The following is a 72,089-nucleotide window of genomic DNA, read 5'->3' on the forward strand; positions in this document are numbered from 1 at the left end:
GGACATCAAACGACAAGTTGGGGTTAGGAAGAATCGCAGCGCTGTCTTTGGCCGGGGCAATATTCCTAATGGGGAAAAAAAATATCTTTCCTCTTTTTAAAATGTTTTCCTTTTTTTTTATTTCGGAGGGTCCAGTCTATTGTAAGATCTCCAGTTACTGACAACACTCTCTCACAGAGGATTTCTCTCTTTCTCAACCAGACAACACGACAGTATTTTCGATACCTTTCGTTCAGAAAATCGACTTCAGTCGGCAGCGGATTCAGGCCGAAGCGGAAAACTTGCAAAATGTAAAGCGTTAAACCCTCTGCCAATGTGGGAGGTCATTCGGCTCATCGTTTCTATGCCCGCTCTGTATTTTTTTAAAATCCTCCCTCCTTACTCACCGCCCTTTCCTCCCCTTATTCTGTCACCTTCGAACATTGACATCAATCTTTCGTTGGATTTCTCGTTAATCGGAGCTGGTTTGAGTTTATTCGTTAAAAGACCCGGTGTTCGGTAAATGTGAGAAAGTGTTTATTCCCCAGTGGCTTGTCATTGCAGTGTTACAATTTGTGTCCGATAGTTCACCGGCAAACCTGACTGAATTGTCCAATCTCTCAGTGTCCCTTCAAACTTAAATAATTGGGAATTTGTTTCGAATGTGTAATTTAAAAACGGCGAGTTTTGAGTGATTGGAACTCACTAGCCACGTCATTTTTATGCTTTGGGATGAATTTCTTATTCCCTCAAGAAAGTTGTGTCAGTGTTTCCAGGAGCAGAAATTTCATTCCAATATGTGAGGAGCTGTTAAGTGCTAAATATGCAAGGTGCTAGTGACATCCAACTAGCCTCAATACCTCCCCTGCATTCACACCAGCTCCTTCCTCAGCATCCTCCATACTCTCCCTATCCCCATATCAATATGTTTCGAGTATTTCTCACTCCATCTGTGACAGGTCCCTCATGAGGTCAAACTTTAAGGTCAAAATCTCACAGCCATTAGAGGGCAGTGTTTCGAATAAACAAAACACACAAAAATAAACGATTTCGTCTGTTTTATTTGAATAAATGTAAATATTTTGAGCTACAACACCTGTCCTTTTTACAGTGAATTTATATTCGAAAGATAACAAACGCCACCACTGTTGAATGGCTGTTAATAATCTAATTAAAGTTCCACGTCCCCAGCAAATCTTTTTCATATTTTCATCATTTTTATTGACTTGATTCTCTTGATTAAAAATTTCGTATCAGGAAAACAATGGAAATTGCATAAATTAAAGTTGTAAAATTGATCACAGTGTCAGCTACATGTTAAGAAAATAATGTCATAATTATTCATTGCTGTAGTCGAACGAATAATGTGACAAAAACAGTTTTCACTTGTTATATGAATTTAATAATTGTAAACACAGAAAGTTGTTTATTGGGTTTAGAAAACATCTTTGTCTGTATTTTGTTACACAAATATCGAAAGAAGATTTGAAGTGAACGGAAAATGTTCAAATAGTATCAGCTTTAATGTTAATTTAATAGCTGGAAACTAATAGTAGATCTAATCAGATGGAACTTGGACCAGTTGGGGCTGTGATCCGTCTGCAAACACTTTGGGGCAGAAATTGCAGCCACTGAGCTTGATAAAGATTTTCTATAATTGCAGAATTCGATTGGAATCTCTTTGGACATCAGGATGAAGGTGGGGGATGGGCAATGTGAATTTCTGTAAACTTTGGGAAAGTTTTTCCTTAAAAAAAGTTTGGAGTGGAAGTGGACGCAAAGTGATGACGTCAAGCCCCAACCAGGCTTTAACCTTTCAACTCTTCAACATGGCGGCAGTCTCGAAGAGTTTTAGGCCGATATTGGGGGGAATTTGCTGAAATTGTGCAAAAGGGAAGGCGCCCCTGGATGGGGAAAGGCGCTAGATCGATCCCTGTGTTGTTCCTTTCTGCCCACCTTTGTTTTTGGGCGATGAAACCGTGGTTTTGTTGACTTATTTTGAAGGATTTCATCCCGAGCCCGACGTGAGTTGAGGTCTCAGACAGGGTTCCAGGTACCAGAGAGTCTGGCACTCAGCATCCATCCATTGGCTAGATCTCTCCACAGTAACTCTGAAAGTCAGCAGCAGAGCCTAATACTTGCACAAAACTTCTGCAAAAACAACAACAAATGCATTAAAACAAATTATTGATCAAGATACATGTATAATACAAACCTTAATCAATCTTATTCATTGGTATAATTAATGTTAATATTTCGATTTCTTTGTATATCAAGTGTATTGGTATCAATTAAAGGCAATTTAAATCCTGTATTGCAAAAAAAAAGTTATAGTTGAGGTGAAATATTTTCCTGAACCATTTATTATTTATCTGTTTGATTTTAATATCTCGGGATTGTTATCTGAATGAAATGATAATTGGCTGATAAACATGCATATTATTACACACATAGTGCTAACCAGCAAACAAATCAATATTTGTAAAATAAAGTGCAACTAACATTTCGTTCCAACACAATTATGATATTTTCAGTCTTTAAATGAGAATGTATTTATTTCATTGTGTTTAACTCAGCTAGTATAGGTCGCTTAAGATATACAAAGTGCAGTCCTCCAAAGGGAGATGGATATAATTGTCATTATCTGGGTAAGTAATTAACCATGGGGCACGTAACAGAAAGGTTCAATTGTGTTGTGATGCTGATAATCGGGGAAGAAGTGCTTCATTCTGTTAATGTAAGCTGCCTAATGGGTTAACTCAATGACATGCTCTCCAGGGTAGAATGAAATGACAACTTTCCATATGTCGATGTATTTATTTTTAATCCTAGGGTGTTCTGCACCTCCCACAGGTCTTGCAGAAGAAGGGTCAGGTTACCTGTGCAGTTGTGCTCAGACAACAGGCGCTGAGTTATTAATAAGGTCTCTGCGATTCTTCTCTAATTGAGAACCACTCCCACTTGTACAGAACGCGTAGGAGGTCCAATGCAGAGAAGGCAACGCAAAATTACAAACTATCAGTTTCTGCTGTTTGAACGATCAGGTGCAAATACACAAGCCTGCGGGTCGATGGAGTATGTTTAACCAGGGAAGCGAGTTTTCAGCCACTTCATCAACTCCACTCGATACTGTTACAAGTCAGAATGTCTTTGGTGGGTTCTGGGGACATGCTATAATCTACGGATTGCCCCTCTTGAAGTCCCTCGCACTTGAGAGCCCCGAGTAAGTCCCGCAAATGCAGAACAGTGCAGGCGAGACAGAAAACTCAGTGTCGCCCTGGGGGGATTCGAAAGGCAGAGGACAGGCTTGAAGAGGATTTTTTTCTCTTTCCCCCACCCCTGCCTTGCTTGCTTGACTTTTATTTCAGCAGGTTTGCTGCTCACTCACGTCACAAGGTTGCCAGCTTTGCACCAAATCAGATCGCTCGTTGAGCTGGTCCACGAGGCGTCACTGGTTCAGTTCAGAGCTCAGAGCCATAGTGGGACCAACACTCTCAGGTCGGTTTAAAGGGCTGTGGAGTTTTAAAGAGAACGTGCCTGCCCGTGTGTCTCTCCCCCCTCTCTCTGACACACGCTCTTCGAGATGGTAAGTGAATCTGAACATCTGAGGACCCAGTGGGTGGAAGGGGGAGAGAAAGGGGGAGCAGAGTAAAACTTTATTTGCCTTATGTAGCGTTTTAAACTCAACTAGGAGGCTGTTTTTTTTAGACTGACCAGCAGTCTAACCAGCTCAGAAAACCTCATGCACCTGACAAGTGGTGAATGTGAGCCCTGCAAAGTCGGGAAAGCTGCCCGTCCAGCTCTCTCGAATGTCACTTCTCTAGCTCTTCGCAACTGACTGCAAAGGAGCTGCGTTCACTCTGACCCAAGTCAAGGATCCCTTCCTCTGGGAGAGAACGCAGTTGTGAAGCGAGTTCGCCGAGAGAGGCAGAAGGAGCTTGCAAAGCTGAACAGCAACACACACTATCATAAAACGGAGCCAGTCCGCCACTTTCTGAATCATGTCCTCCCATTAGCCGAAAGGGTGTGAGGTTTCACTTTAGTCTGGGCACTGTAGCCCTCTGTTGAGTGCACGCAGACTCGATTACAGGGGAGGGGGGCGATCTGTGTGAGGGTCTTTGTATTTCAGAGCAGCTTCAGATCTCTGGGAGTCTGCACCAAAACATTACCTGCGAGTGGATGTCCCTGCTGCAGTCTTCAACGGAGTACAGGATTGAGCCTGAGATTTACAGTTCAGGGTAAAGCAGGCTGATGGGGTTTGACAATGTTGCAAAACTCTGAGGCCGTGCTGCCGAAAACCTCCGAGAGAAGAGGAATTTGGTTAGGCTGATCCCACTGACTTTAGTTAGCTGTGCAATTTTAAAGTCTAAAATATCCCAAAAGAAACAGACAAACGGGAAGGAAGAGTTTAAAACGTTCTCCAGAACTTCTGTCCACATTAAACGCAGTGGAGGGGAAGTAGGAGAGGTTTTGGTGTGTGGTTTCAGGGTTGTGCACTTTGAATAGAATATTTCCTTCTTCTGTAATCTGATTGGTGTTGCAGTATTGTTTAGAGTGTGTGGGTAAATGACTGAGTACAACCTTTTCCTTTTGACTGTGTTTAGGACCTCGAAACTAACGTTTGAGGAATTGGGATTATGTTTCCCTAATCATTAGGTTCAGTTCTGTCTCACTCCCTCTTTCTGTACAGCACCCCCGCCCCCCTCCTCACCCGCCCCCCTCACCCCAGTGGGTGTGTCCCGCTTTACTCTTTGGCGTGATTCTATCTCTCCTCTTTACCCATTTTTTTCTCCCACTCCCCTCTCTCTTTCGATCCGTCTTTGCCCCTCCCTTTCAATTTGCATCTATGTGTATCTCTCCTCCATCTCTCCATCCTGTGTCTCGTTCTCTCTCTCTCCACCTCTGCCTTTCACACTCTCTGTCTGATTCTTGTTACTCCTCTTGCCCCGCCCCTCTCTCTCTCTCTTTCCAGTCTTTTTCCGTCTCCCTCGCTCTCTTTATCTTTTCCCTTTCTCACTCCTTTTTCTGACTATCCCCCTTTTTGTTTGTTCCAGTACCAGCATTTGTGTATTTTTTTTTAGTTGTTTTTATTTTCTTTTTTTTTGATGTTATTCCTCTCTGTCTCTCTCTGCTTGAGTTGGGTGGCATTGTTTCACTCTTTAGCGAGCGCGCCGAACCAGAAACCACGGGAATCCCGTTCCTCAGCTTGTTTTTGTTTTAAAAATAACGCCCCAAGTTGATCATGGGTTGTGAACGGGAGCCGGAGCGCTGGGGCGGCTTGTGTGAGTGCGGCAGTCCGCCCCCCCCCCCCCCAACCCGGGAGCTGGCGAGTGTGTGGAAAAGATAGGATGAATATCGGAGCGAGCCAGTGAGAGGTCCCGCAGTACTTAATGTGTTCGGGAAGCTAGAACAAGTCAGAACCGAAAGCCAAAATCCACCCAGAAATCAGCACAAGCACGAGAGTTTGAAATCGCTCAGCGAAATGAGACGCGAAACAAATAGGGCAGATTCCGACAAATGAGAGAGTTCGGCAGAGACATGCCAATACTGAGAATGGCGGCCTTCCAACCCGCGAAAAATCACTGCAGATCTCATTGTCGCTCGCTTATTATTTTTCCAATTGTGTGTGACCATTTCTTTCTCTTTACTCCCTCCACTCCCTCTCCCCCTCTCTTTCTCTGCTCCCCTTTCTCTCTCCTCCCCTGCCCCTCCCCCTCGCCTCTCTACCTTTTGCCTTTTGTCTCTCACGTTCTGCTCTTTCTCTCCACTCCTCCCCACTCTTCCTCCTCTTTCCCCCTTTCTTGCCTTTTCTTTCGCCCCTACTCCCTCCCACCCTGTACCCCTTCTCTTTGTTCTTTCTCCACTTTTTTCTTTCTCGAACTCCCCTCCCTCTGTCTCCTCCCATATCTCTGACACCTCTCCCCTTTTTACCTTCCCTCTCCGCTCCCCTCACTCTTTGACGCCCTACCCCCCCCACCCCCACCCCCACCCCCACCCCCACCCCCTCTGATCCCCCTGCTCCTCTCTCTGACCCCCTCTCTCTGCTCACCGTTACCCCCTTATTCCCTGCCCATTTCCCACTCCCTCCTCCGCTTACCCTTCGCTCTCTGAACTTTCTTTCTCCCTTTTTTCTCGTCTCTCTGTTCCCCTCTTCGACACACCTGTCTCTCTTCTCTCCCTGTCCCACCTATCTCTCTCCCTCGTTTTCTCTCTCACACCCTTCCACTCTCTCCCTTTCTCTCCGCCACCCCCAACATCTCTCTCACACCCTACCTGTCTCTCCTCACTCCCTGTGTATCTTTCGCACGCCCTTCCTATCGCTCCCCCTCTCCGTACTCTCTCTCTCTCACCCTCCTTGCCTCTCTCCCTCTCCACATTCTCTCACACCCTGTCTCTCTCCTTCTCCCCATTGTCTCTTTCTGTCTGTCATCCTCTCTCTCACCCACCCTGTCGCTTTCCCCACTGTCTCTCTCTCTCTCTCTCTCTCGCACACACACACACACTCTGTCTCTCTCACACCCTCCATGTCTCTCTCCCTCTTCCATCTCTCCTCCATCTCCAGAACACTATTCTCTCCTGCCAGGACCAGTGCTTTGTAGGAGACCAGCACTATGAGTACTCTTCTTCACTGGCGACGTCAGCCAGTGTTGACATTTCCATGGAAACCTGGTACTCTCAGTGGCCGGGCGGTATCCTGGACAACAGCAGAAGCAGCCAGAGAGAAACCCAGCCACAAGGTAAGAGGCGTAGTAGGCCTTGGCTCGGAGAGCAGCTCCAGTCTTGGGGTGGGGTGCAGCCTGGCCTGGACACCCCGTGCTGCCCGCCCCCTTTGCTCCTGGTGCAGTAACGGAGCGTTTCTGGCAACTGAGTAAATAAAATCCAACAGCCATGCCGTCCCTGCCGTTTTTGCTGAGCTCCCGCTGCTGCAGCTCGGCTCTTATTATTGCTGGATGGTTTGTTTTACACACCCACACTGTTACCTCGACCTTTGGCTCGCTTCCCCTGAAACCCGCCTCCAGAGATGAGCCCAGCTAAACATTGAACCAGGAAGCGGCGTGAGGCACGTGTACAGCCCCGAGTTGTCGTGGACTCATTGCCCCGCTCCTGAGCTCCCGAAAAACGGGTACCCCAGTAAATCAGTAAAAGGTGGGAGGGGAGGGGCATGGAGAGGCCGGAGCTGGCCTGTGGCTGGGGGAAACTGGGGTCAATGGCTTCCAAATTCCAATCCACGTCCCTGACTTTGTATTCCATTTACAAATCAAATAGTGCTGAAACAGCCAATTTGTTACAACAAACGGGAAAAAAAAATCATTTAAAATGGAAAGTGCACATCCTCGTTTCTACAGACTGGCTCATAACAATGAGGGAGAGTCTGCATACACGGCTACCCAATGAAATGGCAAAGACGGTTTAGCCCATAAGACCACAAGGCTCAGAACTAGCTCGTTCGGCCTATCCAGACTGCTCCACCACTCCATCATGGTTGATGTGTTTCTCAACCTAAGTCTCCTGCCTTCCCTGGCATTCCTTGACCCCCTTAATAATCCAAACCCATTGATCTCTCAAAGACACTCAATTACTTGGACTCCACAGTCTTCTGTGACAACAAGGTCCACAGATTCACCACCCAGCGACATGGGGGAGTCTGTGCACCCGGGTGCCCAGCATCATGGGGGAGTCTGGGCATGTGGGCGACAGTGACATGGGGGGGTCTGTGCACCTGGGCACCCAGTGACATGGGGCAGTCTGTGCACCAGGGCACCCAGCGCCATCGGGGGTGTGGGTCTGTGCACACCCGGGCACCCAGCAACAAGGGGGGGGGGGTGGTCTGTGCACCTGGGGCGCCCAGCGACGTGGGGGAGCCTGTGCACCCGGAGCCCAGCGTCTTGGGGATTCTGGAAAGACTGGTACTAGTAATGTGGGAGAATCTGTGTAGCTCCATGATTGGCATGACTCAATGACTTGCTTCAACTTCTCTATAGACTACTTCCTGGAATATGACACAAGTGTCCAAGATGACTTCATGTGGACAGGCCACCTATCATCTCAGCTTCATAAAAATAAACAGGTAATTTGTTGCTTTGATTGTAATCCTTAGAGATTCCATTAATCTTCTTGACCGATGTTTAAAAATCTAATAACTATTGGGCAATGAGAATCAATAACTTAATTTCCTTGTTATCCTGGGCCAAGAACATAGAACCAGGAGGAGGCCATTCTTCACTCCCCAGCTTGTTCCACCATTCAATTCAATAATGGCTGATCTGCATCTCGACCCCATTTACTAAGCCAAGAAATAGATACACATTTCTACAATCTTTGCTAAAATTTTAAATATGAAAAGTCAAACTTAAAACTCTGAAGTATGGAGTGATGCTGTGTTCCTGAAGTATCAAATTGGTTAGTTGGAGCAGTCCAATCATGCCAGCCTACTGTGTCTTTCAAAAGAGAATTGAATGATTATCTGAAAGAAAATGCCATCCCAAGGCTACAGGGAAAAAGTGAGGGACTTGGACTGAGTGAGTTTTATTTGCAGAGAATTGGAACACACATGATGGGCTAAATGGCCTCCAACTTCTGTCTGGTTCTGTGTATCAGGGCACTGGCTGGCATGATTGGACTGCTCCAACTAACCAATTTGATACTTCAGGAACACAGCATCACTCCATACTTCAGAGCTTTAAATTTGACTTTTTATATTCCCTTTAACATTAGTGAGTTTTGAAAAGATTTGTAGCTCAGGTTGAGGTTCTAGATGTAGGTTTGCTCACTGAGCTGGAAGGTTCATTTTCAGATGTTTCGTCACCATACTAGGTAACATCTTCAGTAAGCAGTGCTTCATTCGGAGGCTTACTGAAGAGGTTACCTAGTATGGTGACGAAATGTCTGAAAATGAGCCTTCCAGCTCAGTGAGCAAACCTACATGCAATCCCTTTAACATTTTTACACAGGTTGCATACACTAATACATCACAGCTGGAGGCTATGCACCCTAGAGCAACTGTGCGGGCTCAGTGGTGGATCTACCCATTTAATCTGAATCTATTTGGTGCCTCTCACAGAGAAAAGAAAATCTCCTCATCCCTATCTCTGATTTCCTTTGTCAATTGTCTTTGGAACTTAGTAATGGGGGAAGCCATTCATTACCTCAAACCTATTCTGTTACTCATCACTGAGATCATATTGACATTAGTATGATCATCAAATCTATATACCCATCAAAAGGAGGCAATGGCATAGTGTTAATGTCACTGGATCAGTCATTCAGAAACTCTGGTTCATGTTCTATAGTGATGGGTTCAAATACCAAAACTGGCAGATGATGGAATTTGGATTTTAAAAAAATGGAACTCATCTGGGTAATAAATGTTGGCACAGCCAGGAACGCCCACATCCCATGAATGAATAACGGGTTCCATGCCTCATATCCCTTAATACATTTGGATAGCAAAATCAATCAGTTCTGTTCTATCTGGAGAAAAGTCATATCGGACTCGAAACTAGTCTTTACAGTGGAAAGTCTATAGCAGCTGAAATCATATTTAGTGTACACGATGATGATTGAGGATATCGAAGAACAATTATCACACCTCCAAGAAATTGCAGACAGAGTTCCCAAAGATAAGGTCCTTGGCCAAATTGCTATCATTTATCTTAAATGACCCACTTTCAAGAGGGAGCTAGGGCACATTTTAAGCACTTTGCAACAGCCAATTTGTTTGCAATACAAAATCTCCAATAATTATTTCAACAGCTCCAGGACACACTTGAACAAAAGGAGGAAGAACTTGCTAGGCTCCATGAGGAAAACAGCAAGCTGAGAGAATACCTGAACTCCACTTACGTTAAATCCTTGGAGGACAAGGCCAGGGTATGTAGTTGTCAAAATGCATCCATGCCGGTAGGACCTATGAGTACTATATCAGATATCCCTAAATATAAGAAGATGTTAGTTTCTGGTGATTTACTTATGTTCAGCTATAACTTATCAGCACTGGGACTTAGTGTTTGTGAAGGTATTCCCAGATTACCAACAGCACAGATTGAATGTAAAAGCTTCTCTACACTGTCCCATCAAACACTCCCTAGGGCAGTTACATTACAGGGTTAGACACAGATAAAGCTGTCAACATTAGTCTATATATGTGATGTAGTTATTGTAACATAAGGAAATTGGCACTAATCTGTTGATGTGGAAGTTTAGCCATACTGATCTTGGCATCTTAGTCATCTGATTGACGAATCTAATAAGCCTGTTTGGAGTAGTTTAATGTTGTGGGTTCGGATCCATTAGGGATTGGGTTGTGAGTGTACCAAACATACCTGACTATTATTATTGGCAATGAATGTATTTTGGTGTCAGCTGTGTCTCACTATTCAGCACTCTTGACTTGAGGCCAGAAGGTTGTGGGTTCAAGTATCACTTGAGGACATTGAAGCTGTTAATTTGGCAGTGGCATATCCAAGGAGAATATGCTGTGCTGTCCATGGTGCTGCCTTGTGGATGGGTTGTTAAACAAAAGCACCATCTGTCCTGTTGACTAGATGTAAAAAAAACACAAGAGGATTTTACAGAAGAGCATGGTTTCCGAACCAATATTCATGCTAGAATCAACCTTCCTATAACCGATTATCTGGTCATTTCCCTATTGCTATCTGTGGAACCTTGTTGTTTATAAGTTATGTTCCCCATTTCCCAAATTATAACAGATCAAAAGTTCTTTGCTGGCAAAACACCACCAGACTTGAACATTCTAAAAGTCCTCTTTCTCTTCATTAATATAAGATTTCCAAAGCAGCAAATAAAAACTCACCTTGTTTTCATTTTAACAGAAATTATTGATTCAAAATGGACAAAAGAATGGTGGGATTTCCAAATGTAAGAAGCGCCTGTTTCAGAAGCAGAACGAGGCTGGAGATTACTTTGCAGAGAAACCAGCAGCAGAGAGTCTCCCAAAGAGAGGACGAGGAAACCCAATCTGTAAAAATAAAAGTAGCTGCTATAACGCCCAAGATGATCATCATAATCCCTATGTCGAAACCTGGGTGCTCAAGACTTTAGGATTAAAAGATGCCAACACTATTGATGACAGTTCTTCAGCTAACTACAGTGCCATTATTTCTGAGACGTTGGTCGATTACAGCAGCGATCAACTGAAGGTGACCGAGTACAACACGGACTATGCAATTCCAGCAGACTACAGCCAGGATCCTGCAGCCGCAGGGAACTTCTTTGCCAGTCCCTGCCCACTGGAGACTTGCTGCACAAACGAGCTCTCTCCCCGCCCCCATTATTCAGCACCGCCTCGCCCGATCCACGCACTTTACCAGCCCACTGAACCGCCCTTTCAGGCATGCAAGGCAGCCCCGAATAAAACGGATGTGGCCTTCTCCACCTCGCTCAATCCCCACCGCAACGTGAAGACGCACACCTTCTGCCAAGGCCAGGCCTTTGTACAACGTGATGGGGAGGGAGGTTGGAGGTTTACCTGGGTTCCCAGCCAGGCAGATTGACCAATTCAGCTGCCACTGCTACACACTGTTTACAAAACACACAAGTTCCCTGCACTTGAAATAGTCATGAAGGATATCAACAGCTTTGCACAAATTACCAACCAGTCTTGAATTTGTTTTTTTTAATCTGAGAACATGACTATCAACCGTACAATTAGGATAGTGCATACTTTCCATTGTTCTGAGTGAGATTAGAGACACTATCTTTTTTTCCTTCTTCTGAGAACATTTTGTGATTCATTTGAGATGACGATAAAGGAAGCACTTAGCGTTTTATAACATTGTCAGCTCATCTTCACACTGGGAGTTGCCACTGGAGTCCGATGACAGCAAATGGACGAGGGAGATTCCAGACACGTCAGTGTGGATCAATGACCAGTCGAACTGTCCTGTCTTAGATAATATTTTTCAGAAGGCTGTCTATTAACTGTTAGCCAGGAGATTGAAGAGGAGAAGTTGGGAGTTCTCTTAAACGATGACCCTTGACCCCTGACCTGAAAGGGCAGATGTGACCATAGTTCAAGGCCATTCAAGTAACTGAAGTATCAGAGCATTTCCTTCAAGGGAACCAATACCTCAAAGATTGTGTGGGTTGGAATTATTTGTTGGATGATGTTATGGTCAAGCTTGCCTCAGTTGTTTGAGTTCCACTTTATCTGTTCATGCAAAACAGAACGCAGGTATCAAATGTTTGCCTCTGTTGGTACAAACGCCAACAACGTGCAGTCTGAGCTGCCTCTGAGTGATAAACCATTACTGTCTAACCTATGTTACTTTTCTCAGCAGAGTCCAGTGATCAATAAGGCAGAAAAATCTTAACGAGAAAGTATTGAGCATCATTGAAAACTAAGGGATGAAAATTGCTTGAAGTTACTCTGATCACAGTCATCAGTGATTGTTAAAATTTAGATCTATGTTCTGAAACAAGTGCAACAGTTTTCAACAATGGTAATCTTTCCAAAAATTAATAGTGACAATTTTGATTGAGACCTTTTATTTTTAAAGCTGAACCCTAACACAGATAGTTGCTATTCTGGAAGCTGTGTGACTGGTGACAATGTATTGTGTTGTATTACATAGAATTTGGGGCACTCATTCAGGCCATTTAGTCCAATAGGTTCATACTGTACATTAGCCTCATCCAATCTGACACCATTTCATCCCATCAGCACATCTAGAACAAGTGGTCACTGTTTCAAAAGAAGTAGATGTCCGTTTAAAAGAGATGAAGAGTTTTTTTTCTCATAGTGTCATGAGTCTTTTGAACTCACAAGTCAGTGCAACTAGAGTCCTTGAATACTTTTAAAGTTGAGGTAGATAGATCTTTGTTATGCAAGGGAGTGAAAGGTGTGAATGTGATGTAATCAGATCAGCCATGGTTTTATTAAATTGTGGAACAGCTTCAAGAAGGCAAGTGGCCTCTTACTGCTCCTAATTTATATGCTCATGTGTTCATATATCCTTCTGTTCCTTTGTCCTTCATGTGTTTATCCAGCTTTGGCTCAAACATATCTAGAACATTTGCCACAGTCACTCCCTGTGATCGTGAGTTCCCTCTGGGTAGGGGTTGCTCCTGTACAGTTGACTTGATTAGTTAATCGAGAATACTCTGATAACCCCTAGTTGTGGTCTGAGTCACTAATAGAAAGATTTTCACTATGTCTGCCCTCTCAAATTGCTTCATAGATTTAAAAGAAAAAAAGAATACTCTAACAGGTAACTCCTCAGCCTTATCTTTTTTGGAGAAAGAGAAACTCCAGCTTGTTCATTCTTTCCCAGTCATTCCAAACTGTCAATTCTGATATCATCATTTTAAACATTTTTTGCACTTTCTGTAATGCCTTTATACATTTTTATGTAACTTTGAGACCATAACTACACTCAGTATTCCAAACGTGGTTTGACCAAGGTTTTATACAAATTTAATATAATGTCATATCCCTTGAATTCTTCAAGAAATGAGCTCCAGTAATATATTTGTTATTTTGTAGCTTTTTTTAAAAAACAGGAATTCCTATTATACTGAAGCCCAATTATTGCATCCATCTGTCCTATGTCCCTGTTATTTGAGTGCCACTGATTAGCTGATTGTGCTGATTAACATTTGAAACAAATTATTGGTCCTAAACAAAACAGTTTTACAGTTTCCTGAGAATCTGTGCTCCATATAAATTAACTTGATTGTTCAGGCTCTAAACTGCGATGGCTAAGCATTTGAACATCGAGAGGTTTGAAATGATCTTCGTCTGTATTAAAAATAGTCAATATAAATTAATAACTGATTTTACACACATTGGAAAGAAAATTGGCCACTGTGTAAAATCAGCTGCTGCTTTGTGTTATTGGTTTTTCACGATCATTTCAGTCTATTTTTACTCCCGTGCTCTTTGTGCTGGAAGATCTGCTCATGAAAGACAGAAATTGTCAGTGTCATTAGTACTGTCGACAGTCTAGTTGCAGTCAAGAGAAAACATATAATGATATGATCAGGTCCTTTAAGGAAAAGAAAAAAAATAGTCATGTTAGTGGGCTTTCATGGACCACGTTCTCTCTCAGCCATTGAGGAACATCTTGAGGACTAGTGATAGTTGTAAGGAGCAGAACAGCGAATTTATGCACAGCATAAAACAAAAATATGACAAATGTCAAGAGTGAATTTCTCAAATTTGCATTTTGTGCTTCTAAAAGCTTTTAGAGGCACAGGGATGAGTTGATCTTCTGTCCATCCATTTTAAAATCGTGTTTAGGATCAGCTACCTTGACTGTTTAAACCCAACAGAAGGAAAAATGATGTAGAACTGTGCGGCAAGAGCAGGAGAGTACGACTAACTGGATAGCTGTTTCAGAGAGACAACTCATATATGATGGGCCTTAGACCATCTTTCATGCTGTATGATTTGATGTGATTGTCACTTGCAAATCATGTTTGTTGACATTAGAAATGTATAAAATCTATTCTGTGTTACAAGTAGATGCACAAGGCACTTGGATTTAGAAGGAATTGTTTGGGCACATACCCATAAATTAGGCTGTTTGAAACAGACTTGTTACTCTCAAGGAATAATAGGTTTGAAAATCCAACAGATACAGCAATAGGCAAAAGCCACACCTGGTTTAAAACTAAAATTCTCTTGTATGATACATGTCCAATGCCAGTACAAATGACAATTGGAGCACTGCAGTGATTTCAGGAGTGGAATTGTCATTATCATTCTTGCCACAGCAATGTTGAGAACTGGTTGCACTGTTATTATATGAGACGAGAGACATATGCTGCTCTGATGCCCTCTACTGCCAACATATACAGCTGATGCATGCTCTCCTAGCCCACCCATGACAAACAGCTACTACCTGAGGAACTGAACAGTACCCCAGTGAGGAGTCAAAGTGGAACAGTACCCAGCAATCCGTTCAAAACTTTCAGGAATAGAAGAGGGAAGATAAAGAGTTGATAAAATAATGTGCCCTGGTACACTTTGTTTTGTGTTGTGGGGAAATGTCCCCATAAGTGAGACTTCTAGCTAATTAACTTTACTAATGTTAAACTTATTTTGCCAGCACTTGCTTGTCTGGAATTTGAAGCAGGAGATGGCAGTGCTGAATCAGTTCCATTCCGGTTCATGCTCTGAGACAGTGCCAAAGGCAACCACCAGCGGCCTCTTCATTATTGAACACGACCATGGTCTAAAGTAATCTTTCAAAGTGACTGGCCTTCGAGGAAAGTTATTGTTCTCTAATAGTCAGACTGGCAAGGTAAAGTTAGACTCAAAACATTTACTCAATGCTGGTCAGCTAGAGAAACACTTGCATTTATATAGCACCTTTTGCAATTTCAGGATATCCCAAAGTGCTTCACAAACCAATGGAGTTCTTTTGAAATGTAGTCACTGTTTTAATGTTGTAGTGAATTTGCGTGTAAGACCATAAGACCATAAGACCATAAGACATAGGAGTGGAAGTAAGGCCATTCGGCCCATCGAGTCCACTCCGCCATTCAATCATGGCTGATGCGCATTTCAGCTCCACTTGCCAGCGTTCTCCCCGTAGCCCTTAATTCCTCTAGACAACAAGAACCTATCAATCTCGGCCTTGAAGACATTTAGCGTCCCGGCTTCCACTGCACTCCGTGGCAATGAATTCCACAGGCCCACCACTCTCTGGCTGAAGAAATGTCTCTGCATTTCCGTTCTGAAATGACCCCCTCTAATTCTAAGGCTGTGTCCACGGGTCCTAGTCTCCTCGCCTAACAGAAACAATTTTCTAGCATCCACCTTTTCAAAGCCATGTATTATTTTGTACGTCTCTATTAGATCTCCCCTTAATCTTCTAAACTCCAACGAATACAATCCCAGTATCCTCAGCCGTTCCTCATATGCTAGACCTGTCATTCCAGGGATCATCCGTGTGAATCTCCGCTGGACACGTTCCAGTGCCAGTATGTCCTTCCTGAGGTGTGGGGACCAAAACTGGACACAGTACTCCAAATGGGGCCTAACCAGAGCTTTATAAAGTCTTAGTAGTACATCTCTGCTTTTATATTCCAACCCTCTTGAGATCAGAGACAACATTGCATTCGCTTTCTTAATCACAGACTCAACCTGCATGTTTACCTTTAGAGAATCCTCGACTAGCACTCCCAGATCCCTTTGTGCTTTGGCTTTATTAAGTTTCTCACCATTTAGAAAGTAGTCCATTCCTATATTCTTTTTGCCAAAGTGCAAGACCTCGCACTTGCTCACGTTAAATTCCATCAGCCATTTCCTGGACCACTCTCCCAACCTGTCTAGATCCTTCTGTAGCCTCCCCACTTCCTCAGTACTACCTGCCTGTCTACCTAACTTTGTATCATCGGCAAACTTCGCTAGAATGCCCCCGGTTCCCTCATCCAAATCATTAATATATAATGCGAACAGCTGTGGCCCCAGCACCGAACCCTGCGGGACACCGCTCGTCACCGGCTGCCATTCTGAAAAAGAACCTTTTATCCCAACTCTCTGCCTTCTGTTAGATAGCCAATCCTCAATCCATCCCAGCAGCTCACCTCGAACACCATGGGCCCTCACCTTGCTCAGCAGTCTCCCGTGTGGCACCTTATCAAAGGCCTTTTGAAAGTCCAGATAGACCACATCCACTGGGTTCCCCTGGTCTAACCTACTTGTTACCTCTTCAAAAAATTCCAACAGGTATTTCTCAAATACATGTTGATTTGTATGCGATGATTTGTATGGTCTAACAGTTTATCAACACTGTATGCCTGTACATGACCACTGGTCAACGAAGTGGGATATTGACAAGTTTCTCAAAGAGAATGACCAGAATAGGAGTTTTCAGTGGCTTTGTTTCAGGGATAAATATTAGCCAGGATACTATGGAAAACACTCTTCAACAATAGTGCAATGGGATCTCTTGCACCTTTCTTAGATGCAACTGGTGGCAAGAAGTCTAAAATGTTCTCTCTGACAATGCCAAATTCCCTCAGTGTTGGAATATAAGTATCAGTCCAGCTTTTGTGCCCAAATTCCAGAGGGTGGGATTTGAAACCACAATTTACTGACTCCGAGACAGAGATGCTATCCACTGAGCCCTGGCTGACACAAAAATGGGTTTATGTTTCATTCCCCTCAGTGACTGAAGAGAAGCTGGCAGCTCCCCCAAATCTGTAAGTCACTGAATCCCAATATCAGGATAATCCTGGCCTCTCATAACTGAAGACAGTCAGGCCTGGGCTGGGAAAGACTGGTGGTTATCTCTCAACCTGTTATGGAGGGAGAGTTCAGTCAGGAATCGCCTTTAGTTATAGTGGTGTCTGCTGGAAGAATGTCGATGTTTGGAGCGACAGGGAGATAGTCAGCTGCGATGATTTGTATGGTCTAACAGTTTATCAACACTGTATGCCTGTACATGACCACTGGTCAACTAAGTGGGATATTGACAAAGGCCCAATGTCTGCAATGCCCCGGTTTGTCCTCTGGTAAGGATTCAGGACCAAAGAGAAGGAGGTTTATATCTATCTTTTTCTCTGTCACCTCTTACCAGTCCACTTTGATTTTTCTCACTCTGTCTTCTCTTGTTTATTTTTGATCAACCTGTCGTGAAGCTGCTGCCCCTTTAGTCCCAATACAGTTCAGAGGGCACAGACCATGCTCCAGAAAATCCACCAGGTTTCTATTCTTTGTGCTTGAGCCTGTGCAATCGACTTTGGCCAAATATGGCTCTCTGAACGACGTCACTGTCAAGACCAATCCATGCTTCCTGCATGCTTCAGTGGATAGTGAAGAGAAAGCAAGAGCAAGGCAGGTTTCTCCAAATAAATAGTTGAGTGGTGTCAAGATATATTGCTAGCTGATCATGACTTTCTGATTCACCTCTCCTTTCATCCATTGTGGTTCTCTTGCATTCTGTGTATTTGCTTTTGACATGCGTTCTTCAATACAAGAAACACACAAGTCTTGAATTTATCTCCACAGACAGCTAGCGACTGTCATGAGGGATAGAGCTCAGATTGGAGCATTTTAGTTCCATCAGTTCCCGAATAAACCTCAGAAGCACTGCCGCAACCCATGTTAGTCTTTAAATATAAATTGGGAATCTCAATGGAGAAGGCTGCAAATGTAGGAGATTTCACACTGTGTTCTAACCAAGTAATTAACGACTGTATATAATTGTAAGAATTAACTCAGCTGTTTGTTTTTACTGTCTGTGCCAATGTTTGTGAAGCTCTAAACTCTAATCAAATGTAAATATTTTTTGTACAACTTTGTTCTGTTCTGTCTGAAAAGTAAGACAATTAAAACAACTAATTTTGTTTTGCCTTTGGGTTTTTGCGTCTACTATTCAAAATAGAGTTAAAGCAGGAAAGACAAGGAAAAGGATCAGGAGGAGTCCATTCAGCCCTTCAAACTTCCTTTGCCATTTGATTAGAATGGGGTTGAATTGTTTCTCAATACCGTTCTCCAGCATTTCTTCCACGATCCACAAAAGGTAGAGCTTCCCAATCACTAGTTAACTGATTATGACATTGTAGCTTAGACTCAAAATTTCCCAGAAGTCTTTACATAAAAGAAGTGCCTTTGTAAAAAAAAAATCAGTCACAGAATGTGAGTGTTGCTGCATGGACTGGCATTTATTGCCTGTCTCTAATTGCCCTTGAGCGGTTGTTGGTAGGCCCCCCCCCAAACCAGTGGAGTGAGAAGAGGGAGATGACCAACAATGCTATTTGGAAGGGCACTTCTGTACTTTGGCCCAGTGACGGTGAGGCAACAATTATATATTTACAAGTCAGGATGGTGATTGGTTTGGAGTAGTGGTGTTTTCATGTATTTGCTGCCCATGTTATTCTAGATTGCAGAGGTCATGGGCATGGAAGGTGCTGTCTAAGAAGCCTGAGTAAATTTCTATGTGTGTCTCACAGATGGTATACACTGTTGTCACTGTGCTTCTTTGGTGAAGGGATTGGATGTTTGTGGATGTGTGCTGCTTTGTCCTGGATGGTGTCAAACTTCGTGAGTGTTGGAGCTGCACTCATCCAAACAAGTGGGGAGTGTCCCGTCACCACCTACTTGTGCCTTGTAGGTGCTGGAGATGCTCTGGGGAGTCAGGCGATGATTTATACACTGCATGGTTCCTAGCGCCTAACCCGCTTTCATTGCCACTGTATTTATATGGGTGGTCCAGTTCCATTCTGGATAAGTATAGAGGGAGGGTTTCCCAACATCCCCAGGATGTTCACAGTGGGGGAGGTCAGTGAAGGTAATGCCATGGAATTTGAAAGGGAAATGGCTACTTTTGTTCTTGTTGGAGATGGTTTTTGCCTGACATTTATGTGGCCTGAATGTTACTTGCCGCTTGCCAGCCCAAGCCTGAGTGTTGGCATGTCTTGCATTTTGAAATGCTGTCACTGTTGTGTCTGGAACTCTCTCCCAGAAAAAGGTTGTGGATATTTGGGGGCACAGTTGGATACCCCAAGGGTGAGATTTTGAAGACATCCTACTGAGAGTTTCATCTTGAGCACATAAACAGGTTTCAGGGCCATAACAATCCTTGACATTTTTAGATTAAAGTTTAATCTAACCTGCTGAAGAGGTTCAATGATGTAACAATAGTTTATGTGATCTTACTGACAGTAACATGACTCAATGCAACACTGGTACACATCTCTGCAAATTATGTGCATCTTTAATTGATGGTTTTTAATTCAAAAATCGCCGGCCACTCTTCAATCCTTGCCTGAAGGACCAGGGCTGTGATGAGGGAGGAAGAGGCATGGAAGTGAGTGGGCTGAACATTCCCAGGACAGGAATGCAAAGATTAGACAGAGAACCAAGCTTCATCTACTTTTTCAAACTGAAATAAACTACCCTCTACACTGTCCACATTAAACACTTTTAGGAAAGATACAGTTTGGTGTTAAATTGCTCATTTAAACTGGAAGTAAAGTTACCTCTACGCCATTCCCATTGAACAATCTCAGGAGAGGATAGCACAAGGTTTGATATAGATAATAGCTCCCTCCACACTGTCCCCATCAAGTACTTTCAAAAGAGGAAAGCATAGGTGTTAATACAGAGTAAAGCTCCCTTTACATTGTTCCCATCAAGTACTCCCAGGAACGATTCTGCCTGGGTATAAATACAGAGTGTTGTTCCCTCTACGCTGTTCCATTGAATCATTCCCAGGGCAGGAATATTATTGGCTAGAGACAGATCAATACTGACCCCATTGATCCAATAGTACACCGGGTTAGATACAGAGTAAGGCTGCTTCTATGCTGTTGCACATCTGAGGTAGTTACAGTATTAATGAGATTCAGATTAACTATCCCTCTCTACCCATCAAACATTCCCAGGAAAGATACAGCATGGGGTTAGATGCAGAGCAAAGCTCCCTTGATATTGTTCCCATCAAACACCCCCAGAACAGGTATAGCATGGAGTTAAGTACATTGTCTAGCTGTCTGGATTGTCACCATTAGAATCTAACAGCACAGGTACAGCCCATGGTGAGACACTGAGTAAAACTTTCTCTGCACCATCCAATTGAACAGTTCCTGATTAGGTTCAAAAAAAGTTAGAGAGAATTGCTTTGCTTGCTCTGTAATTCACAGGAAGCTGCTGCTCACTCACAATAGCCCCATTTATATTGGAGAACTACAGAACATTAAAGCACTGCATTCTGCCAAATTCTTGCAAGAGTGATGCAAACTACTGCCACTGCCTTGTGCTCTTAATGTGGCACTGTTTGCCTTTGATCAAACGTTGATCCAAATTGTGTGTAAAAGGTGCAATGACCCCCTCAGCTGCTCCTCGCGCAATGGATTTTCATCTCTAAGAAGCCTCTGTGCATGGAAGTATTTCCTCATGCTCCTCCTCATTGTCTGAAGAACAATGCTTCATGATTTACTTTCTGTCACTGACTGCTCAAATAAGAAATATTAAACTTAGTTTATTCATTACAACAGCCACCTTCATCATTTTATTAGGAGTGTAAGATGTTAAAAGATGGTTATGTTTTAAACTGTCTATTGTAGTTCAAACTAAAATGGAGACGTGGAAGGGGCTTGTGACCTCCATCTACTGCTGCTTAGCGATAACAATTAAAACAAAGATGTTCCTAAATTCCTTCTTTATTCTTCCACTTAAGATGCCCAACTATACAATAGTCAAATCTCAATTGTCTAGGAAAGCACAGTCAGTGTCAAGATATTCATGAGATTTTGGGAATTTCTTTGCTTTGGACTAATTCTTGGCGTTGGACAGCCTAACCCATTGCACATACAGCGCCAGACAGATTCTGTGACCACTAAAGCAGAATACACAGAAAACTAAGAAGAAAGGTCAAAGCCTTTGTTGTCAGGTATGGGGGCAGAAATCTGAACATTGACCCTGCCTCGAAAGATAGATATCACTGATGAATTGTTGTAAGTCTGGTCCAGGTCTTACCCAACCATAAAAACCTAGATTCAGAAGCTGGGCTTCAAAGTAAATAAGCCACACCTTGTAATCACTCGTTGGTTGTCACAGTAACATATAATGAAGTTCAGTCTGAAGTGTTTACTTTTTGTTCCTTGTTATTAATTTGTGTAATTTGACTTTTTAAAGAAAGATAAGGACAGTGTTTAAAGGGTTGTAGGGAACACTGATTCTTCTGCAAGTGGTGTTTTGATTCCAGTGACCCCTGCCTCCCTCCAGTTGCTAAACTTTACATTGATATTTCATATCAAAGGGGATATTGTTTTCCTGACAAATATTGGCAAACTCTTTTATTTTATTTCTACTACAAACACACATTAAATCACATTGAAAAACTACCTTTAGTTGTGGTTACCAAGGCACAACAAGGATGCCCAAAACTGAGAAATGGAATAGTTAAAACGAATGAGATTGGAGTGAATGGTGCAGTGGATGAGCAGAGAGATTTTGGAGTAAACGAATTCACTAAAAATTAGGGGACAGATGCGAAAAAAATAATCAAAAATGCTAATGGAATACTGGTCTTCATCCGAAGGGGATTGGAATAGAAAGAATTAGAAGTTACCAGCCCACAGTAGGAGTGACAGGGTTAAGTTCTTGCCACTAAATCTCAAGGTTGGTCTTAGAAGAGGTGCAGGACAACAGTGGACCTGAAAGGGCTACATTAGGAGAACAATTTGCATTGATCAATCTTATATTTAGAAGATTAGGGGTTGATCTGATCAAAGTATTTTAGATGATTAATGGATTTATTCAGCAGATACAGAGTGAAATTATTTGGTGAGGGGAGTCCAGAATAAAAGAACATAACTTTAAAATTACAGTGAGGCTGTCCAGAGCTTGTGTCAGCAAGCTGCTGTTCTTGGAATACGTTCTCCCTCAGATTCTCATCGAGGCTATGGGATCAATTGAAAATGCCGAAACTGAGGTTGAGGGTTAGAAAGAGTAATGCTGGAAAGCTCTGGCAACATCTGTGGAGAGGAATCCAAGTTAACATTTCAGGTCCAGAGACCCTTCCTCAGAAGGTTAGACATTTGTTCAATAAAGAGATTGAGGGTTATTGCACTCAGGAAGGCAAACTAAATTCACTTCTTATTCATAGAATCCCTACAGTATGGAAACAGGCCATTCAACCCAACAAGTCCACATTGACCCTCTGAACAGTAACCCGCCCAGACCCATTCCCTACCCTATTACTCTACATTTCCCCTGACTAATGCACCTAACATAGAACATAGAACATAGAACAATACAGCACAGAACAGGCCCTTCGGCCCACGATGTTGTGCCGAACTTCTAACCTAGATTAAGCACCCATCCATGTACCTATCCAAATGCCGCTTAAAGGTCGCCAATGATTCTGACTCTACCACTCCCACGGGCAGCGCATTCCATGCCCCCACCACTCTCTGGGTAAAGAACCCACCCCTGACATCTCCCCTGTACCTTCCACCCTTCACCTTAAATTTATGTCCCCTTGTAACACTCTGTTGTACCCAGGGAAAAAGTTTCTGACTGTCTACTCTATCTATTCCTCTGATCATCTTATAAACCTCGATCAAGTCACCCCTCATCCTTCGCCGTTCCAACGAGAAAAGGCCGAGAACTCTCAACCTATCCTCGTACGACCTACTCTCCATTCCAGGCAACATCCTGGTAAATCTTCTCTGCACCCTCTCCAAAGCTTCCACATCTTTCCTGAAGTGAGGCGACCAGAACTGCACACAGTACTCCAACTGTGGCCTAACCAAAGTCCTGTACAGCTGCAACATCACTTCACGACTCTTGAATTCAATCCCTCTGCTAATGAACGATAATACTCCATAGGCCTTCTTACAAACTCTATCCACCTGAGTGGCAACCTTCAAAGATCTATGTACATAGACCCCAAGATCCCTCTGTTCCTCCACCTGACTAAGAACCCTACCATTAACCCTGTATTCCGCATTCTTATTTGTTCTTCCAAAATGGACAACCTCACACTTGGCAGGGTTGAACTCCATTGCCACTCCTCAGCCCAGCTCTGCATCATATCTAAGTCCCTCTGCAGCCGACAACAGCCCTCCTCACTGTCCACAACTCCACCTATCTTCGTATCATCTGCAAATTTACTGACCCACCCTTCGACTCCCTCATCTAAGTCATTAATAAAAATTACAAACAGCAGAGGAGCCAGAACCGATCCCTGCGGAACTCCACTTGTAACTGGGCTCCAGGCTGAATATTTACCATCTACCACCACTCTCTGCCTTCGACCGGTTAGCCAGTTTTCTATCCAATTGGCCAAATTTCCCTCTATCCCATGCCTCCTGACTTTCCGCATAAGCCTACCATGGGAAACCTTATCAACTGCCTTACTAAAATCCATGTACACTACATCCACTGCTCTACCCTCATCCACATGCTTGGTCACCTCCTCGAAGAATTCAATAAGACTTGTAAGGCAAGACCTACCCTTCACAAATCCGTGCTGGCTGTCCCTAATCAAGCAGTGTCTTTCCAGATACTCGTAAATCCTATCCCTCAGTACCCTTTCCATTACTTTGCCTACCACAGAAGTAAGACTAACTGGCCTGTAATTCCCGGGGTTATCCCTATTCCCTTTTTTGAACAGGGGCACAACATTCGCTACTCTCCAGTCCCCTGGTACCACCCCCGTTGCCAGTGAAGACAAGAAGATCATTGCCAACGGTACTGCAATTTCCTCTCTTGCTTCCCACATAATCCTAGGATATATCCCGTCAGGCCCGGGGGACTTGTCTATCCTCAAGTTGTTCAAAATGTCCAACACATCTTCCTTCCTAACAGGTATCTCTTCTAGCTTATCAGTCCGTTTCACACTTTCCTCTTCAACAATACGGTCCCTCTCGTTCGTAAATACTGAAGAGAAGTACTTGTTCAAGACCTCTCCTATCTCTTCCGACTCAATACACAGTCTCCCACTACTGTCCTTGATCGGACCTACCCTCGTTCTTGTCATTCTCAGGTTTCTCACATACGCATAGAATGCCTTGGGGTTATCCTTGATCCTATCCGCCAAGGATTTTTCATGCCCTCTCTTAGCTCTCCTAATCCCTTTCTTCAGGTCCCTTCTGGCTATCCTGTATCCCTCCACTGCTCTGTCTGAACCTTGTTTCCTCAACCTTATGTAAGCCTCCTTCTTCCTCTTTACTAGACATTCAACCTCCCTCGTCAACCAAGGCTCCCTCACACGACCATTTCTTTCCTGCCTGATTGGTACATACATATCAAGGACACGTCGTATCTGCTCCTTGAAAAAGTTCCACATTTCCACCACATCCTTCCCTGACAGCCTATGCTCCCAACGTATGCTCCTCAAATCCTGTCTTACAGCATCGTAATTTCCCTTCCCCCAATTGTAAAATCTTCCTTGTTGTGCGCACCTATCTCTCTCCATAACTAAGGTGAAAGTCACAGAATTGTGGTCACCATCACCAAAATGTTCACCCACTAACAAGCCCACCACTTGTCCCGGTTCATTACCGAGTACCAAATCCAATATGGCCTCCCCTCTGGTTGGACACTCTACATACTGCGTTAGAAAAGCTACACATTCCTGGACTATGGGCAATTTAGCATGGCCAAATGACATAACCTGCACATCTTTGGGCTGTGGGAGGAAACCGGAGCACCCAGAGGAAACCCACGCAGACACAGGGAGAACGTGCAGACTCCACACAGATAGTTGCCCGAGGCAGAAATCAAACTCGGGTCCCTGGCATTGTGAGACAGCAGTGCCAACCACTGAGCCACCATGCCACCCCCATGATGGCTGTGGTTGTTGGAGGTCAGTCACCTCAACTCCACAACATCTCAGCAGGAGTTCCTTAGGAAAATGTCCTCGACCCAACAACCATCTTCAGCTGCTTCATCAATGACCTTCCCTCCATCATAAGATCAGAACTAGGGATGTTTGCTGAAGATTGCACAATGTTCAGGTTCATTTGCAAGCAATCAGATATGGAAGCAGTTCACTTCCAAATGCAGCAAGACCTGGATGTTATCTAGGTTTGAGCTGACAAATGGTAAGTAACGCAAGTGCCAGGCAATGGCTATTTCTGACAAGAAAGATGAGGAGGGGAGGGGAGGGCGTGGTCATTGATGGAATAAGCTGTATATCAGATTTCAGAATGGGATACCATTGCACTCCATTCTCACATGATGGTAGTGTGCATTTTATCCTCATTTCACAAAGGCAGATTGTGGAGATTCCAGATCCATTGCATAAAAGTAACTCACAAAATTTATACTGGCTACTGATTTTCCCATGCGTGAGAAAATATTTAATGCACCAATCCCAACATCAAAACTTCAGGATACACAGCTCCAAATGAAATACGAGGCACACAGTTCTACTGACTGAGCTGTTATTTCTGGGCATAGAGTGATAACTAAACAGGGAACAATGCGGAGATTGGTTGACAGTCAAGCTGAACTAGTTTGCATGTCATAGAGAGATAGAGATGTACAGCATGGAAACAGACACTTTGGTCCAACATGTCCATGTCGACTAGATACCCCAAACTAATTGAGTTCCATTTGCCAGCACTTGGCTCATAACCCCCTCCACCCTTCCTAGTCATACCCCCATCCAAATGCCTTTTAGCTATTGAAATTGTACCAGCCTCTACTTCTTCCATACACACACCACCCTCTGTGTGAAAAAGTTGTCTCCTAGGTCCATTTAAAATCTTTCTCCTCTCACCCTAAGCCTGTATCTTCTACTTTTAGTTTACCTCACACCAGGGGATGGACCTTGTCTATTTAGCCTATCCATATCTCATGATTTTTAAAACTTCTATATGGTCACCCCTCAGTCTCTAACACTCCAGGGAAAATAGCCCCAGCCTATTCAGCCTCTCCCTGTAGCTCAAGCCCTCCAACCCTGGCAATATCTTTGCAAATCTTTTCTGAACACTTTCAAGTTTCACAAAATCCATCCCATGACTGGGAGACCAGAATTGCAAACAATATTCCAAAAGGGCCTAATCAATGCCCTGTACAACCACAGCATGAACTCCCAACTCCAATACTCAATGCACTGAGCAATACGGAAGTCTTAGCAAACACTTTCTTCACTACCCTGTCTGGCTGCCTGGGACTCCATTTTCAAGGAACTATGTCAAGGTCACTTTGTTCAGCAATACCCTCCAGGACCACAGTGTCAATAGATCTCTGCTGTCTAAATGTTTTTATCCAAGGCAATTACTGACCCCTTTCTATTACAAGAGTAATACAGAGTGTTTAGAGATTAAGATTTCTTTTCCTCCAAATTTGGAAATCCCACCATTTAGACATATTCCTGTTTGCTTCTGTTTTAGCCTAATTTTCTCTGCTCCAGTCTTTAATGTCGGATGTCTTGTGCCGTTGGTATATTTTTATGTTAAGTTGATCTTTTCAAATGGCTATTTTTGTTGCTGCATGGCTGGTTCCTTTCATAATGAGTGTAAACAAATCAGAACAAGGGAAAAGTTTTTTAAAAAGAGGCTACTTTAAATGAAATACCGAAATGTCATTTGGCTTGGGTGAAGAATGATTTTCACTTAATTGTTTTATTTTACAGAGTCATAGAGTCATAGAGAGGTACAGCATGGAAACAGACCCTTCGGTCCAACTCATCTATGCCGACCAGATATCCTAAACTGATCCAGTCCCATTTGCCAGCCTCAAATCCTCCAACCCTGGCATAATTCTTGTAAATCTTTTCGTGCTTCACAACATCCTCCCAATAGCAGGGAGACCACAATTGCACACAATATTCCAAAAGTGGCCTAACCAATGTCCTGTACAGCCACAATATGACCTCCCAACTCCTGCACTCAATACTCTGACCAATAAATAAAGCATACTAAACGCCTTCTTCACTATCCTATCTAGCTGCGACTCCACTTTCAATGAACTATGAACCTGCACTTCAAGGTCTCTTTGTTCAGCAACACTCCCCAGGACCTTACCATTAAGTGTATAAGTCCTGCCCTGATTTGCCTTTCCGAAATGCAGCACCTCACATTTACCTAAATTAAACTCCATCTGCCACTCCTGCGCCCATTGGCCCATCTGATCAAGATCCCGTTGAACTCTGAGGTAACCCTCTTCGCTGTCCGCTACACCTCCACTTTTGGTGTCATCTGTAAACTTACTCACTATACCTCCTACGTTCACATCCATATCATTATATAAATGATGGAAGGCAATGAACCCAGCACCGATCCTTCTTATTTTATCTGTACGTATATTTTGTGCCATTTGATATACTTTTCCATATTTTTATCATTTTGTCTCTACTGTTCGAGCATTTAATTTTTGTAGAGCATGATGCTCAGCATATATTTACAGTTTTCTGGATTTTTGCTACATTCATTATAACAGTTACAAATAAATTAGTCCCAAATAAATTACATCCAATTCGCTTTAATTCATGTTGAATAAATGTTTACGTATCTTTGCTGATATTTTATGTATCATGTTTTACATAGTTTGTTCACGTTGATATCTGCGGATGGTTATAGAATCGTACAGGACAGAAGGAGGTCATTCTGCCCATCATGCCTGTGCTGGCTCTTTGAAAGAGCTGTCCACGTGGCCTCATTTTGTCGATTCGGCTAATTCATTTGATGAGGTCTACATGGAAGTTATAACGGCTTTTAGTAAGGTTCCTTATGGCAGACAGATGAAATATAAGAGCCCATAGGATCCAATGCAAAGTGACATGTAAGATCCAAAATTGACTGAGCAGCAGGAAGTGGAGGGTAATGATAAAGGAATGCTTCTGTGACTGCAAGCCTGTTTCTAATGGGGTCCTAGTGGTCATGGTCCACATCAGTGATTTAGATTTCAGTGTAGGGGGCATTATTAAGAAGTTCCCAATGAGAAAAAAATTGTACATTGGTAAATGGTGAGGAGAATAGTTGTTGATGACAGGAGGATATCAACAGAGAGGTCATATGGGCAGAGCAGGAGAAAAATGGAATTTAACCCAGAAAAGTGTAAGGTGATGGAGAGGGCTAACAAGGCAAGCGATGACACTATGAATGTTAGGATCTTGGAAAGTACTAAAGATCAGCCACGGTGTGCAGATCGACAGATCCTTGAAGATAGTGGGCAGGTAGGTTAGTTGGTTAAAAGGCATATGGGATATTTGTCTTTAAGAGCTGAGCCATAGATCTTAAGAGCATAGAAGACATGCTGGAACTGGTTAAAACACTGATTGGGGAACTGTGCAGTTCTGGTCACTATTTTATACAGAGGCTGCAAATGCATTTAAAAAAAGCTGCAGAGGATATTTAAATGACGTTGAATGGTTAGAGCATCTGACCTATGGAGAAGGTTGGATAGAATGGTATTGTTTTCTTTGGAGCAGCAAAGACTGAGAGGAGACCTGGTAGAGGTCAATAAAATAATGAGGGGCATAGATAGAGTGGATAAGAATATACTTTTTCCATTAGTAGTGGAGTCCGTAACCAGGCTGCATTGTTTTAAGGTAAGCAGGAGAAGGCTAAAAGAAACTTGAGGAGAAATGTTTTCACTCAGAGTGTGGTAGGTGTTTGAAAGGGAGTTTGAGTCAGAAACTCTTGTAACCTTTAAAGCAGTGTTTAGATATTCATTTGCTTTTCCACAGTCCCCAGGATCGTGGGTCGAGAATTGGGTAATGGGATTAGTGGAGTCAGGTTGTTGTTGACTAACATGGACTCGATGGGCTTAATGACCTCCTTCTCTGCTGTCAACATCTGAATTAGTGCTCTATCTCTCTTTTCCCATATCCTTACAGATTCTTTCCTTTTTAGTATTTATCGAAAGACAATTTGATGGTTATTATATAAAATCTGCTTCCAACTCTTGTACAGACAGTTGATTCTGGATTGTAACCACTCATTATGTCGAAACGCATTCCGTAAACATTTGAAAATAAAAAAATATTAATGAGATGTGAGTATGATTGTTAAAATCCACCCATTTCCAGCATTTAGACATAGTTGTTTAATTGCATAGTCCGTGTTGCCTACCTGTGTATTGAGGAGTGGGGGAAGCATCTTGGGGGGTGAAGAGCACAGTGGATTATTGCTGAATAAGTGTTACTTAATTCGAAGTGACAGAGCTGATTGCCACAGAACTGGGAAACTGATGTTGGGAAGGAATCTGATGCAAGATAGCAGGAATTTCTGTGTTTTTAATGATTACAAAGGTATCATCTACATTTCTGACCCAGAGTGGCGGATCATCAACGCCACACTCACAGGAATCCCATTCACTAGAGAGGAAGAAAAGGACAACCAACTCCTCATTCCTAGACGTGATGGTACAGAGAACACCGAACAGAGAATTCACCAAAAAGTTACTACTATTATAGGACAAGCCAAACAGAGAACAGCCAGGGAATTCCTAGAGGCATGGTACTCATCCACAGATTCAATCAATAAGCACATCAACCTGGACCCAATATACCAGCCACTGCAGCAGACAGCTGGAACTGACAACCGGAAGCGGCAGGTACAAATCATTATAAATGCCGGAGGAAAGATCACAGATGCGCTTCACAGGAGGGTCCCAAGCACTGAGGATGTCACCTAGACAGGGGACGAAACGTCTGCAACACAAATTCCCAGCTCGGCGAACACAACCACAGCAACGAACACCTGAGCTACAAATCTTCTCACAAGCTTAATGGGTAGCTGGCTTTGGTAACCTTATGGGCATAAGAAACACTGGCAATATCTATTCACCAGCATTCATTTGTCTAGCCATCCATATCAAGGAAGGTGTATTTGGACTGATTTGGACAGAGCAATCTAACCACTGAGATCAGAACAATTATCATCAGTTTAGTCTAGAAAGAATTATAGCAAATTCTTTCAATTCCAGAACAGTTATTAAAATTTTGAAGTTTACAGAATCACAACATTGTGCAATCATTACTAGCCCAACTCTGACTGTTTGATAAGGGGAAGGTTATTAAAGCAGCTGAAGATGGTTGAGCTTAGGACCCTAAACTGAGGAACTTCTGCAATGATGTCCTGGGGCTGAGATGATTGACTTCCCACTACCTTCATTCTTTGCACTGAGTAAGACTTCAACCAGCTGAGAGCTTTTCCAAATTTCTGGTGATTCTAGTTTACCTCGGACCCCTTGACACTCATGTTCTGCCTTGATGTCAAGACCATCACTCTTAGCTCTGGAGTTCAGCTCTTTTCTCGAAGGCTAGGAGGTGAGTGGAATATCTTTCTGTAACCTGTTTGCATCCTTCTTCCAACCTGCCTTTCCTCCTATTTTAATATTGTCTGCAAATTCAACTACACTACATTCACCTCCTTCCTCCACAATATTAATACATATTATAAACAGTTGTGGCCCCAGCACTGATCTCCCAGAACCTCACTGGCCATGGGTTGCCAACCTGTAAAAAAGCCCCTTGCCCCCCACTGATGGACCTCAAATGGAGCACAGTGAACGGGCTGCTCCTGAACAAGTGCCACTTGATAACAGTATCGATTACTCCTTCCATCATTTTGGAAAGTTTCTTGTTGTAAAACAGTGTCTGCTGTGTCTCAGCAGATAGCACACGTTTGTCACTGAATCAGAAGATTGTGTGTTGAGCACCAATTCAGATTGATGTTACCAGTGTTTAGTGTAAAGGAGTGCTGCACTGTTGGAGATGCTACCTTTCAAATCATGATGGACAGCAGAAGACCCTCCACCAAAATATCACCCATAAATATGTTCACTCTCTGAAACGAAACACTTGGTGAGTGGAGGGTTGTTTGGAATATGATCGTCAGTGCAGACCTGTTGGACGAGGTGGTCTTTTTCTAATTTATTTCTTGGAATACAGGCATTGCTGGCAAGGCCAGCATTTGTTTCCCATTCTGAGTAGAGGGTTTTACTAGGGCCATTACAGATGGCCATTCAGAATCAACCAAATTGCTATGGTTCTGGTGTCATTTGTAGGCCAGGCTAGCTGTGGACAGCAGATTTCCTTTCCAAAAGGACATTACTGATCGGATAACTTTATGCTCATCATTACTGAGACGAGCAATTAATTCCAGATTTTATTTGTTATGAATTGAATTGAAGTTCTGCCAGGACTCATGCCCCCAGATTATTAGGCCGAGGCTCTGGACAACATGTTCAATCATATTACAACAGAGTCACCCCCTCCCCTAAAGGACCTTTTAGCAATAACTTTGGAAAATAGATTTAATTCGTCAACATGGTTTTACAAAAGGAAAATCTTATCTGGTAACTGCATTTAAGTTTTTTGCGAATGTAATAGAGTCATAAAGATATACGGCAGGGAAACATACCCTCCAATCCAACTCGTCCGTGCCGACCAGATGTCCCAAATTAATCTAGTCCCATTTGCCAGCATTTGGCCCATATCCCTTGAAACCCTTCCTATTTATATAGCCATCCAGATGCTTTTTAAATGTTGTAATTGTACTAGCCTCCACCACTTCCTCTGGCAGCTCATTCCATACAAGCACTACCCTCTGCATAAAAAAGTTGCCCCTTAGGTCCCTTTTCATATCTGTCACCATTATACTCCATTTGCCAACTCTTTGCCCACTTAGTCAGCCTGTAAATATCTTTCTGTAACCTGTTTGCCTCCTTCTTCCAACCTGCCTTTCCTCCTATTTTAATATTGTCAGCAAATTCAACTACACTACATTCACCTCCTTCCTCCACAATATTAATACATATTATAAACAGTTGTGGCCCCAGCACTGATCTCCCAGAACCTCACTGGTCATGGGTTGCCAACCTGTAAAAAAGCTCCTTGCCCCCCCACTCACTATTTCCTGCTCTTTCACCAAATCTATGTCCACATTATGCAAAAATACCTGCTCAAAAATCTGCCAGACTTTCATCAGCGCTCATTATATTTTGTCAGGAATAGATCTGCACCATAGTGTCTGCCACAAGGCCTGTCCAATATCTGCACATCAAAAGTGTTCTGAGGTAAAAGAGAAAGAGAGAGATAGGTGGAATTGTCCCAACTCTTAAAAAGAAACTGTGCAGAATCTGCTCCTGGTGCAGCTGATGAGAGTCAATGTCAAGGAGAAACTCCACGAGGTGAAAAGTCAGCAAGCCTTGCAGTTTGTCTCTGAGGCCTCTGATGTAACCTTCCAAACCAGGTTCCACTCTGTATTTGCATTTCTTCTTCCAGATTGAACACGGACAGAATTGCATGATCAGCAGCCTGAACTAAGCTGGTGGTTTGGTAATGTCATCTGAGCCTGACATTTTGAGATCAACAGATTCCGATATGTTGAATAGAATATGAGGATCCAGTATCCAGGTTTTGATAAGAAGTCACACAGTAATTTGCTACATAAAATAAGGGCTCCTGAAGTTGGAGTTATATATTAGCATGGGTGGAGGATTGGTACATGGACAGGAGGGAAATTCAAGCATTTTCAAGTTGGCCTTTATCGTAGAGAATTAGATCATAAAAATAAGGAAATCCTGCTTCAATTGGTAAAACTGTGGTGGGATCACACTTGGGGTAATCTGTGCAGATTTGTTCTCATTACTATTATGCTACACTCTCTGTACTGTGTAATATTTGGGATCAAAGGAGTTGATCGAGAAATATTATTTCCACTCAATGAGTAAGTCTTGATAAGGGGGCATAACGTGAAAACTAGAACTAGGCACTTCTGGGGTGACAGCAATAGAAAATTATGCATGTTCATAAGAACTCTCACCAACTTTTATAGATGCACCATAGAAAGCAATCTATCCAGATACACCACAGCTTAGTACAGCAACCAGGACCAGAAGAAACTACAAAGAGTTGTGAACACAGCCCAGTCTATCACAAAAGCCAGCCGTCTGTCCATTTGCTCCACCTACACTTCACAATGCCACGGGAAGGCAGCCAACATCATAGAAGACCCCTTCCTCCTCAGTTATAATCGCTTCCAACCTCTTCTGTCAGACAGAAGATACAAAAGCTTAAACACAGGTTCAAGAACAGCTTCTTCCTCACTATTAAGTTACAAATCGCACAACACCAGGTTATAGTCCAACAGGTTTAATTGGAAGCACTAGCTTTTGGAGTGCCGCTCCTTCATTGGGTGGTTGTGGAGTACAAGATTGTAAGACACATTGTACTCCACAACCACCTGAAGAAGAAGCAGCACTCCAAAAGCTAGTGCTTCCATATAACCCTGTTGGACTATATCCCGGTGTTGTGTGATTTTTAACTTTGTACACCCCAGTCCAACACCGGCATCTCCAAATCATTCCTCATGAATGGACTTCTCCAATTTTAAATTTAACGTTGATATTTTTGTGCACCTTCTTTGCAGCCATAACCTTGTATTCCTCACAATGTTCAATCACCTTATGGTCGTTGCATGTTATGATCTGCCTGAACTGCACACAAAACAAGGCTTTTCATTGGCCTTAGGTACATGTGACAATAATAAATAAAATCTAATCAAATTGCCTCACACAAAGGTAGTGGAGACCTGCAAATGAACTTGACAAAGTAGATTGATGGCATTTTTAAAGACATCATTGAGGGTTAACGAATCACATAACAAAAATGGTTTGAAGACCAGGCTGCACATGATCCCATTGAAGGCAAGAATGGGTTCAGTGTGTTGAATGGCTGCCTCCTGGGACTATGAAACTCAGACAACTTAGTGATAATAAATTGAATACAAAATACAATCGATTACAATATTGACTGGAAACAGGAGTATGCAACAGTGATAAATGAAATTTCTCTCTCAAATGAATGCTATATTCATTGTGGGATCTTTCTTTGCATGCAATTACTACTGCACTTGCCGACAAAACAAGGTCGCTACAACCCAAAGCGATTCACCACATGTGAAGTGCTTTTATGCATCTGAAAGAAATGATAAGAGGCTGTAGAAATGTAAGCCTGTGTCCCAATCCCACTCAATATGCTGTCAAGATCAATCACTCCGCCAGAATGCCCACACTTAAAAAGATCGGTCATTGTTATTATTACAGTTGTATTAATATCTTGCCCATCAGATAATCTTTTGCAGGGACAGCATGTCCTAACCCGAGGTCCAAACTTTATGTAGACGTTCTTTGTTTTCAGTCTTTCACCCTACTGGTCATGCCCAGTTTAGCAGCATTCTGAAACCCATTTTTGTTTCCATAGTCACCAAGACTGGTCCTTACTCATTACTCTTAGACTGAAATCATAAATTCTAAAGACGTTAGACTCTTTAGAAATCGAGGTACCTTCTCCTCCTCTTCAATCTAACTGCAGTTCAGCTATCTGTATAGTCACTCGCTCCATCCTTGCTGGGGGAAGGGGAGAGCCAATCATCGTGGTCCTTATGGGTGCTGTCACTGACAGATCACCGGCAGACATATTCAACTTTTAATTACCATGTGTTTTTTTTTTAATAACAGGCAGATAGCAAGACTGCGAACATAAATTCTGAGCAATGTAATTCAGTCTGGATGGCTTTATCCTCAGCCTAAGAAAGACCCTGACATGTTACACTCAATGGGATACAAGGAAGCTTCAAAGTGAAGAATTCATTGGGAGAAATACAATGAATTACAATCTCCTGCGACATATCTCAGACTTTGAACATGATGGCAGAAGAGAGAATGGTCTGGGGAAGAAACATGATTGTGCTGACTCCTTTCGAGAATATGTAAGACCAGGGATTGAAAGCCAGTTTCAACACTTGTCTGTGTGTATTAGTGAGCGAAGGTATTTGCTGTGAGGGTCATGGTTGATAAAAATGCCTGGCCATCTGCAGGTAAAAGGAAGGAAATCCCTCTCAAAAACAAGTGAAACTACAGTTGATAGAAACTGGACAAAGGCCTTTCAGCTGACCTGCAAAGCCAAGCATCTTAATATCATTCAATCACTGCCAACATCAGTGTTACCTGAATCTCCCCATCATCCGCTCTCCATGGAACTCAGAAGTGGGTCTCTTTTTCAAAGTTTATTTTTGGTCTTGCAGGAAACGTCAGGTCAGTTGATTTAGCATCTGTTAAAGAGATATTGGAAGCTATTATTAAAGAAGTTATAGCAGGGCACTTGGATAAATTCAATGTATCAGGCACAGGCAACATGTTTTGTGAAAGGGAAGTCATGTTTGACAAATCTATAGCAGTTCTTCAAAGAGTTAACTCGTGATGTGGATGAAGTGAACTAATACCTCACCCTCAAGAAGGTATTTGATAAAATGCCATATCAATGTGCTGGGCAAACACCCCTGATGTAGGGGATCATGTTAGAAGATTGACTGAATATCTCTGAGGAGAAAGGAAACATAAATAGTCTTTTTCAGATTGGCGAGGTGTAACAAGTGGTGTGCCATTGGGTTCAATGCTTGGACCCTTACTATTTACAATTTATATAAATGATTTGGACAAAAGGTATGGTTGTTGTCAAATTGGTTGATGACTTTCCCATCTACCTTTGTTAGCTTGAAAGGTATAAGGAGGCCACAAGAGATAGTTAAGTGAATGGGCAAAGATGTTGCAAAATGGAGTATGATGTGGGAAAATTTAAAATTGTGCATTTTGACAGGAGGAATAAAAAGAAGATAATGACCTAAATGGTGAACGATGGCAGAGCTCTGAGATACAGAGGGATCAGAGTGTTCTTGAGCATGAATCACATGGTTAATATGGAGGTAAGCAGCACGTAGTTAGGAAAGCTAACACAATGTCATCATTTATCAGGAGGGATATTAAATACAAAAATGAGGAGGTGGTGCTGCAGTAAATACATGGTGCCTGTGGGGCAATATCTGGAGCACTGTGCACAATATTGGTCACCTTATTTAAGGAGAAACGTGACTGCACTGAAACCAGTTCAGAGAACGCTTACTAGTCTAATACCTGGAATGAATGGGTTGACTTATGATGACAGGTCGAACTGGCTAGGATTGTATCCCCTTCCATTTAGAAGTGTAAGAGGTGACCAAATTGCAACATATAAATCCTGAAGGGTTTTGCCAGAATAGGTGCAGAGAGGATGGTTCCTCTGTGGGAGGATTGGAAACTGTTAAAACATCAGGGGTTGCTTAAAATGGACTAGGCAATGTGTTTGCCTCTGAGGTCTGTGAGTTTTTGGAACTCTGTCTTCCTGAATATGGTGGAATAACCAAGCCCTTGAATATTTTTAAGATGGAGGGTTGATCCTTATTGAGTGGGGTGGGGATGGGGTGGTTGTTGCTGGATTGGATGAAATATATTGGGTATGAGTGAGTGTGGAGTTGAGGTTACAATGTGGTCAGCCATTGATTTTTTTGCTGGTGGAGCAGGCTTAAGATGTTGATAGGCTTCTCCTGCTTTTGGTTCATGCGTTCAAATCTTCCATCTGAGTCCTCTGGTTATTGATCTGTCTACCAAACCGGTGTTCCCCACACAATGCGACCAAACAATTTTAAATGCAGAAATTTCCATTCTTTTTCATATCGGATGCATTTTTGTGAGAATTTCCAATTCACCTGCTTCATTTCATTCCATTAACTGCCAATTGGTTTGATAAGATGAGTGATTGAAGTCAAGGAAATGCCCCCCCCCAGTTGGACTGAGTGTTCACTTTACCACTGACATGAATGAATGAAACAAGTTATTGCTCTTTTAAATTGCCAGAATGATCTTGAGCTTCATTGATTGCACATCCAGAATGACATAGGAATCTATATCCTGACGTTGCGTTGTCACACACAATGAGTGTCGTGGTCAGGCTCCTGATTCTTGGACATTGTCAATAAGTTCACCTGGATGTTGCTGCCAAGTGATGGCATTGATGCTCTTTTTAAGAGAATGCTTAATATTGAAGACCAGACGCATTTTATTCAAGGGAACATGCTCCCTTCTTGGTGGAGAAGTTTCCTAATTACTGCTAATATTTTATGTGAAGGACCATCAGTGTCCAATGCTATTCTGACTCATCTGATACAATCAGGTGAGACTCTGATCAGACTTGAGCCAGTGCTCAGTTCTCAACAGTTCACAATCTATCACATTGATTTGGAAACGGGGACCAAATGCAATTTTTTCCAAGTTTGTTTAATGGCACAAAAGCCAGGTGGAAATGTGAGTTGTGAGGAGGATGCAGAGAAAATATAGGTAGGCTACGGCAGTGGGCAAATATGACAGATGGAATATCATGTGGAAAAATATTAGGTTATCCACTTTGGTAGGAAAAACAGACATCCAACGTATCTCTTAATTTGGTAAGAGAATGAGAAGTTCAGGTGTCCAAAGGGACCTGGCTGTCCTTATTCATAAGTCATTTAAAGCTAGTATGCAAATTCATTGCAAGTGGTTTTGAGTACAAGAGTAAAGAGGTCTTGCTGTAGTCGAGCCTTGGTGACACTACACCTAAGGTACGGTGCATATTTTAGGTCTCCTTTCCTAAGAAGGATAAAGTTACCATAGAGAGAATGCAACAAATGCTCAGATGACTGATTCTTGGGATGCTGGGACAATCCTTTGTGAAAACTGGGCCTATATTCTCTTGAGTTTAGAAGAATTAGAGGCAATTATATTGAAACAAACATCAGTCTAACGGACTCAAGAGGCTAACTACAGGAAGGATGTTTTTCCTGGCCTTGGGGTCTATTATCAGGGTTACTGTTTCAGAATAAAAATGAGGACATTTAGAACTGAAATAAACAGGATTTTCTTCAGTGAGATTCCCTGCCCAAGGTATATGGAGGCTGAGTCATTGAGTGTGTTCGAGACAGAGATAAATACATTTCTGGATTCAAAATATGTCAATAAGTGTTTTTTATAGTGTGTGGGTGTCATTGGTAGAGAGAGCATTTGTTACCTTTCCTAATTGCCCTTAGACTAAGTGGCGTGTTAGGCCATTTAGCCATGAGGGTCACTATTAATTGAGACCAGCTTTCAACTCCAGAATCCTCAATGGAATTTGAAATTTACCAGCTACTGTAGTGGACATTGAATCCATGTTTGCCAAGCATTAGTCTCATCACTGGGTTATTAGCCAGTAACATTACTACTTTCCCAATGTCTCCCCAGGTTATGGGGACAGTGAAGTTAAATGGTGTTGAAACAGATGATCGACCTTGATCTACTTAAATGGAGCTGTGTGCTCGAGGGGCTGAATGGCTGACTCCTGCTCCTATTTCCTATAATCCTATGATACAGTGACAAGTGTTTTTATTGTTGAGTTGTTTTTGGGTAACAGTCTTAGCAACCCGTGTTTTCACAAATCTGCCCCTGCAGATATTCATCTCCTTCTCTTTTGAAAATTCAAACCTGTGGGAATCCTTCAAGTAATTCAATAATTTATTGAAGTTGGTCGTTTGCAAAATAATCCATGCTACTTTTTATGATATAAGATCCAGTTTTTAAATTAGATGCTCTGACACTTGATGTTTTGTTACCTGTTATTTTAGATAGGTTCTCGTATGTTTCCTGCCTCTGAGGTTAAGCTAATCGGACTAGAATATCACACATTAGTTCTGTAAACCTTTCAAAAATAAATGTCAGTGGCCTGTGTCCCAACAATTCATAGGATCATAGAATCATACAGGACAAAAGAGGCACTTTGGCCCTTCTAGTCTATAGTACCAAAAATACACTACAACCTGTACTAGCCCCACTTTCTTGTACTAGACTTGAAGTAACAGTTAAAAACAATGACTGCAGATGCTGAAAACCAAATACTGGATTAGTGGTGCTGGAAGAGCACAGCAGTTCAGGCAGCATCCAACGAGCAACTGCTCGTTGGATGCTGCCTGAACTGCTGTGCTCTTCCAGCACCACTAATCCAGTATTGAAGTAACAGTTGTCTGCTTGAGATATGTCTTCCTAACCTCCCTCCTTTCCATTCTGTAGTGCCAATTTTACATTGATGGCTCCTCTTCATGTCCTCCTCACCCTAAGAAATAGTTTGTTTACTATCTAAAGAATGCTTAGACCTCCTCTTTGACATCCCAAACTTCAATGGAAGCAGCGTGTAACATCTTCAAGTTTCTTACAACTAGAGTTAACCACATCCTTGGTGAATCTGCCCTGTCTCCATGATTTAATATGCTATGCATAATTAGGAACTCAAACGGTACAAATACAATCAAACTGACGAACAAACGCCAACGTACTCTGTTATTCAAGCTGGGTTGCACAGGAAATAGTGTGTCGGCAGTGGATGAACATTTCTGCCATAAAAGTGCAGTCATCACCAGACTGCTCCCAATAAGTTACATCTGAATAAAGCCATAATCCCGCTCTATTGCTGATTAACTTCTTTCTCCTAATGAATGGGTTTATCAGTAACTCAGCACCTGCTGGCTGCTGATACAGTCTCTGTGCTGGAATGTGGCTGTTTTATGGCAGAGTAGGTACACTAAAATCCACTTGTCTACTGTCTACTGTTATTGCCGCGTTTTATCAATTTGGTCAGTTCAGGCTTGGATTTGTTCCCGTTATGCTCAGGGCTGGCTCGTTCAAAATTCACAGACTATCTTTTGATGACGCAGGCTCAGGTCTACTGAAACAACCTAGCCTTTCATCCGTTAAGACGAGCAAGAATCCACTGTGCTTGATCCCCACACCCCATTGACTAGGTCTCGTATTTTAACTTGCACACATTTTGACAGATTAGCCTACATAAAATATTCATTCATTTGTAAATTGTGTACAAATCTGGGCAAGAGACAAGAAAATTTGCATTGACGTAGCACCTATAATGCCCACTGGATTTTCCAAACTGCTTCAATCAAGTGCTTTCTGAAGTGTAGTCATTGCAAAGTAGGTTCTGGCAAAGTAGAAACTGGCAACACGCATACAGTTCCCCAACAGATCATGGCATCGTTGATGACCATCTGAAAGAACAGGTAGGCCTTTGGTTTAGTACCTCATTCAAAACACAGCACCTGTGACAGTGCTGCAACCCTTTGGTACTGGATTGGATTGCTCACTGAAGCGTGACCCATCCTACAACCAGCCATGCAAGAGAATTATTTTAACAAGTGCAAAGTAAAGTGTGAATGCTGGAAAATATCAACAGGTCAGGTAGTATCTATGGAGAGAGAAGAATGGAGTTAATGTTTCTTCAGTTAAGATTAACTGAGAAAGAGGCATTCTGGACTCAAAACTGTTAACTCTGTTTCTTTCTCCAAAGAAGCTGCCAAACCTTTTTTGACTTATTTGTGAGATGTGGCTTTCCATGGACGGGGATCAGTATTTGTTGACCACCTCTAATTACTCATGAGATTGTGATGATAAGCTGCCATCTTAAATTGGTACAGTCCTTGTAATATATGTACACCCATAGTGCTGGAAGGGCAGTTCCAGGATCTTGACCAGGTGACACTGAAGAAATGGCGATATATGTCTAAGTCAGGATGGTGTGTGGCGTAGAGGGGAGCTCACAGGTGCCAGTGTTCCCTTGTATCTGCTAATCTTGTCCTATTAGGTGGCAGATGTTCTGAGTTACAAATGTAATATCAGAGGAGCCTTGGTAAGTTGCTGCAGTGAATGTGTTAGACGGTCCACATTGCAGTTCCTGAAGAAGCAGTGAATGTGGATGGGGAGCCAGCCAGGAGGGATGCTTTGTTGTGAATATGATGTCAAGCTTCTTTCAAGTTGTTGGAGCTGCATTTTTCTTTCTTGTTCAACTTCAGATACACCTAGTGAGTGCTCTCTCTAGCAGTTGCACAATATTTTAATTGTGGTCTGTAAAGTTGGCTTCTATTATGTCCGTGCATCAGTAACTAGCAAATCATCCATTACAGCTTCTGCTCCAGGAAGATCATTATCTTCATGTTGTCTGCATTAATACACCTCCGGAGCCATGGAAATAGCAAGTGACATGTGCAAACATCTGTTTCCCCCAAATGGTTTCCAGTGCACAATTAGGGTGCCGCTATTTCCCATACAGCTTCACTTGTCAGTCATGAAGGTGTTTGCCTTTGCAAGGTGTGGCAACATTGCTTTGAGTGGCAACAAGATTGTTTTGAGCTTTATTTAAATCCTCTAGGTTGATGCTTAAAGTCAGCTTTCTGGATTGTTTCCATGTTACTAACCCATTGTGTAGGGGTTGTCATTTTCTTGATTACACCCTTCTTTTCCTTTCTGTAACATCCTCCACACAATTTGGATCCTGCTGTTTGTCTGTGGAATATCAATCAGCTTAATGTATAGCCTGGGCCTATTCTGCCATGATATGCTCCGACTGCTGATTTAACCCTTCAGCACTTCTGCAATGTCAATCGCTTTCTTGTGAGTAAGTTTCTCCCCTCTCAGAAGATGTGCTCTCACTGTGGGATCTCTTTGACATGTAAATAATCCTGTCTTTAATTGGATAATCTTTTAGTTTATCTAAAGTGCGAGCTGTTGCATGAAGTCACATATTGAGCACCAAACTCTGTTCACCTTGGGCCCTAATATTGAACACATACTGTTCATTTGTTATATTCACTTGGGGATGAAAGCATCCCTGTAAGGCTTTCAAAATCTCTGCAATCTTTTTTCTCAGTTCTTAAAAGAGATTTAAGTTGGAATACACTTTGAAACAGTGCCTTCCCAATGACAATAAGAATATGGCTATATGTACCTGCCCTGCTCTCTGTTGCAATTTCATAATTTCTCTGTTGCTGATGAAAAAAACTGGCAATTTCTTTTGATGTTACTTTTGGTTTTGGCCAGTCCCAGGAGACAAAATTCTGCCGCCATTGTGTCTGAAATAGTATTCAGCTCTGGTTTGTTTCTTTGTCTCTGTTCAATGGTAGCTTTCATTGCTCTGAATACGTCTGTATCTTTCTGTCAGCTGCTGTGGTTTTGTACAGATTTTTGACACACCATCTTAGCTTCACTCCAACACCATTTTACAATCCAGGAACATGTTGTCTGTACTGTGTCCTTTATTAAACTGCCTGCAAGATGGCTCTGCCCAGTCAATCCCTTATGATAGAGGTCATATGATTACAATAAACCAGAAGAGTCTGTGGTACTGAATTCCATTTCCATCCCAAATGTAGCTTAGATACGGAGTAAAGTTCCTTCTACACTATCCACATCAAACACTCCCAGGATAGGTACAGCATAGGGATAAGTACACAATAAAGGTCCCTCATTACTACTACTCCTGGGACAGGTACAGCACAAGGTTAGACAGGCAGGATATCTCCTGACTGCAAGTGGATTAGAGAAATGCTCTATACTTCTCAGCCGCAATACGCAGCTGTGATGGGAGTGGACCCAGGGGAAGCCTCCTCCGAGGAGGAAAGGGCTGGAGAGAAACGTTGGGTTTCAGATCCACAGCAGACATTCCAACCTCTCGACAGCAAACACCCATACTGTGAAAATGTGGTTCCTGTTGGAATGTAGGGAAGGCAGCATTCAATTCACATTCTGCAAGCTCCCAGAAACAGCAATGAGACAAATTGTTCATAAGTCTGTTTTGGTGGTCTTTCCAAGCAATAAACACTGGCCCAGGCACCAGGGAGAACTCCATTTCTTATCTACCTGGGGCTCAACTGAATATTTCAATTGATGGCAATGTCCCATTAATATTCCAGGAAGTTCCAACAGGGTTTTGAATCAACTCTTGTCCAAAAACCCACACAACTTAATGAAAGCAGTCTCTCCCAGAATTTCAAACCCTTCAGCTGAGGATCTGTTTTAAATCTCCCTGTGTATTCATGGTGCCACTCAAAGTCTATGGGTGGGAACAGGTGAGGCTAAGGTAGGGATGGGGTTGCAAAATGCCATTTGATTCCAATCTGAGCCAGAGGCTTATGTTCCAACCAATTCCAAAGGCCTGTGCAGATGATCCAGGCTATCATTCCAGCTCAGTACGAAGGCAAAATTCAATGGTATGAGACAAGGACTTCCAAAAGTTGATTGGAGTGGACTGTTCACAGGCTGACTCACAAGTGAGAGGCTTTCAAAAGTGTGCTAATGAGAGTTCAGAGGAATTATGTTCCTGTTAGAGTGAAGGATAAGGCTGGTAAGAGTAGGGTGTAATGGATGAATAAAGATATTGAGATTCAAGTCAAGAATAACAAAGAATCATGTATTTGATATAGGCATCTGGGATCAAGTGAACGTCTTGAAGCGTATAAAGTGTGTTAGGGGCCTTCTTAACAGGGAAATTAGGGGGGCAAAAAAGGATATGAAATTGCCTTGTCAGATAAGGTGAAGGGCAATCCAAAGAGATTCTACAATAACATTAAGAGCAAAAGACCAACTAGAGAGAGAGTTGGACCTGTTAAAAATCAACAAGGTCATCTATGTGTTGAACCTCAGGAGATGGGAGAAATATTAACTTAATATTTTGCATAAGGTTTTACTGTGGAGAAAGAAATGCAGGCTGGAGAACCTGGGGAAATAAGTATTGATGTTTTGCAAACAGCAGGGACTAGTTTAATTTGGGAATATGGTCAGCATGGATTAGTTGGACTGAAGGGTCTGTTTGCTTGCTGTATACTTCTCTACATTAGAGACTCTATGAGAATATGCACTATCAGAAGTGCTGTGACTGACCAGGATGTCAAACCAAGACTCTACCTCTCTGTAAGCTGGATGCAACGGATCTTGTGGCATTACATAAAGAAGAGTGGGACTCCCCCTCCTCATTACACGCCACCACCACCTCGCCCCCTGGTGTCTGAAGCCAGTATTTATCTTTGAACTAACATCATTAATGTCTGATCAATCCTGTATTGCTGCCGATGAGAGCTGCTATCGCATTTTTTTCTTTTTCAAAATTTTACAGCAGTATATTTTTAAGCAAATGTCTGTACAGTATTTTGGGGTATTTTGAAAGGTGGATGGTAAATTCTACTTCTGTGTTTTTTTCTTTTGCTGTCACAGCCCTTCCACTTTCACAACAGAAGCAGTGGGCGTTTCATTCATCTTAATTTTATCATTCATGGGTTGTTCAGTTCAATAATGGTGCCTATGAACTGCCTTTATCTTCCCTCCACAATGAGGTCAAAGTGGGAATGTTTGCTGATGACTGCACAATGTTCAGTTTCATTCATGATTCCTCAGATACTGAAGTGTCCAATTGCAGCAAAACCTGAACATTAGGCTGAGGTCGACAAGCGGCAAATAATGTTCATGCCAAAGAAGTGCCAGGCAATGACCATCTCCAATGAGAAACAATCTAATTGTTACCTCTTGAAATTCAGTATTTTTACCATCACTGAATGCTCAATGGTGCACATCTAGGGTTACCATTGACCAGAAGCTGAACTGGTCTACTGTGGCAACGTAAATGCTATGACAAGAGCAGGTTACAGACTGAGAATTCTGTGTGAATAATTTCCCTCCCATCCTCCATGCCCGGTCTACAAGACTCAATTCAGGAGTGTGATAGAATACTTTCCACTTGCCTGGATGAGTGTAGCTCCAACAATACTCAACAATCTTGGCACAATCAAGGACACAGTAGTCTAGAACACCTTCCACCAATAAATCGAGATCCATTAACATCATTGGGGTGTTGGGAAAGGGGTGACCATTGACCAGAAACTTAACGAGACTATAGGTATAACTACTGCAGTTATAGGAATAGGTCAGTGGCTAGGAATCCTATGGTAAGTAACTCACCGTTTGACTACCCAATGCCTATCCACTAAATACAAGGCACACGTCAGGAATATGATAGAATATTCTCCAATTTCCTTGATAAGTATAGCTCCAATAAAGCTTGATCCCATCCAGGGCAAAACAGCCTCTTGATTAGCATCCTAGCTATTACCGTGACCTTTCACATTTTCCACAACTTCATCTTGGCAGAGGTCTGTACCACCTACAAAATGCACTCTGATAACTCAACAAGGTTTCTTCAACAGTTCCTTCTAAACCTGCCACCTTTACTATATAGAGGGACGAGGGCAGCACTTAAATGGGATTACCATCGCCTGCTACTTGCCAGTCTGACTCGGAACTATATTGCTCATCCTTCACTGGATCTGGTTCAAAATACTGAAACTCCCTCCCTAACAGCACAGTGGGTGCAACTATATCCCAAAGATCACAGCAATTCAAGGAGGCAGCTCTACACCACTTTCTGAAGAACAGTTAGAGATGGACAATAAATGCTGGCCCATCCAGTGATGTCCACATCCAATGAAAAGTGTTAAGTAAAAATTGACAGTATTAATTCAAGATGGCTGCTCCCCACTACCTTCCAAAAGCCAATAAAGGAGGCTCAATGCTCAGATCCCATAGGGAAATTATTATTATTATAGCCCATAACATATTGAGCCAAAATCCAAAGGAGGGCAATTACAAGTTGTTTTGGGGCAGCATCATCAGATCAGATTGACTATTTGATTTCATTCCGGCCTGATTCTGCTTTCCAATGGGAATAGAATTTTAATAAACTTATTCCAAAAATCCAGGTTGGATGAAAGGCTGGGAAAAACAATGAACCTCCTCAGCCATGATCTGAATGACTGAATATGGTCTAGGAGTGACATTACTTAATCTGTGTGGACTCCATGAGCCAAAGAGCTCTTTCCTCTCCCGATATCTCCATTGGAATGCTTCTACATAAAAGGATCCGTGAGATATGCCAGCAGAGAAAATGAATATTATGTCTCTATCCCCATATCCCACTCCAGTTTTTACCTAGCCACAGGAGGTATTGACTATCTATTACAGGAGTAGGGGCCAAATTCTAGTTATAGTTGTAATGACATTGCACTATATTCTCAGGCTTCCCCATTCTAACGAAGTGACAGTGCAGCTTTAATCCATATCACCCACTTTTGTCTGCACCATTCCCTGTTGCATTTACCTCAACAAGACCCCTTCATGAGCACTACCTCTTGGTATTTCCCTTTCTCTTGGAATCATGTGGGAAGTAGGCCGAAGGATGCCATTTCTCTTCAAGGAATCTCTCTCTCTCTCTTTCCCTCTTTCGAAGCTGTTACAGTGCCTCATTGCCAGACCAGGATGACGATGTTTCTCTTTTTGCTGCATAGTCAGGTGTTTGCTTTGAGATTAGAGCTCTGGCAGGTACCCTGGTATGAATGGCTGCATAGTCAGTGTCAGGCTGCCCTCAGTCTCAGACCAGTGATCAGAGGTATGTAACGTGAATGCTTTAGCTAGCAACCAAGTATCAGCTTATAGGGTTCCAAGCTCTGACAGCTGCTATCTAAGCAACTGAATATTTCAGATAAAAAGAGGCAGCGTGTTAATACTTATCACTTCAATTTGCTATCAGCATGCACTTCAGCTGGTTTCACGATTGTACTTGTAACATATTTTGCAATTTGAATACAGCAAGTTCCCACAGGGGTGTTTTTTTTCCAAAAAGCAACAAATCATCTGCATTAATAATGATGGCTGAGGTATAATTATTACTCAAGTCATCTCAGTGAGAGAGGGGTCATTCATAAGGAGGAAGCTCTTCTCTCAGAGCATGGTGAATCCATGGAATTTTTTCACCACAGTGTTCTATAGGTGCTGGGCCATTAGGTATATTCAAACCTGAGACAGATGGGTTTTTGATCAGCAAAGGAATCAAGGGTTATGGGGAAAAGACGGGAAAGTGGAGTTGAGGATTAGCAAATCAGTCATGATCTCATTGAATGGCAGAGCTGACTCAATGATCTGATCCAATTTTGCTCTTACATCTGATGATTTCATGAACACGGGGAAGTACTCTGCTCCTCTTCTTCAATAAGTGCCACAACCATCTGAGAGAGGATATGGGTTCCCTGTTAAAATCTTATCTGAAGACAGTACAGCACTCCCTCAGTGCTGGCACTGGCACTGTCAGCATGGACTACGTTCTCAGATGCTTGAAGGGAATCTGGTTTTCAGCAGGCAGGAATTCTTTCACACCATTTACTGTATAACTGGGCTAGTTATTAAGAATTCCAATCTTATTGCAATGGTTTAAGACTCTATTCAGATATTTTATGAAAAGCTCTGGGAACAGGATGCTCAGATTGCATTAACAACAAACTAATGTCCACTCATGTTAATTAGAGAGTGAAATTTGTCCTTGCCTGATTACCAGTGGTTAGCAGTGGTTAGCACTGCTGCCTCACAGCGCCAGAGACCCGGGTTCAATTCCCGACTCAGACGGCTGACTGTGTGGAGTTTGCACGTTCTCCCCGTGTCTGCGTGGGTTTCCTCTGGGAGCTCCGGTTTCCTCCCACAGTCCAAAGATGTGCAGGTCAGGTGAATTGGCCATGCTAAATTGCCCGTAGTGTTAGGTAAAGGGGTAAATGTACAGGAATGGGTGGGTTACGCTTCGGCGGGTTGGTGTGGACTTGTTAGGCGAAGGGCCTGTTTCCACACTGTAAGTAATCTAATCTAATCTAATCTACCCTCCATTTTCTGACTTTTGATTTGACACTCCCTTCCCCTTCCACAACAACCCAGTCCCATTTGCATTTCATTGCTCAATTCACTGCTCTCAACTAAACGCAAAGCAAAGTCGCCATAATCCAACTGGGCCATAGAGCTGCTGTCTCATTAGAGAGAGATAACCAACGATGGTTTAACCTGAGGATCCCCATGACTCAGGAAAGGAGAGAAATTGAGAAGGAGAGTCCTGCGATGGTAACCTCAGCTGGTGCAGGAACTGTACCCATGCTGTTGTGATCACCATCAAAACTGCCATCCAAGCTAACACATCTAAATAGGGCATGAGTTTCAATACAGGGTTAGCTGTGCTCTTCCAATATTCCAGTGCAGAATAATAAAGTCTTTGAGTCATACAGCACAGAAACAGACCCTTTAGTTCAACCAGTCTGTGCCGAACAAAATCCCGAGCTAAACTAGTCCCACCTGCCTGCTCCTCACCTATATGCCTCCAAAGCTTTCCTATTCATGTATCCAATCAAATGTCATTTAAACATTGTAGGTGTACATGAAGGTACATAATTCTTTAAAGTATGTGTCACATATAGACAGGGTGATTAAAAGGGAGCTTGGCATGCTTGCCTTTATTGCTGAGTCCTTTCAGTATAGGAGTTGGGACATTATGTTGATATTGTAGAGGACAGTAGATTAGATTCCCTACACTATGGAAACAGGCCCTTTGGCCCAACAAGCACACTGACCCTCTGAAGAGTAACCCACCCAGACCCATTCCCCTACCCTATATTTATCCCTGATGAATGCACCTAACATTATGGGCAATTGAGCATGACCAATTGATCCAACCTGCACATCTTTGGATTGTGGGAGGAAACCCACACAGACACAGGGAGAACGTGCAAACTCCACACAGACAGCCCCCTGAGGCTAGAATCGGATCCAGGTCTGAGGCTCTGTGCTAACCACTGAGCCACTGTGCCACCCACACTCAGTCCTCTTCTGGATGAATGTGTCCAGTTCTGGTCACCCAGTTATAGGAAGGATATTATTAAACTGGAGTAGGTCCAGAAGAGATTTACCAGGATGCTGCCAGTTATGGAAGGCTTGTGTTATAAAGAAAGGCTGGAGAGGTGGGGACTTACTTCACTGCAGCACAGGAAGTGGAGAGGTGATCTAGCAGAAGTGTATAAAATAATGAGGGGTATGGATAGAGTTGCTGGTAGTTCTCTTTTCCCTAAAATGGGGAATTTCAAGATTAGGGGGCATATTTTTAAGGTGAGAGGAGAGAGATTAAAAAAAAACATAAGAGGCAAATTTTTTACACAGAGGGTCGTTTGCATATGGAATGAACTTCCTGAGGAAGTGATGGATGTGGGTACAATTACAACATTTAAAAGACATTTGGATGGATTTATGAATAGGAAAGGTTTGGCAGGATATGGGTCAGGAGCAGGTAGGTGGGACTAGTTCAGTTCGGGCCTAATTTTCCATTTCCGTGCATTTACATAAAGGTATCGTCAAGGTTTTTAAAGATCTATGACTGAGTAGGCACAGCTAATGTGGGTGGAATCATCCGACCCTCTCTGAATGATTTGTGCTTTGGGGCATTAATTGGGAAAATAGAGATAAGTTGAATTCTCGATGTTGCGATAAAATATCTGATTCCCTAGTCAAGAGTTGAGCAGTGAAACGGTACTCTCACTAGTGAGTAATGAGTGGCCTATTTGCTTTCATTTGTGTGCATTACTATGTCATTATACCTGATTGTGCCTCATTGATAGGCAGCTTCCCTGGTGTAGAGAAACTAGATGGTGGTAATTCTCAACAGAAAAGTCAGAGCAGTGAGCTGGCGACTCTATTTTGCCTCTTGCTCATCTGGATTTCCAATTTCAGATATCGGTCACCAATTTCTCAGGGCATGCTTCATGGGCAGAGAATGTACCACTCACTCTCCCCCACCACCTACCCACAGACATTGGCATTAAACGCAAACCATCTTTACTACACCCTCACGATACAGCCCCGACTCACTTAGAGCATGGTTCTACACTTCAGTTCTGCACTTTCATGTGTTTTGACAGAAAGTCATACAGTCATAGAGATGTACAGCACGAAAACAGACCTTTGGTCCAACTTATCCATGCCGACCAGATATCCCAACCCAATCTGGTCCCACCTGCCAGCGCCCAGCCCATATCCCTCCAAACCCTTCCTATTCATATACCCATCCACATGCTGCTTAAATATTGCAATTGTACCAGCGTCCACCACTTCCTCTGGCAGCTCATTCCATACATGTACTACCCTCTGCGTGAAAACGTTGCCCCTTAGGTCCCTTTTATATCTTTCCCCACTCACCCTAAACCTATGCCTTCTAGTTGTGGACTCCCCCATCCCTGGGAAAAGACCTTGTCTGTTTATCCTATCCATGCCCCTCATGATTTTACAAACTTCCATAAGGTCATCCCTCAGCCTCTGACGCTCCAGGGAAAATAGCCCCAGCCTGTTTAGCCTCTCCCTATGGCTCAAGTCCTCTAATCCTGGCAACATCCTTGTAGATCTTTTCTGAACCCTTTCAAGTTCCACAACATTTTTCCGATAGGAAAGAGACCAAATTGCATGCAATATTCCAAAAGGTTTCATTGTAATACTGTTGCCAGGATTCTTTATGTATCGGTACAACACCCATCCCATCAGCTGGACCAGAGGGCAACCCAGGCTCCTCATTTTTTTTGCTGAATGCTCCATCACTCTCTGCGAACTTGAATGATCACAGTACCTCTGTTTTGCTGGAACTGAAAGGTTTACAGTTCTTCACTTTATCTTGCGATTTTGTGTAGACACATCCAGCATCTGCAGAGTTTTGCTTTTTTTTTGGCTTTTTTTACAAGACGAGGGAGTGTCAATGAATGGCAGGCCCTGGGGAAGCTCAGAAGGACAGAAGGATCTTAGTTCTTGCCCACATAACCCTGAAGGTGGCAGGACGGATTAATGGGGTGGTTAAGAAGGCATATGGGATGCTTACCTCTCTCAGTCATAGCATGGATTATAAGAGCACAGAGCTTCCATCATGTGGGAGCTGTACCAGACTTTAGTTAGGCCACAGTTGAAGTATTGTGTGTACCTCTGGTCTCTTTGCTGTATCAGGGATGTGATTGTGGTGGAGGAGATACAGAGTAGATTCACTAGAATGTTGCTTGGGATGGAATATTAGAGCAAAGATGGCTATGGGGATACCTGACTGAGGGATATAAGATTATGAAGACAGAGTCAATAGAAAGGATCAATATCAAAAAGCCATAATTTTAAGGTAAAAGGCAGGAGGTTGAGAGAGGATTTGGGGAAAATGTGTTTTCACCTAGAGGGTAGCAGGAATCTGGAATGTACTATCTGAGAGGGTAGTTGAGGTGGGAAATGTTGGAACCTTTAAACTGTAGTTTGATGAGATGGCCAGAGAACTGGAATATAAAGCATAGAACATAGAACAGTACAGGATCTTCATCCCTTGGTGTTGTACCGGCCTTTTATCCTGTATTACAATCAGACGAACCTACATGCCCTTCATTGTACTAACTTCCATGTACCTATCTAAGAGTTGCTTAAATATCCCTAATGTATCTGACTCTACCACCACTGCTGGCAGTGCATCCCATGCACCCACCACTCTCTCGGTAAAGGACCTACCTCTGACATCTTTCCTAAACCTTCCTCCAATTACCTTAAAGTTATGCCCCCTCATGATAGACATTTACATCCTGGGAAAAGGTCTCAGGCTATCCACTCTACCTATGCCTCTGCACATCTTGTACATCTCTATCCAGTTATGTCTCATCCTTCTTTGCTCCAATGAGAAAAGTCCTAGCTTCCTCAACATTTTTTGCCCTCCAGTCCAGGCAGCATCCTGGTAAATCTCCTCTGCACCCTCTCTAAAGCTTCCACATCTTTCCTATAATGAGGCTACCAGAACTGAATACAATATTCCAAGTGTGGTCTAACCAGGTCTCTGTAGAGCTGCAACGTAACCTCGCGGCTCTTAAACACAATTCCCCTGTTAATGAAAGCCAACAAACCATATGCCTTCTTAACAACCCTATCAACTTGGGTGGCAACTTTGATGGATCTACGGATTTAGACCCCAAGATCCCTCTGTTCCTCCACACTGCCAAGAATCCTGCCTTTAACCCTGCAATCTGCATTCAAATTTAACTTTCCAAAATAAATCACTTCACACTTTTCCAGGTTGAACTCCAATCAGCCCAGTTCTGAATCCTGTCAATGTCTCATTGCAACCTACAACAGCTCTCCACATTCTCCACAACTCCACCAACCTTTGTGTCAAACTTACTAACCCACCCTTCCACTTCCTCATCCAAGTCATTTATAAAAATCACAAAGAGCAGAGCTCCCAGAACCGATCCCTGCAGTCTGTGCATCTATTCAGCAGACATTAGGATTAAAGGGCCTGGTTCTCCATGCCAGCTGCTGACCAGCCCACGCAGTCAGGTGATTGGACATCACAGGGAGCATTGGTGCAGCCCTGCAGCCTTTGACCAAGCTTGCCCAGTTCATTGGACAAACATACCTGCTGCCCCTATACTTGTTTGTGCATTTCTATGAAATGGTTAATTGCTGACTCCATGGGGTTACTTAAGGCTGTGCAGACTCCAGGTCACTAGCAGTCCTCCATCCAGCAGTGACATGGGGTGGAGATGGCCTCTTGACCAACGCAGGAGCTCTGGCAGTGATGTGCTTTTGACTCTAATCTATCTCAAGGATCCATAGAGGTATCAATGTTGCAGGTGGTGGAGGGTGCAGGAGGAAACCCTGCCAGTTAATCCTCTGCAGGATCTGTGAGTTCTTTCTCAGTATTGCTTAGACATAGAGAAGAAGATGGCTTGGTGGTAAATATTCAGCTCTCAGCTATATCACACTCACTGTCTTTCTGGTACAGGACGTTCTGTTATAACACACATTTTGTTAAAGCAAATTCACTGTAACATGACTGACAAACTGGGGACACTGTTTTGAAAGTGCGAACTTTTAAAACCGGCTGTAAGCTGATTACATCGCCAACACTTTAGGGGGTGTTTGCAAGGCTCAAATTTTCTATAACATGGGGTTGCACAAGAAAGCAACCATCGTGTTATCGAAGAACTATCTGTACTGGTCCCACCTTGCACCAAGACCCATGTCCTATTGCTCTCACTACTGACTGCAAAACTTCCCTCACGCACTCTCACCCACACAATTACCCCACACCACTAGCACTTCATGGTCTCAGTGCTGCCTCCTCACTCGCTTAGGACACCTCACTATCTTACCCTCACCTGCAGCAGCACATTTCAGCTGTGCCAGCCACTTTTGTCTCACTCAATCCCTCCCTTTATCTCATTCCAGAAGAAAATGGGTCACAATAGGATGGAATGTGCCAAGATGGGTGATGGGGTACCCAGCATTCATCTCTGCATCCCCTATGTTGAGAGGGTCCTTGGTCTAGCTGGAGAGGACAGCAACCATTCTCGTGGTAATGCAGAAACCTCCATGTTGGAATCCTTGTCATTTATGTACTGTTCCATGATCATGGCTGATTCTTAACATAGAACACTACAGCGCAGTACAGGCCCTTCGGCCCTCGATGTTGCGCCGCCCTGCATACTAATCTGAAGCCCATCCCACCTACACTATTCCATGTACATCCACATGCCTGTCCAAAGACGACTTAAATGCATTTAAACTTTGCGAATCTACGACTGTTGCAGGCAAAGCATTCCATACCCTTACTACTCTCTGAGTAAAGAAACTACCTCTGACCTCTGTCTTATACCTATCTCCCCTCACTTTAAAGTTGTGTCCCCTTGTGTTTGCCGTCCCCATACTTGGAAAAATGCTCTCCCTGTCCACCCTATCTAACCCTCTGATTATCTTGTATGTCTCTATAAAGTCACCTCTCAACCTTCTTCCCTCTAACGAGAACAGCCTCAAGGCCCTCAGCCTGTCCTCGTAAGACATTCCTTCCATACCAGGCAACATCCTAGTAAATCTCATCTGCACCCTTTCCAAAGCTTCCACGTCCTTCTTATAATGCGGTGACCAGATCTCTACACAATGCTCCAAGTGTGGCTGTACCAGAGCTTTGTACAGCTGCAGCATAACCTCCTGGTTCCGGGACTCAATCCCTCTATTAGTAAAGGCCAAAACACTGTATGCCTTCTTAACAACCCTGTCAACCTGGGTGGCAACTTTCAGGGATCTGTGTTCATGGACACCGAGATCTCTCTGCTCATCTGCACTCCCAAGAATCTTACCATTAGCCCAGTACTTTGCATTCCGATTACTCCGTCCAAAGTGTATCACCTCACACTTGTCCACATTAAACTGCATTTGCCACCTCTCAGCCCAGCTCTGCATCCTATCTATGTCTCTCTGCAACCTACTACATCCTTCGTCACTATCTACAACTCCACCGACCTTAGTGTCATCCACAAATTTACTAACCCACCCTTCTGAGCCCTCATCCAGGTCATTTATAAAAATGATAAACAGCAATGGACCCAACACCGACCCTTGCGGTACGCCGCTAGTAACTGGACACCAAGATGAACATGTTCCATCAACTACAACCCTCTGTTTTCTTTCAGCAAGCCAATTACTGATCCAAACTGCTATGTCTCCCACAATCCCATTCCTCCACATTTTGTATAATAGCCTCCTGTGGGGAACCTTATCGAATGCCTTGCTAAAATCCATATACACCACATCAACCGGTTTACTCTCATCTACCTGTATGGTCACTTTGTCAAAAAAACTCAATAAGATTCGTTAGGCATGATTTACCCTTCACAAAACCGCGCTGACTGTCCTTGATCAGATTATTCTTTTCTCGATGGTTATAAATCCTATCTCTTATAACCTTTTCCAACACTTTACGAACAACTGAAATGAGACTCACTGGTCTGTAATTACCAGGGTTGTCTCTACTACCCTTTTTGAACAAGGGAACCACATTTGCTATCCTCCAGTCCTCAGGCACTATTCCTGTAGACAATGATGATTTGAAGATCAATGCCAAAGGCTCGGCAATCTCTTCCCTTGCTTCCCAGAGGATCCTCGGATAGATCCCATCCGGCCCAGGGGACTTGTCTATTTTCACACTCTGCAGTGTTTCTAATACCTCTTCCTTGTGAACCTCAATCTCTTCTAGTCTAGATGCAAGTATCTCTGTATCTTCCTCGCCAACTTTTTCATTTTCTATAGTGAACACTGTCGAAAAATATTTATTTAGTGCTTCCCCTATCTCCTCTGACTCCACACACAGCTTCCCACTATTATCCTTGATTGGCCCTAATTTAACTCTCATCATTCTTTTATTCCAGACATACCTATGGAAAGCCTTCGGGTTTACCCTGATCCTATCCGTGAACAACTTCTCATGTCCCCTCCTGGCTCTTCTGAACTCTCTTTTTAGGACTTTCCTGACTTCCTTGTAACCCTCGAGCACCCTAACTGAGTTTTCACATTTTGTCCGAACATAATTTGGAGATGCCGCTGTTGGACTGGGGTGTACAAAATTAAAAATCACACAACACCAGGTTATAGTCCAACAGGTTTAATTAGAAGCACATTAGCTTTCGGAGCGACGCTCCTTCATCAGGTGGTAGTGGAGGGCTCAATCCTAACACAGAATTTATAGCAAAAATTTACAGTTTGATGTAACTGAAATTATACATTGAAAAATTGATTGTCTGTTAAGCCTTTCACTGTATTCTAACAGATGAAAGGTTAAACAGACAATCAATTTTTCAATTTATAATTTCATTACATCACACTGTAAATTTTTGCTATAAATTCTGTGTTACGATCGAGCCCTCCACTATCACCTGATGAAGGAGCGTCGCTCCGAAAGCTAATGTGCTTCTAATTAAACCTGTTGGACTATAACCTGGTGTTGTGTGATTTTTAATTTTGTCCTAACATAAGCCTACTTCTTCTTGACCAGGGATTCCACTTCCTTTATATACCATGGCTCACGCGTTCTATATCTTCCTCCCTGCCTGACAGGTACATACTTATCTAAGACACACAGGAGCTTTTCCTTGAATAAGCTCCACATTTTTAATGTGCTCATCCCCTGCAGTTTCCTTCCCCATTCTACGCTTCCTAAATCTTTCCTAATTGCATCGTAATTTCCCTTCCCCCAGTTGTAATTCTTGCTCGGTGGAGTACACCAATCCCTTTAAATCACTAAAATAAACCTGATAGAATTGTGATCGCTGTCTCCAAAGTGCTCATCTACTTCCAAATCTAACACCTGGCTAGGCTCGTTACCCAGTACTAAATCTAAAGTGGCTTCCCCCCTTATTGGCCTGTCTATATACTGTGTCAGGAAGCCCTCCTGCACACACTGGACAAAAACTGACCCATCTATAGTACTCGTACTGTAGTGATCCCAGTCAATAGTTCAATAGTTGAAGTCCCCCATGACAACTACCCTGCCTCTCTCACTCCTATCGAGTTATCCTTTCCTCTACATCTCTGGGTCTATTTGGAGGCCTATAGAAACCTCCTAGCATGGTGACTTCTCCTTTCCTGTTTCTAACCTCAGCCCATACTACCTCAGTTAACGAGTCCCCAAACATCCTTTCTACAACTGTAATATTGTCCCTGATCAACAATGCCACACCTCCCCCTCTTTTACCATCTTCTCTGTTCTCTATCTCAATATCTTACTCCCGATATGCATGCTTAACATGGCCAAATGTCTATCCCTTTTTCATAATGCCTTCTTTCTTTCATCTCCTGCAGGTACTGGTGGCATCTGTACAACCTCCACCAACAAGAGCAATCCCCTCTAATGTGCCATAACCTTGTTTTTGGCGTAGGAACAGCTGTCTTTACATCTTGGACCAGAAACCATGGTGAAGTGCCAAGGATGGCTAGGCTCTGTACATTGTGTGCCCGTTAAGTGTTGGCTGCTCACTGTGTATGATTAGTTAAGGCTGGGTGTGGTCACTTCAAAACTCAGTCACACTCCTGCAAATATTTTAAAGCATTGAATAGAATTTCAGTTACACGCGGAAGCTCAAACTTCACTTCTGCTTATCTTGAAGGCATCAAGCACAAAAGTGCTAATGATTATTTATTTTTTAATGCACCTGTTCGGGTATGTTATGAACTTAGGAAAAGTGGGGATCCAAAATCTGCTTGCCCAGAGATAGGGACACTGGCACAGGAAAATGGGAACTCCACCAGCTGCAAGTTCCCCTCCAATCCAATCGCTATCCTGAGTTGGAAATATGTCACTGTTCTTTCTGTGTCATTGTATCAAAATCCTGGAGTTTGCTCCCAAAGGGCATTGTGGGGCAACCTACAGCATACAGACTGCAGTAGCTCATGAAGACAGCTCACCACCGACTTCTCAGGACTGACAAGGGTTGGGCAATGAATGCTGGCCCACCCAGTGAAATCCGCATCCCATGAGTGAATTAAAAAATATTCCCATTGAAGATCTTTTGTGATCTGCCTGCCTAAAGGCGGCACCGTGGCTCAGAGTTTAACAATGGTTCGATTCCAGCCTTGTCCCACTGTCTGTATGAAGTTTGCACATTTTCCCCGCGTCTGTGTGGGTTTCCTCCAGGCGCTCTGGTTTCCTCCCACAGTCCAGAGATGTGCAGGGTAGGTGAACTGGCCATGCTAAATTGCCCGTAGTGTTCAGGGATGTATAGGTTGGATGCAGTAGTCAGGAGTAAATGTAGGGTAGGGAAATGGTTCTGGGTGGGTTACTCTTCGGAGGGTTGATGTGGACTTGTTGGGCCAAAGGGCCTGTTTCCACGCTGTCAGGATTCTATAATTCTATGAAACTGCTGCAGTGCTTGGGGAACTTGAGAGGGAAATAATTACAGATTAAAGGGAAAACAGTGGGTGAGAGTGATTTGAGGGGAACCAGCCCCATCCTACTCTGATCCGACATAGCCTCTAAATTGTATGCTGCCTCTTCATATGCTTTCTGTCAGAATGAATTGCTTCACACTTCTGAGTAGCCTGTACATGTCCTCCTGACAGCATGTTACTGTCCTGTATCCTGAGAGGGAACCCAATACAACATTTCCAAGTTGGCTGATGAAACAAAACTACTCAGGATTATGAGTTGTGAGGAAGATGCAAGGAGATGTCAAGGTAACTTAGGCAAGATGAGTGAGTGGGCAGAGGCATTACAGATACTGTATAATATGGCTCATTATGAAATTGTACACTTTAGCGTGAAATACAGAAAAGTTTTATTTAAATGGTGAAGTACTAGGAGTGTGTATGTGGTATATAGTACGTACCAAATGGTACACTGGCCTTCGTTGGAAGAGGATTTGATTTCTGAAGTTAGGATGTCTTCCTGCAGTTACAAGGGTGAGATTACACCTGCTGTCCTACATGCAGCTTTGGTCCCCTCCTATCAAAGAAAGGACATATCTGCCATTGAGGGAGTGCAATGAAGGTTCACATGATTGTGCTATGGGGAGAAATTGTTTCAACTGGGCCTGAATTCATGAGAGGGATGAGAGAGGTTCTCCTTGAAATACATAAAACACGGACTGAGCTGGACAGATTAAATACAAGGAGGGTGTTTTCACTGGTTGGGAAGTCTAGAACCAGGAGCCAGTGTCTCAGAATATGGTAGACTATTTTGGATTGAGATGAGGAAAAGGTTCTTCACTCAAAGTGAACCTTTGGAATTCTCTACCAAAAGAAAAAGTGCTGTGGAGGCCAAATGATTAAATAAAGAGATAGATCAATTTTTAGATATTAATGAGGTCAGTAGTGTGGAAAGAAAACAGGTCACAAAGCTAGAGGATCAGCCATGATCTATTTGAATAGCATAGGAGGCTCAAAGGGCCAAATGGACTACTCCTACTGGTAGTGTCGACATTTCTGTCCTCAGAGAGAGTGGAGGCAGGATCATTGAATTTTTTTAAAAGACAGAACTAGGTAGACTCTAGTTAGACCTGCGAATGAAGAGTCATTGGGTAGTTAGGAATGTGGAATGCAAAATACAAACAGATCAGCCATGATCTTATTCAATGGCCTAGTCAGCTTGAAGGAGCTGAAAGGTCTACGTCTGCTCCTGTTTTATATGTTTCAATGTTCTCGTTATTTCCTCCATTCCTAACTTCCGTCTGTTGAAATGATGCCCTGTGTACCTCAGCCCAACCCTTTAATATATCAGATTGGTGCTGACTCCGGTGCAGGCACCACAGCACACTTTGCTCCAGTCAGTGAAACAGAGGGCAGTAAGACCCAGAGGAGCTCACCGTCACCACCTCCCCTTCGGTCAGCAGCATTTTTGACATGCTCAGGAACTGCCCAGCCATTGTATTCGTTCTAATTCACTGACTTCGCACGTGTGCAGTCCTGCCCTCTGACCCCCTCTGTTCAGCTCCATTAAATCACAGCCAAGCACACACTGTGTCTCTGTTAAAATTTATGCACGCCTTTTATTCACTTATCCTTATTTCAACATACTCTCCCTCCAAAAAAAAAAGATTTGCTTTAAAATGCTGAATGTTGGGATTAATTGCTGGACTGCCTTAATATTAAATAAATTAAACACGCTGATCCAGAAGTGTCTGATCTGAAGGTATTTTTTACATTTTGCAATGAACTTTACATCCTGTTCACCTGCATTCCACAAGAAAGGACTTAATTCATGAACCCACTGAAAAGCAAGAAGCAATTGGAAATCAGTTCGTACAAACATGACAGCAGTCCACTTGCAGCTGTCAAAGTCCCACAGCACCAGCTGGAGCTAAGCAAATTTGAAGCACTCAGAAGCTCACTGAAGATGCTACCTAGTATGGTGACGAAACATCTGAAAATGAACCTTCCAGCTCAGCAAGCAAACCTACATCCAGAATCTCAACTTCTCAAACCTCGCTAAGCAAATATCGAGATTAAAACCAGAAATCGCAGGCAAGCCTCAGCAGATCTGGCAGCATCTGTGGGAGGGAAAAAAGGGTCAATGTCTCGATTTCAGTGACTCTTCATCAGGCCTGACAATGAGTACTGAGGAAAGATCACTGGTCTTGAAACGTTAGCTCTGATTTCTCTCCATGGATGCTCACAGAGCCGCTGAGATTCACCAGCAATTTCCGGTTTTGTTTCTGACTTCCAGCATCCATAGTTCTGTTATTTGGGTTTAACTTGGTGCTTCTTGTGAATTGTCCAGATGAATTCAAGGCTAAAAGCTTCCAACAATATATTATTTGCAGCAATATTTAATTTTCAGTATCCAAATGGTTAATTTAAAACTCCCCAGGCTCGAATCTGTTCTGGAGTAGCATGGTTTTCAGTTGTGAGGTCAGATGATAGTTGAAATTCAGGAGGTGGTTCTTTTCCCGAGGAATGATGAATCCTCTGGAACAGTCTGTTACATGGGACATGGATTCCCAGAATTTCTTGCAGTGAGGATTGGACTTGGGAATGTGCATCATGTCTCCCTAAAGGGTAGGGACTGCAGGGTTCTGGTGCAAAGTGACCTCCTATCTGTTTTGATCACCTCGGATGTTTAGCAAACGATTTTCCAGATTTCCGTATGCCAGATTTGCCTAGATTTTTAAAATCTCTTTTATCATCATCCCAAGAAGGAATCACATGGTCATAGGTACCACATGGATGGATGGATCGGTGTTTGTCTGCCTGTTATTGTTCACAACTTTATAAATCTTATCTCAGTATCCAAGCATGTGGACACAGGCCCTACTGTCTCCTTATATGACCCAATTGTATCCAACGTACACTACTCTGAAGTATCTTGGGAGATATCAATGCATTTTGATACACAAATATGTTTTAATATGTTATAGGCATGACAGAATTTATTGGTCTTGATTGTATCTGCAGCAGCATTCTATAAACCTCTGTGCTTTTGGCACCGATACATGTTACCATTCATTAGAGAAAGTTTACCAGACCAGTACCTGGAACAGTGATGGGCCATCTTGTGAGGAAAGATTTAAGTTAGATTCCCTATAGTGTGGCAACAGGCCCTTTGGCCCAACCAGTCCACACTGATCCTCTGAAGAGTAACCCACCCAGACCCTCTGACTAATGCACCTAGCACTATGGGCAATTTAGCACGGTCAATTCACCTGACTTGCACATCTTTGGACGAAACTGGAGCACCTGGAGAAAACCCACGCAGACACGGGGAGAATGTGCAAACTCCACACCAGAGGGTGGAATCAAACCTGGGACCCTGATGCTGTGAGGCAGCAGTGCTAACCATTGAGCCACCGTGCTGTCCCCTTTATGCTTTCAATGAGCAAGGGGTGACTTGATTGAAAAATACAATCTTGGTAAATAGAGGATGCTGCCACTCGTGGGAGAACTTAGAATGAAGCGTCGCTGTTTGAAAATGGGAAGGCACCTATTTAAAACAGGCGAGGTGATCTTTTCCTTCTTGTGAGTCTTTGTAACTTTCTTCCTTAAGAGTTGCTGGAAGCAGAGTCTTTGGGTATTTTAATGCAGTAGATAGGTTCTTCTAAACAAGAAGGTGAAGATCATCAGTGGTAGGCAGCATTTTTTGTCGAAGGGTGCTGGAAAAGCACAGCCAGTCGTGCAGCATCCAAGGAGCAGGAAAATTGATGTTTCAAGCATGAGCTTTTCATCAGGAAAAAAGTGGGCGTGTGGTGTAACAGAAATGTGTCTGACTCCAGGTGAAATCGTGCCAGGCTCATGATGCTTAATGAAAGCTGAACTTTGTTCGTTTTATCTTCTGTATTTATTTGTGGTGTGTGGGTATCACTGGCTAGCCAGCATTGATTGCCCATCCCTAGCTGCCCTTGAGAAGGTGATGGTGAGCCCTCTTCTTCAAGCATCGTGTTGCTGTACTGTAGCTAGACCCACAATCCCTTGGGCATGAAATTCCAGGATTTTGACGCAGCAATAATGAATCAACGGAGACATATTTCCAAGTCAGGATGGTGAGTTATTGGAGGGGAACGTGCAGGTGGTGGTGTTCCCATGTATCTGCCATCCTTGTCTTGTGACTAGGAAGTAGTTGTGGATTTGGAGGGTGGTTTCTAAGGATCGTTGGTGACTGTCTGCAGCACATCTTGTAAATAGTACACACTGCTGTTACTGAGCTTCAATGGTGGAGGGAGTGGATGCTTGTGGAGGTGGTGCTAATCAAGATGGTGTCAAGCTTGATGAGTGTTGTTGGAGCTGCATCCATCCAGGCAAGTGGGGAGTATTCCATCATTCTCCTGACTTGTGTCTTTTGGACAGGTTTTGCTGGGTTAGGAGGTGAGTTCCACGCCACAGTATTCCTCACCTCTGACCTGCTCTTGGAGCCATATGTTTATGTGGTGAGTTCAATAGCGTTTCGATGGTAACACCAAGGATGTTGATAATGGGGGATTCAGTGATGGTAACACCGCTGACGGTTGAGGGCTGGTGGTTAGATTATCTCTTACTGGTGATGGTCAAAGCCTGGCATTTATGTGGCACCAAAGTTACTTACAACTTGTCAGCCCAAAGCCGGAATATTGTCCAGATCTTGTTACATTTTAACATGGACTGCTTCAGTGTCTGGAGAGTCATGAATGGTGCTGAATATTGTGCAATCACCGACGAACATCCCCAGCTGACCTTTTGATGGAGGGAAGGTCATTGTTAGAGTATAATGCTGTAATGCATTGACCATGATCTAATGGAATGGTGGTGGAGCAATCTCAAAGGGCTGAATGGTCTGCTGTTACTCCTAATTCAAATGCCCTACATTTACCATCATGCTATTATGCAAACAGGAAACTATTTTAGACACTTCAGCTCATTTGATCCCTTTCTTCCAGCTACCCTCCACTAGTGTAGCTTCAAAGGCCCAAGGTTCCTTGGGTGCAGCATATAGACTGACCATTTGAGTATGGTACCGATAGGCTGTCACTCTGTTGGAGGTAATGTCTGGTGAATGAGCTGTTTAAACAGAGGCTCTACTCTGTCCACCTTTTTCAGGTGTACATTTAAAAATCCAGCTTTATCTAAAGAAGAGCTTGGGAGATTGCCCCTGTTGATGACCAATAACTTTTTCCTATAACCAAGCTCATTAAAACTGGTTTTCCACTCATTTATTTCATTCAAGTTTTGTGGACATTAGCTGTGGTGAAATTGGCTGCTATACTTTATAGGAACATAAGAAAAAGTGGAGGCGACTTTACCCCTTGAACCCAATCCACTATCCAATAGCATCATGTCTGATCTGTGAGCTAAATCCACTCACCCACGTTTGCTCCATATCCTTATAATACTTCGTGATAAAAATGCATTAATCTCAGTTTTAAAATGTAAAAGAAGTTAGCATCAATAGCCACTCCTTTCCTTTTCTCCAATTCTGAAGAAGATTCATTTGGCATGAAGCATTAATTCTGCTTTCTCTCCACAGATGCTGCTAGACCTGCTGAGCTTTCCCAGCAATCCCTGTTTTTGTCCCTTTCCTCTATTGGCTCCCTTCTATCCGGTTCTTATTGCATGATGGTTTACACATTGACTCTCACCGAAAATTCCTACAGCTCTTTCTTGTGCTTTGGAAAACAGGACACAAATTGCTTCTGTGGCGGTGTTGTTTCAAACACTTTGAAGCGCACAGCAAGATCTCAGGAGTGAGCTGCCTTTCCATAAGCTGGGCAGGGTTCAGCATTGCATGTTTTCTCCCTGCGCTCCTCCATGCCTGGAGAATTGGGACATTTTACAATCTCAAAGTACTGGAGAAGCATCTTCGGTGGTGCTTTTGGCAAGATCCTCCAATTTTGCTGGTTGGGACATGTCAATTCAATGCATAACACCAGATTCTTGAAGCAAATGTTCAAGTTGGAACTTTGACTGCAGCAGGAGACTTCTAGGAGGGCAATTGGAGCATTAGGGATGCCCTCAAAATACTTCTGTAGAGATCAATAGTCCCAGCTGAAATTTAGGTCAGCTGTAATCTTAATTAAACAGTGGAGCAAACTCACAGACTGACTCTCCTGGTCCTAGCTCAGAGGTCAGGTTTGTAGAATCATAAAATCCCTGCAGTGTGAAGCACGCCATTCAGCCTATCAGGTCCACACCAACCGTCCAAAGGAGAGCATTCATCCAGACTCACCCCCGATCTTATCCCTGTAATCCTGCATTGTCCTTGACTAATCTACCTAGCCTTGGACACTATGGGCAATTTAGCATGGCCAATCCACCCAACCTGCACATCTTTGGACTGTGGGAAGAAACCAGAGCACCTGGAGGAAACCTGCACAGACACTGGGGAGAACATGCAAGCCCCACTCCGACAGTCGCTTGAGGCTGGAATCAAACCCAGGTCCCTGATGCTGTGAGGCAGCAATGCTAACCACTGAGCCACCCTCGTTGTTGACTGACCAAAATGTGGAAGAGAATGCACTGGGCGCATTCAAAGACCTGACTGGGACCGTGCAGTGATGAAACCATGGTCTCACGCAAACGTCTGAACAATCAGCTCCCCCCCCACCCCCACCCCATGCATCCCTTCAAATCTGACACCAGGTGGCATGGTCTGCTGATCACACATTGGACTTATCACCAACACAGATCCCGACAAATTGGAATGGAAGCAAATCAGCCTTGATCCCATTGGGAATGCTGCAGTTTGGCACTGGGAGCATATGCTGAGATTTGGTTCTCTCACCTCTGGACTGGCACTTGCTCACCCGAGCCTTTAGGCTCCGAGCTGAATGTGCTACCACTGAGACTCACAGAAGAGAGCATGGGGTAATCTTGAAAGTTCTGGTTCAAGCTCTGGAATTCCATCTCTAAACCCCCCTCTAACTCTACCTCCTTTAAGTCTCAGCTGAAAACTTTTCTCCTTCAGTATTTCCCTCGGTGCTTCAATAAATGTTATTTCTTCGTGCTTCTGTGATGCATTAAAGGCACTATATAAATACAAGTTGAAGGATATTATAGAAATGATAGTGTGGTGCTTGGAAAGCACAACAGGTCAGGCAGCATCTGAGGAGCAGGAGAATTGATGTTTTGGGCATAAGCCCTTCATCAGGAATGTGGCGGGGGGGGCCTAGAGGGGTTGAGAGATAAATGGGAGGGGGAGGGGGGGGTGTGGCTGGGAGGGGGAAGGAAGCTGGGAATGTGATAAGTAGATGAAGGTTGCGGGTGAAAGTGATAGGTCAGACAGGAGGGTGGAGGGGATAGATGGGAAGGAAGATGGACAGGTAGGACAGTTCAAGAGGGCCGTGCTGAGTTGGAGGCTTGGGATTTGGATAAGGTGGGGGTGGGGGGGGGGGGGGGGTGGGGGTGGTGGTGGCGGAGGAGAAATGAGGAAACCTGTGAAATCCACATTGATGCTGTGTGGTTGGAGGGCCCCAAGGTAGAAGATGAGGCGTTCTTCCTCCAGGCGTCAGGGGGTTCTCTCATTTGCCTCATCCAACTATCACATTCCCAGCTACCTCCCCTCCACCCCCCCATGCCTCTCCCATTTATCTCTCAGCCCTCTTGGCCCACAAGCCTCATTCCTGATGAAGGGCTTATGCCCGAAACATCGACTCTCCTGCTCCTCGGATGCTGCCTGACCTGCTGCGTTTTTCCAGCACCACACTCTCGACTCTGATCTCCAGCATCTGCAGTCCTCACTTTCTCCTGCAATATTATAGAAACACAACTATTGTTTTCTGTTAGCACTGAGACTGAACTTTGGCCTGGGCCCAGATTTTCAAACAGATGCACACCACCTACCTTTAAACTTTTCTTACCACCCAGTCTTACTCTGGTCAACTTGACACACTGGCCTGGTTCCCGGCCCTGCCTCAAGTGGTCAGATGGCTCCAAGTAAACCATTCGTCTTGTGTTCTTTCTCTCTCTCTCTCTCTCTCTCTCTCTCTCTCCCTCCCTCTTTCTTTCCGATGCGGCTCAGTCCAGGCCGTTCAATTTGAACGCTGGAACAAGCCAAATATTTCATCATCACGTGCAAATCCCGGCTCAAACACTCCTCATTCCCCCTTTCAATAGCAAGAGTGTAGCATTCTTCAATGAGTTTGAAAAGTTTATGTTTTTGTATGAAGATCAAAGAGGACCAAAATTGTGTGCCCATGTTACAAGAAAGAGTTGATTTTTCTTGTATGGAAATCTGTTTGAACCTAGCAGCTCTGGCTCTCCCAGCACGTGACATCTGCTGAATTGAATAAAGTCTTCAATGTGTCTGAACTTCCATTTCACTTCTGATTGGTTTTGATAGAGCACGTTGGTGTTAAAGATTTTGTGACTGTAATTGTTGGAACGTGCAATAAATGAGGCCCACCACAGCCAATCCCAGCCTTGGCCTTTATTTTTGGCCTTGTCCCTCAGCACTGCTCCCTGCTGGCCCCAGCAATCCCTCATAATTCAATGATCCTGAAGCCTGAATATCAAGCTGGGTTTGGGTGCAACTTTATAGGGGTGGAAATCTAACCCTGTTCACGATGCACCTAACAGCAGAACATCTCATTCATTAAGATGCTAAGCTCGCATTATAGCCCCATGTGACCACGTGGAGAGGTCTGCGCTGGTTGTGTCACAGAAAGAATATGGAAGTGCCTACTGCATGAGGTGCCAAATGACTTTCTTGGGATAATACCAGATCTGAGAGGCTAGAAAAGGTAAAGGAGACCTGTAGAAACCTAAGAACATTATAAACAGCAGTAGGAGTCAGCCATTGAGCCCCTCAAGTCTGCTCTGCCATTCATCCAGATAATGTCTGATCTATCCTGTGCCTTCCCTCCTCTTTAATGCCAGCTCCTTCTACCCCTCAACTGCCTGATATTTCAATAATCTGCCTATGTCATCTTGAAATATTTTCAATGATCTAGCATCGCATAACTCCCTGGGGTAGAGAATTCCTGACATTCATGACCATATGGGAGAAGAAAGCCTTTCACATTTCAGTTTTAAATGAGTGACCTGATTGAGATTTTAAAGATCATTTAGTGTGAGAGGTGGTTAAAATGACAGGTCGAAACAAGAGGCCACGGCAAGATTGCAATAACGAATCAGATTTGGAGAGGGATTTCTTTTCCCAGAAGCTATTAAGACTGCAGAGTCTTTGACTATAACGTTGAGATGAACAGCATTGACTAACAAGGAAAGCTGGATAAACAGGGGGAGAAAGGAAGAGAGAGGTGTTGGGATGTAGTAAAAGAGGTTGCGATGGAAACTATAATCCCAAAGCAGACAGTGTTAAAAGTAAGGTGAATGCACTGCCAGCACATTCTTCTGTTCCTTTCTCACTCATATATCTGTCTAGCCAATTCCCCTCAAATCCATTAACATCGTTCATCCCAATAATCCGTTATTGCACTGAATTCCAAATTATAACCGTTCACCGAGAAAAGAGGCTGTTCCTGAATTCTACACTGGATTTATGAGTGATTATCTTATCATTGAGATTTTCCCATGAACAGAAACAAACTTGCGACTTTTCCACTTTCAAAACTTCTCACAAGCTCAAAGAATACAGCATTCCTACAGTGTGGAAGCAAGCCATTCGGCCCATCGAGTCCACACTGACCCTCCAAAGAATATCCTGTCCAGACACACAGCTCCTACCTTATCCCTATAACGCTGCACTTCCCATGGCTATGTGTCTAAACTACACATCCCTGGACACTACGTGGTAATTTAGCACGACCAATCTACCTAACCTGCACATCTTTGGATTGTGGGAGGAAACCAGAGCACCAAAGGAAACCCACACAAATATGGGGAATCAAACCTGGGTCCTTGGCACTGTGAGGCAGTCGTGCTAACGACTGAGCCACCATGCTGCCTCCAGGCTGTTCTAGGCTTAAATGGAATTCATGACTAAATATCCAGGCCCATGACCTTTGTCACCGACAGGATGCAGATACAAGGGAATAACATAATCTTTACATGGCACAGCACAATTCTGATTTGGAGATTTTTTTTTGATTGTCCTTTCCTCAGTGGAACACCCCACTCAAGAAAGCAGGGACGGGGCGAGGTTATTCATCCTGGTGAACCTGTTCCACCACTGACTGAACTCATAGCTGAGCTGCATCTTAACTCTATCAGCTTGCCTCAGTTCCATATTAATTCTTACCTTTCCATGAACAAAAATGTCTCAATTTCAAATTTGAAACTTTCAATTCCCCTCTAGCCTCAAAAGACTCCTTTGAGGAGTTAGAAGACAGACAGTAGGTTCCAGATTTCCCCTACACTCTGTGTGATACACTCTCCAACATTGTCCCTGATTATAATAAAGGCAAAACAAAGTGGATGTTGTAGATCTGAAATAAAAACAGAAGGTACTGGAGAAACTCAGCAAGTCTGGCAGTTTCTGTGGAGAGAGAACATTTCACGTTCAGTGACACTTTTCTGAAGAAACACCATGCTGAATTTCCTCAGTACTTCCTACTTTTAGCTTGTCCCTGATTGACCAGATTCTAATTCAAAGGTAATTAACTCAATACCAAACAACACAATGGGAACACTTGAAACACATGAACCAAAATGGTTCACGTCAGGTTTGCTACCATGTTCTCAAGGGCAGCTAGGAACGTGCGATTAATACTGCCATGTTTCAGTCGCTGGCTAACCTCAGCTGTGGAGAGTGAGTATTGGGTAAGGTTGGGATGTCCATATGATAATTCAAGAAAAATGGAATGACCTGCTCCTGAAAGTTAATGAATGATGGTGTTGAGCGAACAGAGACATTTATTTAACAGAAACTAAACCTCTAGGCCAATTGAAATTTTAGTGAGATCATCTTCCATCCAGTTCCTGTCTTGCAGCTCATGTTATTCAGTGAGTATTGTGGAACCAACTGGGTTATTCATTAATGCTTGACAGCATGCACACTTTAACCAAAGTCTCATTTACAATGTGTTCATTAGCAGCGCTTTGAATGAAGGCTCATTGCAATTTGATTCAGTCTGAAGCATTTCAGTGATGAACAACAGATTAGACTCAGTTCAGAATGATGAATGGAGCACAACAGTGTGATGGATCCAGCTGAAGACTACATGGTGTACAGCTAAACTGATGGTGACTTTAAGAACATGGGGACACAAAAAATAGGAATGGGGTAGATTGTATGATCTGGTACACCTGCCTACACTTTCAATATAATCTTTGGCTTCAGCTCATCCAATGATCATATGGCCATAGATCAATGATCTATCTGAAAAAGACTCAATGATGCAGAATTCACGACTCCCACGGGTAGAGAATTACAAACGTTCACAATGTTTTTTGCAACTGTGCCCCCAGTGAGATATGTGATTTCCCTCTATCTTGGTTTATCACTCAATCTCCTGAGCAAAGGTGGAGGAAGTCACTCAGAACTCATGTTCTTGATCAGTACCGAGTAATCCTCTTGGAATTGGATGATAATCTCTCTGACCAGTCCCTTATTGGGAGAAATGCTTGGTTTATTTGGAGTTCAGTCTCCACCTACACTACAAATGACAAAGGGTATTTGAGATACAATTGGGAGCTGTGCACAATAAACAATGGTTTGATTACAACCATGACTACACAACCATGAACACTCAACTCTCCTTCCAATAGGCCATTGCTTTTGGTGACATTGAATTTGGCAGGTTGCCAACTCTGGAAGGTTTCAATCACCCTGACCTCTTGCCTTCAAACCTCCTTTCCTTCCTCCTCCTCGCACCTATCCCTAACCCCGGGCATCTTGCCACCAATCGGAATGGCAGCCAACCCCATTAACCCCACACTGGGCATTCCTTTACATGTTGGTAGGTGGTAAGTTGTGAACACAGAGGCAATGAAGGACCAACAATTAATCTGGCAAGTAAAATCAATCAACTGACAGCTATTTTGAAGGTGGTTTTAAGGTTTATCAGGGCTGCATGGGGATCCACAAATGTTCAGTGACCCACGACCTGTAAGGAGGTCAGCACTCAGTGGGATTGGCTGGGAAGCCAAGGTGAGCAGGGGATTGAGAGACATTTAAAGATGTGGTGGTGGAGATTACTGCCACTGATCACTTTTATGCCACAAGATCACTCTCGGGATCCTCTGTGGACGTGAATAACAAGAACTTAAATATGACTGAAATGGGAGCCATGTTGCCAACGCTTTCCATCTTGCATATTCCAGGACAAGTGCAAGAATAACAAATTTCAAGTGATCACAAAAAGTTACACTGCAATAGGAAAGGGCACAGATTGGTCAATCTGTTGTTGCAGAGAAATCAGCAAAGAGCTGTCAGCTCCCTAGCCTCCTGGGTATTAACAAAAGACTCAAGACTCCAACATTATCTTTTTGTTTGCAGAGGTTTCGCCTGCGGGAGTGAATATTTGCTGTTTCTAGAAAACATAAATGAGCAACCTTACAAGCTTGGCTGATTATCTAAAATTGGTTATCAATGGAGTTGCTTAACAGCAACTTAGCAGATCCCAACACTGAATTAGTTGCCACATTGCAACCATGTCCAAGCAGATGACCATGCCCTGCTGACTATAATCTGTCAACTCTAGCCATGCCTTTGGTGAACCTTGCTACCATCTTCCCCAATGACTGAGAATAGCGTGTTCTTGCCATTTGTAACAGGTAGGCATCACTAAACCTGGAAGTGACACGTCCTCCCATTGCAGCCATCCCTCGGAAACAAACCATATTTAATCTTTTTCTCTAGTATCTCTCTGCACAATGTCTTAAACATGCTGCCTCTGTTTCAGCTTCAAGGATTTTCTCCTGCTCCTTCACACATTAGCACCCCTGCCTTCCCTACTTGGTAGCTGTCTGCAAAATTTAGGACAATGTCTGACATCCTGCCTATGCAGCCACAACCCAACTTGGAGCCCATTGTTGGGACTGTAGTATTCAATTGTTCTGTCTTTGATTGAGTCTGTCTACTGTGCTTGATTGGATGTAGCCTCGGAAAAAAAAAATGAACAAAATTATAGGAAGAGGACTGAAAGTAAAATCATGTTGAAGTCCCCCACATTGTACGACCTGCTGTGTAAAGGGAACTAGTTCCCAAAGTCAGTTTAGCCCAGTAAGGTGGTACTTCCTGCTCAGACTCTGAAGGTCCTTTGTAGAAACTTGCACTAAATGAAATTTCTGTTGCCCATCACCCTCTGTGCTTATTAACTGGCAACACCGCGATTGTTAAAATTCACATTCATGTTATCTTCCCACAGCGACTGGTTAAATATGCTAGATAAATGCAAGTTGTTGTTAGTAAACTGGCTGAGAACACACAGGAAAGTATTGTGGTATCATACCTCAATGTGCACAGGCTGTTTGACAGGTAACACACCCACAAGATTCCACGAAGAATGAGCCAAATTTCAGCTCGGTTCTGGCTAGACTATGAATCCTAGAACGTTGAAGCAGTCTATATGTTTGACCTACAGAGTGTCTCTTGATGGATTAACAAATGTTAACAAGCCATTAATCTAATGGGGGCAGTGCATTTGATGTATGACCTAATGCCAAATAAGAGATGATTGGATTTCTGTAAGTGGCGGAGTGACCTGGAGAAACTATAAGAATGAAGTTTATTTATAGTCTCTCCTGTATTGAAGGAAATATGGCTCTTTTTCGAGTACAGGGCTGCAGTCTTATCTAAATGATGTGGCAAGCAGTGTACTATAACCAGCTGCCTTAAGTTTTGACGTCAGCCTAACTCTGTGTGGGTCCAAGGCTCGCTTCAGCTTGTGGGCCTGTATCTTGCCAACTGTCCGCATTGAGCAGCAACCACCTTCAATCTGTCAGCTGTAACGCACTGTGGGTTTCAGGCCCCTCACAGTCATCAGCCATGACCCTCCCCCAAATCCACGGGACCTCCACTGACTCTATCACGGGGGGAGGCAAAGCAATTCCTAAATGAGCCTATCAGGCTGCTGAAGCATGAAGACTGTCCTGATTTGCCAAAACCAGTCTCTCAGGGCACCTGGAACCACAAAAATATTTAACCCTTGTTTTGCCCGTAAGGTGCTGTCACTTAAACACCTGTCTGCCAACAAAGAGGCAAGAAATGGAGTGAGAAAGGTTAAAGGAGAGACTGAGCTGAAAGCTGTGAAAATGTTGGAGAAGCAAAATGGTCAAAGATTATTTTTCGAGCTGGCTGGTGAATCACTGACAAAACGACATAAACTCAGGGTCAATTCTCGATGCATGAGTGAGAGAGCTGCGATATTTTCTTTCCATTAAAAGGTTTATTAAGGAGGGCATGCATCACCCCCCTGAGTGCCTACTAAAGCTAAGCCAACCAAGTTTTAAATAAACATAAGGGAGTAACTCCACAATACAGGAATTTTAGTGGGTTGTAGTCTTCCCAAGGAACAATGTGCTT

At 43.2% G+C, this 72,089-nt stretch overlaps 1 protein-coding gene across 2 annotated transcripts; it reads left to right on the forward strand.

Moving 5' to 3' along the window:
* Nucleotides 1-3,518: 3,518 nt before the first annotated feature.
* Nucleotides 3,519-16,265, forward strand: gmnc (geminin coiled-coil domain containing). Of its 2 annotated transcripts, none has more exons than XM_072572126.1 (5): nucleotides 3,519-3,565; nucleotides 6,542-6,716; nucleotides 7,962-8,047; nucleotides 9,733-9,849; nucleotides 10,812-16,265. In XM_072572126.1, exons 1-5 carry the CDS (start codon nucleotides 3,563-3,565, stop codon nucleotides 11,490-11,492), a joined length of 1,062 nt encoding a protein of 353 aa, XP_072428227.1. In that variant the 5' UTR covers nucleotides 3,519-3,562; the 3' UTR covers nucleotides 11,493-16,265. The 2 variants fall into 2 exon arrangements, with proteins under 2 accessions (XP_072428227.1, XP_072428228.1); XM_072572127.1 differs by lacking the exon at nucleotides 3,519-3,565 and adding an exon at nucleotides 4,861-5,261.
* The last annotated feature ends 55,824 nt before the right edge of the window (nucleotides 16,266-72,089 follow it).

Source organism: Chiloscyllium punctatum, chromosome 6 (genome assembly GCF_047496795.1).
Source record: "Chiloscyllium punctatum isolate Juve2018m chromosome 6, sChiPun1.3, whole genome shotgun sequence".
Taxonomy (NCBI): domain Eukaryota; kingdom Metazoa; phylum Chordata; class Chondrichthyes; order Orectolobiformes; family Hemiscylliidae; genus Chiloscyllium; species Chiloscyllium punctatum.

Excerpts from the sequence above, each read along its gene's own strand:
- gmnc (XM_072572126.1), top strand. Across the intron at positions 6,717-7,961 it reads GAGAGAAACCCAGCCACAAG|ACTACTTCCTGGAATATGAC; the intron begins GTAAGAGGCGTA and ends ACTTCTCTATAG. Across the intron at positions 8,048-9,732 it reads AGCTTCATAAAAATAAACAG|CTCCAGGACACACTTGAACA; the intron begins GTAATTTGTTGC and ends TTATTTCAACAG.